Source organism: Oenanthe melanoleuca, chromosome 1A, assembly GCF_029582105.1.
Source record: "Oenanthe melanoleuca isolate GR-GAL-2019-014 chromosome 1A, OMel1.0, whole genome shotgun sequence".
Taxonomy (NCBI): Eukaryota; Metazoa; Chordata; class Aves; order Passeriformes; family Muscicapidae; genus Oenanthe; species Oenanthe melanoleuca.
This window is the reverse complement of record NC_079334.1, coordinates 49,484,807-49,556,895: the sequence shown is the minus strand read 5'-3', so window position 1 is coordinate 49,556,895 and position 72,089 is coordinate 49,484,807. Positions and strand designations below refer to the sequence as shown.

The following is a 72,089-nucleotide window of genomic DNA, read 5'->3' as shown; positions in this document are numbered from 1 at the left end:
CAGTATTTCTGACAATGACTAGCTGATTTTATATCATAGTCTGAGTACTGGATATACCCACCAGGAGAATTGTTTTTCTTCCTAGTTAATTAGCTGTGGAAGACAGGAAACATATTTTTATATACATGGAAGAGTAACTGAAGATGTTTCCCAAATGGAAGCTTCTCAAATTCCCTGATGTCTCTTAGTTACTGGCAACTTGTCCATTTTCCATTTTAGAACAATTTCATGTCTTCCCACTCCCAGCAAAGAACTGATCTCATTTTGACACAGATTATTAAAGATGTCATGGATTAAATCCTGGCTTTATTGAAGTCAGCAGACATTTTGCCAGTGATTTAAGCAGAGTCAGGATATTACCTGGCTGTCTGTAATGCCTGGAGCTTCACAGCTGAAAAGTAAAAGTGATCATTTCTCCCACTAGAGATAAATCTGCTGCCCTACCCAGCAGTGTAGATTTTTGAACCATCCAGTAGCTTTTGAGATTAAGCCTCCCATGACAGGAGAGAGATGTGCAGGTTTTTAAGGACCCTCACACAACATACCATTAGTTTGTGGAACTTGACTTTAGGAGGCTTTGCTGAACTTAAGGAAATCACTGAAAAATTAAAGAGTTAGTTAAAACATAATAATTTCAGTTAAATATGAAAAGGTTGGAAGATTCTAATTTTGTGGGTTGTGGATTACAAAGAACATTTTCTAGTGTTATTTGGTCACAGTATAATGCTATGATTATGATATGGTTCCCATTATTATTCCTAAAAATATGTGTTTTACTTCTACCCTGATAAAAACATAAGGAGATAGAAAAGCTCTTAGCCTGTAGGGGAAATCATCAAGTAAAGGCAGTTGGAAAATGATGAACTGAAGCAACAAAAGAATTTACCCCTAGACAGCTGGGATCTCATCACAGCCTACAACTTCCTCATGAGGGGAAGAGGAGGGGCAGGCACTGATCTCTTCTCTGTGGTGACAGTGACAGGACCTGAGGGAATGGCCTGAAGTCCTGTCAGGAGGGTTTAGATTGGATATTATGAAAAGGTTCTTCCCCCAGGGCACTGGGGGCACTGAACAGGCTCCCCAGGGCAGGGTCACAGCCCCAGCCTGACACAGCTCCAGAAGTGTTTGGACAGTGCTCTCAGCACAGGGTGTGACTGCTGGGGATGCTCCTGTGCAGGGCAGGAGATGGACAGCATGATTCTTGTTGGGCTCTTTCAACTCAGCATATTCTGTTACTTTGTGATCCTTCAGTCTCTTAATGAGACTGAATATCTCCAGCAAGATCCCCAGGACAAAACCTGCTGAGACACTGAGACCAGGCTCCCATGATCAAGTAATTCCAAGACTGAATACAAGTTAGTATTTCCCTCTTACCTGCTAACACCTGTGAATCTGGCTCTGGGTACCTACTATGCTCAACGTGATACAGGCAGATAACAGAGTGCTAATGTCATCCTTCAGGATGAGGATGAAAGCCAGCTTGGACTGGTCACAGGACACATTAATCAGTACTGGAACTGCTGTTCATCCCAGCTAGCATCTCCCATGTTCCATGGCCATAGTGACTGTGGTGTGTCTCAGAAGCTGCTGCTGCACAGGAACAGATAAATCACCCCATTCACTCCATCTGTGCAGGCAGACAGTTGTTGCTGTGCCATATGTTCAAAGACTCTGGCTGGATTTTACTGTGCATGTCAGATAACCAGCCTATGCACATATAGTACCTCTCTGGGATAATGGAGACCTCTCCACAAGTATTGTTCCCATGTCCTGCAAGATCCTGAATGTAGTCTATTTAGAGAATTTGCAGCTCTCTGGGGTAGAAAGCTGAATTTTAAAAAAGCAATGCATTTAACATAATCTTTGTCCAACTTCTTATGTAGTTTTATCATGATACAATAGGCAGAGGGAAGGCTGTAGCTTGAATACATCCATGATTGTAGTCTGCAAAATAGCAATAAAGAAGATACCCAACATTTTATTTGCATTTATCCAACATGTGCTAGAGATATTCTAAATTACCAGCTTTTTTGCAATAGCATGAGCAGAGACAGTACTGATCCATCCCAAACCTGTGGGGTCTTTCATCCCATTGCACTGATCTGCCTGGTACTTTGAGCCTGCCTTGCAGTCAGTGACATCCTACACCAAACTGGTGCCTCTGTCACACTGCAAACAAAGCCAGTCTATTGAAAGTTGTTCCCTTTCTCTGGGTACTGCATGATCTGAGTTCATGCTGCAAAGGGTAACTTTATTTTATAAAGGTATTAGCTAAAAGTCACCATTCTAAGATTATGTATCTTAAAAAAGAAAAAAATCTAGTCTTTTCAAGGAACAGTGAAGAACTAAGAAACTCCCCTCTTTCCCTGCATTTATCCAATTCAGTTAAGACAGGAACAGACTTTCCATGAAGGAACAGCATTCAACTATTTCTCAGTAGCTCCCAAACCATGGAGTGATGGTTGCTGTTCTTTTCAGTGAAGAGGAAGCACTTCAGCAAACTTACTGCTCTGAACAATAATGAACATAGCATTCACTCTAATGTACAGCCAAGAAGGTTCCAGGAAAGCCTACATGAAAAGAAAAAAAAAAAAGTCAGAAATCAGCCTCACATCTTATCAGTGATTTATTTGGTTTAAATAGATTTATCTTGTTGCAATCCCTTGAATTCAGCTGTCACACACACAAATACAATGGAAAATATCCCTATTGCTCTCAGGGGAGAATGATGAAGGTACATCAGCTTGTGGCAAGAGGAACATGTGAACGATTCTGGATAATCAATTTATCTTTCTGCCACTTAGCCCTCCTATCTTGCAAAAATATAGCTGTAGTATCCTGAATTCTAACTCCATTATCAAAAGCATGATGAAGTTTGCTTTGAGCAACTACTGTATTCTGACATGTCTATACCTCAAACTACCTTAGTTTATTTTTCCTCTCCTGAAAGGAGAATGGGGAGCACATTGCATTGCTTCCTGGTTTTGGTATAGTGCATTTCTGAGGACAATTTCTTCAGATTAAGTCTTACGTTATAATTCTTAAATATTCAGCTTGTAAAAGAGATTAGAAAAGAAAAGCAATAAAACTAACAGTGTGCTTTATTTCTCTGTAACTGAAAAAGAATATACACTGAGTTTTCTTTCATTCACTGTCTCTACATGTAACCTAGAGCAAACTAGTGGTAAAGAATATTTTTGGTACATACACATCCCCCTGTAACCCCAAAGCTACCTGTTTCATCAATTTCTAGGCCAGCAGTTTAATAAACACAGCAGGACACAAATGTCTCCAGGTGGCAAAGAAAAGACATTTCTCCCAGAGACAGAAAGGAGTTCTTGGCTATATCAACTCCAAGCTATATGTCTGTTAAAAGGATCATCACTTGTTTCAAGAGAGATTGAATCAAGATTATCAACCTGTGCAGCTAATATAAAAGGTAGTCTATCTCTCTTAAACCCTTCCCAACCAAGAGCAATGCTCTAGGGAGTCAAGGAGCTGTTGGGTTTCCCAATGTCCTGTTTGAAAAGATTACAATGCATGCAGGAAAGGGATGCCTTGACATTTGAAAGTGACTGTAAAAATAGCATTGTACCATAAGATGAAATATTTAAAAATAGCTTTATTTCATAATATGATCTCATATCTCTTAATGTGAAAGCAAAAAAAAAAATGCTTATTTCTAAACACAAGGCAGAAAACACATCTGCAAAATATAAAGCCCCAAATGTGCAGAAAGTAAAGTAAATTAGCATTTATCTGTAATAGTTCTCCCATAGTTGAGTAAGGAATTTAGCAAATTATCTAATGCTGATGGGTTTTTACCGAAACAGCCCTTCACATTGCGCTGTCAAATCTCAAACTTCAGACCAAGGCTCAATACATTATATCATATATTTGAATGAGAAGTGCATCAGCTATCATACTATATAGGCACGTGTGCACATGTATGTGTACTTTACATGCATCTGGTACATATATTCTGCTATTTTAGATTGAGAGCAGATACAACAGTGGACCAAACACCTTACAACAACCTTCAGGGTGAGCTGTTCCTGGCTTTGAGGGACAAGGAGGGAGCAAAGTGGTTTTCCTCAACTCTCCCCCCTTTCACCCCCTCCTTCATTCTGTTCAAATACAGACCCTGCTCAATGTCAATATCTTCAGAGAAATTCACCATGCATCTGACTTCATCAAGAAAACTACCTCTTGCCAACTGCCTCTCATCCTCAGGAAGTAGCTGATAGTTCCATTCCCAGAAGGAAGGAAAAAGACCTAGGATTAATTACCCTCCAGCTAAGTGCAGAAAGCAGATTTTCCATTAGACATTTATCATACCACAATATTCCAAAAAGTCTAACATCTTGTACTTTAAATGGAAAGCCAGGGACTTTGCTCTAAAAAGCCAGAATTTAATTTCAGATGCAGCAGAGCAGAGACAATAGGGAGTGACTGTAAGAAGGAAGATAGAAGTAGAGAGAGGTAACTGCATTATTTCTCAGCTGAGTTTAGGTGCAATATGGTAGGACAGAAATGAGAGCTTCACTCATATTTTGCTCAAGTGGATCTCCTAACTCTTTGTAAAAGTCACAGCACAGTAGAGTCTTGTGTGTAATCTTAGGCCAGGGTCCTATTTTCATTAAAAGTAGTAGGAATCTTCCTGCTGATCTGCATGGACTTGGGCTGCTGAGCAGCTCTGCCTCACTGCCTCTGCCAGGTGGAAGCCTGGCAGGCAGAGGTTAACCAGGAGGCAGTAAACCAGCTCACTCCTAGCTCAGCACCTCTCAGATTGCTAACTATCACACACCAAGGCTGCCCTGCTGCAGGGCAGGGCAGGGCTGCAGCCCCTCCCAGCCCCTCTGGCAGAGATGTGGTGTGAAGAGATGGGCCAAGGAGCTTCCTCAGCTGCAACAGCTCAGCTGCCACCAGAGCAGCTCATGGGGAGGGAGAGAGGCCAGGAAGGTGCAGCCCATGTGCCCCAGCAGGCACAGAGTGGCAGGGGAGGAAGGGGAGCAGCAGCAAGTGAAGCAGACAAATGAGCATCATTAGGGAGCAGCACAAGGAAAGGAAGCCAGATGAAAGGGATGCGGGAAACAGCCACAGAAATCTTCACCCCCTTTGTGTATCATATTAATTTGCATGGTTGTTATTTTTGTGAGGAGATATTTTATTCCTGAGGAGAAATCTGTCAGTTTTCATTAGCCCCCGGACAAGCAAACCTCAGTCAGCAATGATGACCTCCAGCTCTCCTCCCCAGAGATTCCATTCCCACTCCAGGTTTCACACAGCATGTTTTCCTGTTTGCAATGTTTGATGGTGCAGATTGGCTGCACTTGATGTAAAACAAGGGACTTGAGCCTCAGTGTATCTCTGACTTCACTGCCTTCACTGATTTATACCAGCTCAGCATCAGGCATTTAACTTTATTGCACTGCAAACTAATGGCAAAAATTTTACAGTGCCCATTAGAATCCTCTGTTTAAGACTCAAACTACAGCAATTAAATGTCATTAAAAATAACAACTAAAATTATTACCTTTTTTTCTGTGCAGTATGAAAATATCTCTTGCTGCTCCCTCATTTTTATCTCACTTTAAAGACATTGATTTATTAGTTTACAGCTTAGTAAATTGAGAAATTCTGATGCTCAGATTTCTTACATGTGACTTTCGAGTCTCATTTCTCAAATGTATTGCACAGTTATTCTGACAGTTATGCCAGATTTAATTAGCAATCAGTTTCCCAACAGTTTGACTTCTGCAGCATTATTTTGTTTGTTTTCTTCTTTTCTACTTAGTTCAACATAGAGTGAACTACAACTTTGAACTTTGTTTTGGTACATGTAAGATAGTGTGACAGCTTGACTTCCTTTTCAGTGAAAACCAATTAATACACCCAGTCAGAAAATTAGTAGAAAAACAAAGTTCTTATGAATGATAATCACTCCCTTCAATAAAGCCTGCCTTGTTTCTCAATTCTTTTAATTTGTTGCTTTTTGTTTATAGAAATCTATAAACCCACTCATAAAATACTTCCAGATGATCACATAAACATAAAGGAAGAAAAGGCTTCAGTGACCTTACTACAATGTAATCTCAAAGAAATATTCCAGGCAATGAAATTGCAAATGTTTATGGGATTAATTGCTAATCTCTTTAGCAATATCTTTAAAATATAAGTCATAAGTATATTTTATTCTTTCTGCATTCCTGTATTTTCACAGAGAATTGGTGGTGGTAGCATGATAGATCTTTCTGAGTAGTATTTACTAAATATTGCTTTCTTGAAGCACTAAAGGTATCATTCTACCCTCACTTACAGACCTTTCAGCTCTGATTTTTGTGTAATTTTTGCAAATGAAGCATGTAATAGTGTTTTGTCCAATGCATGAAAAACAGCTTTAGGACTTCCTAATTATCAGAGAAATGAGTGAAGAGAATTCAAGAAGGAAGGTTAAGAGCACATTAGGTGATTTCATTCTTCTACTGATCAAAATGCCTTCCACTTACTCTTCTGCCTCCTGAATGGGTCCTGCACCTGGGGAAGGATAAATTCAGTTCTGGCTGAGGAGCAGCCTGCTGGAAAGCAGCTGAGCAGAGGGGGATGAGGAGGTTCTGCTGTACAGCACCCTGTCCGTGCCACAGCAGTGTGTCCTTGTAGCCAAGATGGCCAATGGACTCCCAGGGAGCACTGGAGAGAGCACAGACACACCAAGGGGGAGATCCTGCCTCTGCTCAGCCCTGCTGAGGCCACACCTGAGCTCTGTGTTCGAGCCTGGGCTTCTCAGGACAAGAGAAATGGAGCCCCTGGAGTGGGTCCAGCAGAGAACAGACACAATTAAGGGACTGCAGCATGTCTACTAAGAGGAAAGGCTGAGGGGGCTGGGCCTGTTCAGCCTCTAGAAACAGCTGAGAGGTGGCCTCATCAAAAGCCTATAAATATCTGAAGGGAGGTGCCAAGAGAATGGAGCCAGGCTCTTCTCAGTAGTTCTGAGCAATAGGACATGAGGCAATGGGCAGAAACTGATGCACAGAAAGTTCCACTGGAATATGAGGAAGAACTTCTTTACTGTGTGGGTGACCAAACCCCAGAACAGATTGCCCAGAGAGGTTTTGGAGTGTCCCTCACTGGAGATATTCAAGAAGGGTCCGGACATAAACTCATGCCATGTGCTCTGGGATGACCCTGATGAGCAGAGAGGGTGGACCAGATAACCACTGGGGTCCCTTCCAACCTGAGCCTCTCTTGTGATATGCCAACCTTAACTTCTCACAGATAAAATACCTTTACTTTCTAAACCATGCAGCAGACAGACCAAGGAGATTACCAGCATATGAATGATAAGTAGAATAAGTCATGTACATTTGCTGATGGTTATGGGCAAAACAAAGCACTTCTGGGTGTTAGGCACTTATTAAATCATCACTATATTAACTAAAATAGTATCCCCAAACAGAGACATTTTATGTTCTATCCATTTTTTTGTCACTCTGTGCATTTACAAAACAACTGCTAACCTAAAAGATTGAAACTCAATTCATATAATTTCAAAAATTCAATAGAGTTTGGGTTATAAACACTGAAAAAATCTCATAATGCAGAGAAGACTGTGCAGAGCCCAAGAAATTTGGTCTGAGGTGATAAAAAAGTTAAAAGGCTGGAACATCTGGCTTCATCACAAGCAAAGCTAACAAAAACAACCTCAAGTCCTGGAAATAGAAGACAGCCCTCCTGAGAATTTTATATTGAGTATATTCTCTTCCATTTAATTTCATGGGAGACTTGCTTTACAGTGACAGTAATTCATCTTTCTCAGAGATGAAGCAATTTTTCAAGGCAAATGAAACTTACTTTTTGACCAAGCCATTCCTCTGCTCCACAGGAGGTCCTCCAGAAAACCTGTGGATTTTTCTGCATAGCAGGAGGGGATAAACCAGCTGATAAATAGGTGCATGATAAAAATGGTTTCCTTCACTCAGCATAGAAGCTGAGGTTGTAGAAACATGCAAGATGTCTTAATGTGGTAATCATCAGGTTAACAGTCAGACCCAGAGCACCCAGGGCACTTTCCATCTGCTGCATACCAAGAAAATGGGCAGTGATAGTTTGGGAGCTGAACTCTGGGGTGCTGAGGAATGATCCAAGTGGGCACATACTGAAGGCTGTCTGGTGTTACAGACTCTTAATTCACCTCATCTGGAAGCTGAATTAAGTGGCACAGTGTATAAAAAATATCAGAATTACCATGGACTATCTTCATAGATTCTTTCTGGAGCACTGACAGACCTCCATGCACCATAAGTACACCAAAAGTGCTTATAAATAATCCACATTAATTTCTACAGAAGACAGGCCACGTAGGGCTCTTTTTTGCTTGTGACTGATGACCTCTCCTACCAAATTTTGACCTTAATCAAGTAAGCAGGTAGCCAACTACCCATTTGCATGTACAACAACACATAAAGTACATGGATGTACACTTGTATATCCCATCAAAGTTCCTACATGAGTGTTCGGGGTTGTGAATGGATCAAAACCTAGGGTGTGGATTTGGATTAAAGGTTTAAAAATAAAGGTAAAGCCTAAGCCTTCAAAACACAGATTCCTGCTCCCTAGGGACTAAAAAGGGGTGACTGTTTTTATAAAAGTCTCATTTTAGCTATTTTTTGAATCCTCCTTGATACATTCAATCACTTCATGCAGTAATTCCTACAGATATATATATATACATTTCTGTACTGTGTTCTGAACTATAGAGGCATCAGATCACCTCTTCTTTAGCCAGAAAGTTGCATTTCTGTGTACAGAAGCAGCAGTATACTCTCTGAGATCTACTCATCCCTAGAGTTTCTGTGCCCATATGTGAGCAGAAAAGGGAAGCTGACACACTGTATCTCACCATTAGACTTCACCACATCTGTCAAAAATAAAGAAAAAAATACAGCTATTTGGGTATTTTAAAACACTCCATTCAAGTCCTACTGCTATAAACTTTGGGAAGGAAAAAAAATATGAAAGAAGGTACAAGATGCTGCATAAATGGTCTTCACAGCCTTAGAATCTACTTCAGTATGTTTTTCAGACTAGAAGACAACTTCTTCATAGCATATAAGGAGAATAACCTTGCTTAGATAATGCCATCAACATTATAGTATTATCATGTTCCTCAAGGAACAGGTTGCTCAAAAACTTGGGAGATCTTTTATTCTTGGATCTTTGCAACACAGTTCTTGGTCCAGTATGGCTGCACCATGTTACCTCCAAATCAAGTGACATGCTGCAAACTTGGATTTTTTTGACCTTTAATTGGTAAATAACTTTAAATCCCAGCAGTGCATGTGCCTGGTTTTACACTGAAGGATGTATTAGGGAAATATATAGACTTGCTTTCCACTAGAGTGAAAATACTTTCCCTGAAATATATAGATAACAATGAGCAAAGAGTCAGGCAATGCTGCTTAACAAACCCACTTACTTCAAATGCACTTATCTGTAAATAACTTACCCTGACAAAGTATACTGCCTATATGGATGCATCATAGTGCTTTAGTCTTGAAACTCTAAGGTAGACAAGCCACCCTCCTTGGGGACTATTTTGCAAAATTATATGCAGTACGTGCAATCTGGTCCAACTCAGAGAAAAAACAAAAGCATTTTCTAAATTATTACCTTTGAGTCCCAGGGACAAATTGCCTCTATTAGCAAGGATTAGGTGTTCAAAGATTACAGAGAAATCACTTGCCTATTTCTTCAACTCAGTGGAGCTTTGACTCCATCACAGGATGTGCTGGAAATATAAAAAGCCCATGAAAAGTAGATTGATCCAGAACATCAGCTCTCAAACCAAGGCCACACACCTTGTCCATACTATCATAGCCTTGGAGAGATATTGGGAGAATCTATGCAGAGGTGGCTAACTCTTCTCAATGTTTTATTTCAGTGCAAGCCCAAATGCTTCTGCTGGCTGACAGTCACCTCCAGAGGGACCAAGGCCATCCCAGCAGCAGCTGGACAAAGTCTGTTCCAAGGGATGTCACAGGACTACCTGTCCACTCTATTAAAAGCTGTGCTTTTTCAAAATTTCTCAGACACAAGAAATGATCCCAGACCCATCCTTCATCAGAATGAGTGCACTTCCAGGTGCCTGCAAGGAGGATTACCTAATGTCTCAAAGAGTCTGGCACCCAACTGACCATGGGGAAGCTGTACAGCAGGACAGTAGTCTTCCTTATCCTGCTCCCTCCTTTCCAGGTGGAGAGCAGAGACTCACAGGTAGCTGCCATAAGCTGCACATCTCCTGTCCTTTTTAATTCCCAATCCATCAGGCCTGCAAGGCTCAGCAGCTGGGGCTGGCCAACCCCCTCAGCTGCCACATGAATACAGCAGCATCAGCTTTCCTCCCTTCCCCAGGAGCTGGTGAAGACCTGCTCAGCAGCCACACCTCAAAAGGCAAGAGAGGCAGCATTTCTGGGGCCAGAAAAATACATTCCCACAGGTAGAGAAACAGGATAAGTGAGGGGCTTGGACACTGCATGCAGCACTCAAGGGCTGCTTGGCTCTCCTCCAGCTCTTTGCAGAACTGGTGCAGGTGAAGGGAGGATCCCTGATGGTAGCACACCACTAACTCATGTTTTCTCACATTGCCCATACAACTGGGATTGCATTTCCTCTCCAGGAATGCCTTTTCTTGTTAGCCCAGTTCCAGATTCCCTCAGGACATGGGACAGGGTAGAACCACTTTATTTTCCTCTGCTGCAGAAGAAATGGGACATATGTGAAGAGTCATGCTCTGTTCCCCCAGCAGATACAAGGACAGGCTGCAGACTGGATGCAGTTGTGTTTTCAGCGTTCAGTAGAAGCCTTTCCCGATTACTTGTAACATTCTGACAATGGTGTTACTCTCAAAAGCAGTGAGCTCTGCCTTTCTCAGTTGGCTCCCTGCCATGACAGGCATTTTCTCCTGCAACTCAGGCAAGTGACCTGACAGTTGTCCAGCTTTAACTTTTATCAGGAGCTACTGCTTATTTCTATTCTCTCTACACTTTGCTTCCAGGCAAATTGGGCATAATCCACAGAGCCTTCTCAGTGCTAAAGTCATCTTGAAAGAAAACATCATATCCCACTTCTTGAGGACTTGCTTTCCACCAATCACTCTGTGCTGTTGACCTCTAGCTCTAGACTGGACTTACAAGCACTTCTCTAAAGAGTGTGTCTGTTTCTGAGGTCCCTAGCATAAATGTGTAATGGAGACATACTAAGGCTGTGGTCAGTGTACCCCGGGATTTTTGAAGGGAAATGTACAAATGTGTCCTGGTTTTTTAAGGCATTTGAGTAAGACAAATCCATAGGAACAAATCCATAGAAACAAATGCTGCACAGGTGTACTGTATAGATGGATCCTTATTAACTCCAAGGCATGAAGTGGCCCATACACCACAGTGCAGAAAATAGCCAGAGTCAGCCCTTCTCCCAGTCTCCACTCCCTTACAGGCTTCCAAGCAATGATACTGTGGCCTGAGTCAGGCAGAGTTTGCTATGCTGGCCCTTGCAGGATCACAGTGTTCATGGCACTGACCAGGCTGGGGCACAGCCAGAGGCAGAAGAGCCTTGGTGGAGACATGAGCCAAAAGTACAGTCTCTTCTGTTTCACAAACTGTAAAACTTTGGGGTCACTATAATTCTTGTATATATTCCATCACCTGCTTGAAAGTCTTGTGACAGCTGGTACGTACACCCTGTCCTAAAGCACAGAACTGAGGCATTCAATTTAATATGCTGCTCAGGTGACTGAAAAAACAGCACCTTACAAAATAGGTTATTCAGGAACAAATTATGTATGTGTCACTGCTCTCTGCAATAAATATAGAAGTTTTATAATGCATTTTTTAAAAACTTGACTTTGGGTTTTTTTTTAATATCATTTAACTAAAATTTTATGTTCATGATTGCTTCCTACAATACACAATGCAAGGAAAAGAAATCTGGGGGAATTACATAGCTAGCAGGAAAAAAAGATTCATAAATAAAGTGTGCTGGAAGTAAAACAGATGGTTGGCACCTGGTGGTCCTTTATAGCCCTGGGTGACAGTTAGAAGTGTTCCTGCACTTGGAGAAGGAAAAAGGGGAAGTGAAACTTGTCTGTATCACTGTACACTTGTGCTGCTTTAGGGGTCTTGACACTGTAGGGCATGGGATTTCTAGCTGTGGCTAAACTGAAGGTCAGTCAGCTCCTCAGCAATCCACATCCCCAATGCTGCTCTTTTCCCAGAGCCTGGAGGATGTTGTGCAGGTAGATCAGACTACCAGCACCACACATGCTGGGTGGGCATCAGGACCTTTGAGCACAGTAAGGTACTCACCACCTCCCAAGCACAGCCACAGCACAAGAGCATCTCTGCTGCTCTGTCTTGCACTCACCTTCTCAGAGTGCTGAGAAGCAGAAAGCAGTGTGGTCACTCCTTGCCTCTGCACGCCCTCCCTGCTTCTGAAACACCAAGTGCATCCATGCAAGGCACTGCATTATGTATTGCTGCCGGAACAAGGGGACACTCCCTGCACAGAGGCTCCCTGGCAGACATGTTTGTGACCTCTCCTAACAATTTTGCTGCAATGATGTCTCCAGTGGTCTAGATCCCTTTCTGCCAATATAGTCTCAGAAATAAGATGTCACAGCTGTCAGCCATCTACAATTCATCTTACCCACAAAGCTATTGGATGTGACAGTAAATACCTTCAGCTAAGCCCATTCTGAAAAATTACTTGAAGGCAAATTGTTGAAAAACAGACAGGCTGTTGCAAATGGTAACAGTGAGACCAGTGTCTGTGCTGATTTGCCTAAGGTTTGTATACAAGGTCACATAGTAGGAGAAATGAGGAAAAAAATCAGCATATGGTGCATAATTGCTGGTTTCTGGGATATTTTTTTCTCTTATCTTATATTTGCATATATATGTACACAAACAATGGAATGGGACTGCTGGAGCAGCTGACTCGAAGCTTGATTCCATCACAATCACCAGTCTCAATTTACAGAGCCAAACATGGGAGCTGGAAACAGCTTCAGCTGCTTACAACAGCGGACGAAGTTCTCTTTGTTACAAAGTCTTTTGACAACTTTCTAGCCAATAGCATAATATTAAGAGCTGACAAGGCCAATTGCTTGGGCCAATTAATAAAGCTGCACGTACATCTTGCTTTGAACAATACTTGTTTGTAATAGCTTAACACAATAGATAAAGCTTCTTTATTAAATTTACATATTTTTACTATCTTGCTTAACATATTTTCCTAAGGCCTATCTTTACACAGCTTATAGGCCTATTGTTTCTTGTCCTTGCATCTTCAGAATTCTTGCATTTCTCCATCCTGAGATTTGTTTTCACAAAGCTTTCTGACAGTTTCATACTTTTTCTATTTCCCACAACTCCCCCTCTTGGTTCAATCCTAAAGAAATCCTTTTAATGACTTTGTTGTATATTAATTACCTTGAGTTACACAGCTCTACTCCCGTGCATTTTTCCTTATCTAGCAAAACAGTCTTATAAGCTTTCTACACAAGGCTATATTAATACACTTTACTTAATATATTGCTTTTTGTTTATCTAAGGCACCCTTTTTGCTTGTTTTGAACTACAGTAGTTCTAAGGATTCGAAAGATCTGGTTGATCCCAAGGGCATAATCCAGAAGCAAGTGCTATCTCTTGCTGTCTTAAGTCTCTGAAACAAGGCCTTAAATCAAAGCCTTCATCATTCTTTACACTATCCTACAGTAACTTGAGATCAGCAGACAACTGCATAAGATCCTGTGAACTCTCTGTATTTCCCTTTCCTACTTCTCTTTCTTGAACGACAAAAGCTTCCTGATGGTTCTGTCCACCATGTCACACACATTGAAGGGCACAAAGCACTATTACTAATAGCACCACCACAACAATTAACACATATAAACCTATCTTGCAAAGCTCCTTTAATCAGGGTGCAAAGCTCCATCCCTCAAACAAATCATCTAACCATGATCCATCATCTCTTTTGATTTGAGATATTAAACCTTTCAGCTTTTGTATGCTTTTGTGAATGGATTCGGAGTAGTCACACAGGTTCATACAACACAACCCTTCAAGTTCTTCACAACCATGTCCCTGTGCCAGTAAAAGACAATCAAATGCTGCTCTATTTTGTAGGGTGGCATGTCTAACATGGCTAACATCTATCAGCATATCACTGATTGCAATGGATGTGGCAATGGTTTGTTTACTCAGCCAACATTCGACTCAATCTAATTGTTTCAAGGCTATAGCTGAAGAAAGTTGGGGCAAAAACAAATTAAACCCTGCTGAAACCCTTTTTGCAGCTTTCCAGGGCATAAAATCACTCTTACAATTTTCTTCATATTGATTGATGGGCAAATCTTTTCCCCCTACGTTTCTTTTTAACAGCTGCTTTAGCACTAGGTGCTATCACAGTGAGCCTTCCAATGCTGCACGGACCATCTTCACGGTGTGATGGAATATCTTGCCAAGCCCTATCTCCACAAATGAACCAATATCCTTTTGGTAAGTGTCGTGGATATTGGTCAAAGTCCATCCCAAAGTTCCATCCTGGAAAGTCCATCCCAACTATCTGAATGATTACACCAAAAACTCGAATTTCTGCATGCAAGGCAATGGGGAGTAACACTGCATTTTGGAGGATCACTTTCTCTCCAATCACTAGCTGAAAACATAAGGCAAAAATCCATTGTTAAAGAACCAAGGATCTCTAATTCTTGGGGTTTGGATACTGCTTTGGGAAGTTGTTTGTCCAAATGTCCCAATCACTTACAGGATTGCTTCCCTTGGCAAATTTGCCGGCTACTATTAAGTTGCATTTTGGTCAAAGGATCACAATATATAGCTATCAGCCAATCTCTTACTGGACAGGTTGAAAAAGGCTTCTCTGGGTTCAAACTGGACAGGCATATGGTGTCTGAGCCTGCTGCCTTCACTAAGGCAACCCAAATATTTGATTTTTGCTGTCCCACAGGCAATTTTGCACTGCATGAAGCAAGCAAGACTAGCAAGCAACAGTGTAGCACTTGATTTTGCTCCATACCTTACATGAGCTATTTTTTGGCAAAAGACTTCTCTATGTATTTCAATTCCCAGATTTCTTCAGGGGCTAGCCAACTGTAGAAAAAAGGGAAAAATTTACCTTTACAAAGTCAATGGGAGAATACCAAGCTTTTGCCAAAAGAGCTCTATGAAACCAACAACACACTTTTTCCATTGACATAAAAATCAAGATTTGCGGGTTCTACAGGTGAAAAGGGGAAGTCAGGCATGACCCATAGTTTTTCTGTTTGGCACATGTCTGTGTGCTTGTTTCTCTGCTCTTGGAATTGTCAGTGTGTTCTTGTGTGTGATATGGTTTGACATTCTTTGCTGGAACTCACTTAGGTCCTACACCTGTGGAAACACAAGCATACCTTTAATCCCAGATTATTAGTCGAAAAGGACCTTCAAATTGTCCTGTCTCAGGGCTTTTCTCCATGTTTTGAAGGCTTTTTCGAGTTTATCTCCCAGGGAATCTTGGGACTTTGCAAGTTGTTCTTCTAAAGCATTAGCTTGGACTTTGGCAATATGCTGTGGAGTGTTAAGTTTGCTACAAGTGGAAAGCATTTGGGGAACACACAGTGGATAGTTAGGCAAAGCTAACTCTCTTGCACTCCTCGTTTACAATAGAAAAGGCAAGGCTTTTAATAAGATAGGGGTGGGGCTGCTCATCTGGGCACTGCCTTTCAACAGCCTGTGTCAATCCATCCAAAAAAGTACAAGCCTTGGTCTCACCTTCCATTATTGTGGAGTAAGCATTCCCATGACTGCCTGCTGGCTCCATAGTACACAAACATTTCTTGTGGCATTCTTAATATCTCCTACAACACCGCTGGGCAGTAATGCTGCCTGATCCTTCAGTTTGTCAAAAGGTTATCTCCAGATAACTGAGCAATATTAAACTGAGCATTGGGACTACCAGCATAGTTTTCTGTTAATGTGTTGAGCTTTCTCCACTCTAAGTCCCACAAAATATATTGAGAATTGCTTAAAATCATAGAAGCCACATTATGACAATATGTAGGAGTGAAATCATAAGAAAAATATTTACCACATTGTCAAAATAAGAAGTCAGCCCACTCTCCTTTATAGCTTGTCTGAGTTCTTTGATGCCATGATGTGATAGATTCATACTGAGGATTGTGATTATTTCTCCTGTATCTCACAGGCATAGCTAGGAGTTGTCCATTTAATGAGTCAAAACCTTTATCTTGCCCGAAATTGTCTGATTTCAGACCAATATGAGGTTTAGTTTTGATAATTGTCTTTAGCAGGTGATAAACCTCCCATTTCTCAGCAGAAAATTCCTGTCCCATCTTTAATCCACTCCAGAGCTCACCTTGCTCTTTCAGCAGGGTGTCTTTGTGAACTCCATCCCAGCGTGTCCTACAGGCTCAGGCAGAGGTGAGTATCATCTGCTTTTTATGTATCTATCTGGGGATTTCCAACAGGTTGACTGTAACAGTGGTGGGTGTTTTTGAACTGCTTAATTAGTGGTTTGTCTGGAATTTCTTCTGCCTTCACACGGAGCCAGGATTAAAAAATACATGAAGAAAATGGATTTTCTCATGTTCAGGCTCGGTTATTTATTAAATCTTATCAAACAGTACAGAACGTTCAGCAACACTTCTAGACAACAGCTAGAAGCGAGCAAAATGGAGGCAGATCCAGCTAGCTACAAGGTCTCTTAAAGCTAAAGTCCAATTGAGAAATAACACCTATATTATTTCTACTTTTAACCAATAACTAAATTCTCATGACCCTCAGTGTGGCACTAACTGTCCAACCAGAAACTAATCCCTGAAACTCAGGAAGATGAGCACAAAAAGAGATACTACCCAAAATTCTCCATCTTGTCCCAGACCTACCACTGTATTATAAAAACCTCAAATTTAAAACCATGTGAAAGCACACATTTCTATTTAACCACACACCCGTGATTTTAACTCCATCACTCAAATTTGGAAGCCTTCTCCAAGGCCTCACGTCAAAAGCAGTGTTCTCCAGTGGAAGAAAGCACGGGAAGCTCAAAAAAACCAGGTTTCTGGGATCCAATAGTTGACAGCTAGTCAAATTTTGTTTCTTAAAACAAAACAGGGCACCATTTCTGTTGGATCTTTTATATAGTAACAACAATGGACGGGGCTGCAGGTACGGCAGTCTTAGAGCTTTTATTTCAGCGCACCAGCCTCATTACAGGGTGAGACACGGGAGATGGCAAAAGCTCTCACCATAACAACAGCCAAAATTATCTTCATTAGAAAGGATTTTTAAAATACTTCCAGCCAACAGAATACTGTTAGAAGCTTACAGGCGTTTGCTTAAGCTGATTACTAGTTACATGTACACCTTGCTTTTAACAATGTTGCTTTTTGTTAGCTTAAAAACAATGGATAAAGCTTTATTATTAAACTTACATCTATTATCTTGCTTTATATTTTCTAAGGCCTATCTATACACAGCTTAAAAACACAGCCTTATTGTTTCTTGTATCATTCTTGCATTTTTCCATTCTGAGTTTTATTTTCACACAGCTCCTGAGGGTTTTCTACCTTTTCCATTTCCACAAGTGAGTGTAATTCCAGTATATTATACAATGGCTTTACTCCTTCAAAAATCCACAAGCAACAAGAGCATTTGAAATTCATCACCTTTGCCACAAGTGCTGATTTTTCACCATACAGACTGTCACTAGATGGATTGTATGTCAGATTTCAGAAGATCATTTGCAACATCCCCTTTCAGAAGCATCCGTACTTATTTTATGGACTGAGCACTCAGTCAAACTATTTTCATGTTACCACAGAATATAATGAGCCCCTGTGGCTACACCTCTGCAGGTGAGACTGCAAACATTATCAACAATTTGTACTAGCATTCCTATAACACTCAAGAAAGATTTTATGAAGTCTATGCCATATGTTCTTAGCAGATTATCAGAGCCACTAGCCTAAGAGCATCCTCAAATAGAAGTAACAAAAAAAATGTTATTGCTATGGTTCATGGACTTAAGTGCAAGAACTGCATAAATTACTTATAGCCCTTTCACTACTATAGCAATCAATTGATTTACAGCATCTTTAGAACATCATGCCTGAACTCCTCCCTCTTAGATCTGCAAATGTCCTTGAAACACTTGGCCACCCAGTGCCTGTCTACTGTTTCTTGACATGAACTTTCCATATGTAACAGAATTTCCATACTCACAGAAAAGTTCCCATCAGAGTGCTCTTTTAAGTGAAAGGGCACTTGGAAGAAGGTATCTGTAAGATGTTAGTAAAGCATCAAAATTTAAAAAGTAAATTGCTTCTTTAATCTGTTTCCAAAGGACTAATCCTACTTCAGATCCCAGCTATTTTATATTGTATACTTGAAAATTCTAAATGTTCAGAAATGGACAAGGTAGTCCACAAACACCATTTCATCTACAGCAAAAATGCTTAGGAAATCCATGAATTTGGGGGTTAATAATGCCAGAGAAGATGCACATGAATTCACCTGCTCTCTATTTCACTCTCTGTTTAAGAAAGAAAAATATCCACTACAATTCCAGGCTCTTTCCTTTTCCAGTAAAGAAGGACACAATTGTCTAGAATGTTTTATTTTTCAATTCCAAAAGAATATTCATACGAATAATTCACATTAATGACTGGAAAAACTAAGTAACTGGAGATACATAACATTGTAAATAACTTTTCTCCAGAGTATGTGGAAGTGTTCTGAATGTCAGCATTTTGTTCAAATAAGCAGCTCTTAATTATAGTTTTAATTGATTATTAGTACTTAACTACATGTGTACAGAGGGAAGATATTCTGTGTGAATAATTATATGCTACATTCAAAAAAAACCAGTCATTTGTTTCCACTGCACAATTTATTCAGTTTCAAATTAGAAAAAATTACTATTTATTTGACAATTTGCATGCATAAACTCAAAACATTTCAGCTCAAAAAATTACGAATTTCTTGCAGTCTTGTATTAAGGCGTTCAGGAATTCCACCTAGGCAGACAAATATCTGGATTTAAAAAAAAAAAAAAATCAAAATAGACAGACAAGTTACAAGTCAGATTTACTTCTGTTAACAAATATGACCACAGTGAGTCCTGGTAGTGTAGACAGTTGCATTCCTTATTTTTTCAGTGTGTATAGCTGATAGGGGTCAAAGTGATTGGGGAAGAGTTATCTTCAGCAAAAGTTTCTTCAACAGTTTCTTGATTTGGAGTGCTGAATAAGCCATTGTAATGTTATGTCTGCCAAGATAGATGAAACAAAATTAGAAACTTAACAGCCTGTTTGCAGACTGTAGAAGCACAACACCCCCAGCAGGTTAATACAAATACAAAAACCCTAACCAAACAAAACCCAGAAACCCCAGTTCCCATTCATACATAAATAAAGTTCAGAACTTCAACCTACAGGTTGCTTTTTTCTAGTCATTTTTTGTATGTTTTTAAATCATGTGCATTTTGTATTTTTGAAGTATGATGACTGACATCAGGTTCTCTAAATCACAGATAGGGAACTGCTGAAAAAGCAAAGATTTAAGATGACCATAAAACAAACTGTAAAATCCACACTAGAATTAAATGCTGTGTGAGAACAAAGGCAAATACACAAACAGAAGGAATGAGAAGGGCAAACATCTGACAATATATTAAGAAGCTATTTAGGTAGGTTGTAGGAGTCCAAGGTCTCTGAAAGACATGCAACATTGGACTAAAATTTGATAGCTGAAATTGGCACCCTTCCTGATGCAATCCAATGCATTGAGCTGAAAACTGCAGCAGTTCACAAACTGATTCATGAGCAGATTAGATGGTTTTGCCTCAAGGCAGTAACATCTGTCAGGAAGGCAGGAAAGATGTCAGGGGGCAGCAGCAGCTCTAGCCCCCAAATTGAAATTTGTTGCCATATTTGTCTTAAGTTCAAGACAGCACTCCATGAATACCCTTGCAGACCAGCTTAGGCACCGAGACTGCAGATAAAAACATCCCACTGCATTTATACCAAAGCTAATCATTATATAATTATCTTCCACAGTCTCTCAGGACCCAGTAACTGGCAGCCTTACACCTACACGTCCTGATAAGACCAGTTAGCTAGACTGCAGTTTGCACTGAAAAACCAGTATCATCTCATTCAACTGCACTGACATCAGTCAAAAACACAGAGGAAGAAGACAGCTCCCAGTCTTCTCCTTAACAGACGAGCAGTTTCATCAATTTAATAAGCCAGCACAACAGTCTTTCATTATAAATGGTACTTTCCATTTGGTCTCCCTAGCTTCTTGCCCAACCTCTTTTCTCAAGGTCTTCCTCAAAATACAGCACATGGTGCTCCAACAATGCCCACACAGTCCCAAATGGTATACACAGTGTGCTCCAATTTTTTATTTTGTTTTGGCAAATACTCAAGAACCTGGCTAGTCTTTCTAGGCACAATATTATACTGGAAGATACCTGACCAAGTCTCAGTTAGGATTCGAGTCTTTTCCACCACTAGCCCCAGAACTTCCACAAGTAAGTAATCTACACTGTTCTGCATTAATGATCATTCTTTCATGCAAATTTTAGCATGCTTCTTGTTGCATGCTTTTCTCTTCCAGGATATCCAGATATATGGACTGGGACCAAAATATATTTTCTCTATTATTCTTTCAGAAATTAAGCTTTTCTTACAAGTTTCCAGTCACAATCCCATTTCTAAGAATCTCCACTGCAGCGTTATCAATTTGATGAGGACCAAGCACATAACTTCTAAAATCTCAGTAACATTCACTGCCCTTGAACTACTGAGATTATTCCGTGTTGTCTTCTACAGTCCTTATCTCCTGAAGTCTAATCTTCCCCAGTGTAGCAGCACCTTCTGTGCATCTCCCTCACTCAGAGATAACAGCTGTACCCCAAGCTGCAGTACACATGGGTCTGGTCTCCTTCAAACTAACAAGTCGTGTACACCACATCCAGGAGATGCCCTCACTGCCTAACAAATCTCTGCACACAGCTGAAATCTCCCCCAGCTCACTGAAGTCCAGGAGCCATCTCACCATTTCCACTACCTGATTTTCTGTGTAGGATGGAAATTTCCTCTGCTGCTGAGAGAAAGTGGCTTTCTTCCCATTCCCACTCTCCCAGTTTCTCACTCAGCTGAGCCCTACAGAGCTGCCCAGCTCTTCTATCAAGTCCGGCTTCCTTGCACAGCAGCTATGAATACCTAGCCAGGCTAGATCCCATCCCATCCAGCACCACTTGTGTCAGCAGCATGCAGAGAAGGGTGGCACAGAGGTAGAATGCCCCCAGACAACTGCTGCTGCTGCTAGCTCAGCCTGTGCTTCATCCCTTCCTCCTGCCCTGTGGAGTGAAGGGAATGGGAGAACATGACAGAGAAAAGCGACAGGAAAGTGGAAGGTAGGAGAGAGTGGAAAAGGCAAAAAGCAAAGGCAGATGGAAGACAAGTTCATGGGGTTAGATCATCACTGACTACAGGATACACTCATTGCATTTCCACTTGGAAGAAAGGGCCCATCCCTCAGTTTGAGGAACAGCCACATGCACATAAAACCTGCTTACCAAATAAAACCATGTATGGAGTCAATCACCAAAGTTTTTTTAGGATCATCTAATAACTACAAGGTCTTCATATGCAGCTACTGTTTTTTCAAAAGTAACACAGGTTTCTTGTAAAGGATTCAATTATTCCAGGCTTTAAATACGCTTTTCCAGGGACCCTGGTAAATTAACTTCTCACAGAAATAAATATTTCTACAAGATTTTTTTTTAAATTACACATAATTCTATGTTGAAACAAATACAGCCATATATAATATTTGCAAAATATCTTTCAATGTAAATTGAGATCTTCAATAATACAGTGGAGTTAGATGTTCAAGCCTGATCTGATCCAAAGTACAAAGCATACACTGATGACACGAAGAAGCTTACCTATGTTATCCTTCTCTTTACAGGAAATGGAATAGCAACAGATTTCTCTGTCTTGAATAGCTGAAAGGTTTCTACAGAAACAAAAATGAAATTTCCACTAAATTATATGTTTTCTACTTTTTGCTCAGTACGTTCAATTTTATTCTCAAATGTTAAATTCTTAAAATATGCCACTGCACACAGAAAACCACACGTTTCTTAAACTATAAGGATAAAAAGGTATAAAGTCATATCACAAAAATTTGAATTTGTTATTAGCTCAGTGTAATAGTGAGAAATAAAACCAGAAAAATCCATAAGCTAAAAATAATGTTTTGTGGTCGCAACCAAGTATTACTCATGTCTTATCTTTCACCCTTTTCTCCAGTAAATCATAATATCTATAAAAATGATCACACCATTTATCTTCAGGATGTTTACTACATCATACTTAATATATTAAATCTGACTCCTACTGAAAGGATGCCTCTACATTAGGGAGAAACTGATTCTTAATCAACTTCTTTCTGAGAATTCTCCAATCCCCCTCAGAACTTTTGAACACTTTGCTATTTTTTCATTCATTTATCCTCACACAAGTGACAAAGACATGCACAAAACATTTTCCTGAAACAGTTGCAAAGTGAAGACACTGAGACCAAACAAGAGACTCAAATATAAATATGGACCTCCCTGGACTTCAGGAGAGCAAACCTGGCCTCTTCAGGGATCTTCTTGGAAAAGTCCCATGAAGTTAGGCCCTGTAGCAAAGAAGAGCTTAAGGAAGCTGCTTAATATTCAAAGTTCATCTCCAAACTTTAGAATAACCTATCCTAACAAGCCTTTAAAAAAAGCCAAAAGGCATTAAGTGGATGAACTAATAAGCTCTTGGCAAAACCCCATCCTCAATGATGGGAAAACAGGATTATCTGAAATAACTTTACATAACCAAACAACAATCAAGAGAGATTCAAATCTACTGCAGTCAGATGTCAGCCTAGATCACTACATCAGGCACCAGCAGAGCTCAAAGTGGAATATCTGAGAATGTAAAATAGCATATTTTATAACCAGTTATTGCCATAGACTACCAATAATTTTGACTTACATATCAAACTTCACAGTATATCAGCTTTTTACAAAAGCAGCTACTTACAATTTCTCAATTAACTGCTTCTCATCCAGTGCACCTGGGAGGTCTCGTTTATTTCCAAGAACTAACACCTGAAAGAAATAATTCATATGCATATTAAATCCAGGAGCAATGAAAGTTTATTTTGAAATGAAAATGAAAGTTTTTGTTGGCATTATTCTGCTATCTAGAATCTAACAGAGGACATATTCAAAACAACCAACGACTGTGGGAACATCATGGAAATCCCACTCCTAGTCAGGACCAGATGCTGGATGTATACTCTCTAAAAACTGGATCAAATTATTTCTGGGTGTATTAATATCAGAAGTTTCCTCTGGAAGTGAATCTCTCCATTCTAGATGGCATTATAGGATGGTATCAGATTAAATGCAAAGAAATGTGGAAGAGAGCACACATCAGGTATACTCAAGCCACCAAAGGATATTCAGTTCAGAGGACCAGACTGATGTTAATCAGAAGCAGGGCCCCAGCAGCAGAGGCTGGTCATAAAGACCCAGACAAATTTCTCTCTACGTTTTTTTGCTCCCTTGATTAACACTGATGCACTAAACAGCTCAGCCTCTGAACTAAGTATCACCTAAGCACCAGCCACCTCTCTTTCCAATTTGAGCATCCATGGTGGAATCTGAAAGGCAGCCATTAGGAATTAAGTCCAAGAAATGCAGAAAATTTACCAAATAGAGGCTGGACCTTCAGAGATCCTATTTAAGGCTTCAAGTATAAATGAAGGACAGATAAATGGGTTAAGCACATTCTAAGATAAAGTAAGCAATGGAAGGTTTTTCTAGTTATGATTGCATTATTGCCTTCTAGATGTGCTACAATTCTAAATAAAGACTGTCCCATTATATCCCATTAATCTGGAACATATTAAACTCATTACTTGCAGTCCAGATTAATAAAGTTGCTCTAAAACCTATAGTGCCAAATCCTGAGTACAATAAATTGAAGGAAGTTCAATACTAATTACTACATATGAAATAAAAGTAAGTAAAAAGTCACCATACCTTGGAAATTACCATGCAGTTCAGACTGGGCATTTGGAATGTGATATAACATATAAAAGGCAAGGAACTTAATTAAATACTACTGAAGATACGTCAGACCAATCACTTCAGTAAGGAAAAGTGAAAAGCAAAAAAGCACACGAAGAGAGTGCAAAGGACAGGCAATGACACTCCCCATGAACAGCATAACTGTAGATTTCTGTAGGATTTTTCAACAGATAATTGACATACAAAATCACAATAGCAAAACTCATAAAGATGGAGAACCACTTGAAAAACTCTCCCTTGAGAATAGTGGGAGGAGAGGAGGGAGAGAGAGGGAGACTGACTGTATACTGGAAGTACCATTTTATACAGACCAATTCCCAGGCATTCATGGGGTGCCGATGCCATTCCTATAACTGATGGCAAGTGTACAAAGACTTCCTTTAGTCTCCACCTTCATATTCCTAATTTTTCTAAGAGTGCTCAACGTATCAAGGCTGCATCATATATAACCTAGGATTTTCAAGAGACCAGATAAACCAGCTCATGAGGATTTAGGCCACACTGTCAACATTCAGGTAAGAATAATGAAAATACTTACTGGAATTCCATGCAATTGTGGCTTATCTATCAAACTGTGTAGCTCATTCTTTGAAGCTTCTACTTTTTCTAAGTCTGCTGCATCCACCATGTAACTGCAACGAGAAACAGTTATTTATGGCAACTGACCATTACCTGCAGAAATTTACACTTAAACATCTGAAATGTGATAAATGTGTTGATATTGACAAGAGCATTAGAAAAATCCGAAGTTGTATAAGCCTGCATTTGTTGATATAGGAAGACAGAGTTAAATATAGCCTGTGGGAAAAAATAGCCTGGAATATGCAATTACTTACATGTCTGGGTTGCTGCATGTGGAAAACATACTACTTTTAATGTATTAGGTGATGGAGGTAGACAGAAGAAAAAAATCTATTTTATTTATATACAATATAATGTAATACCTAATTTTATAACAACATATATTGCATTGTACATTTTCTATGGACATACAAAAGAAAACTTACACAACTGCATTGACTCCTCTGCAATAACGCTCCCACATGCTTCGAAACCTTGGCTGTCCTCCAATGTCCCACACCTGAAAAGGTAAGAACACTCCAGCCCCAAAATAGTTTTTGATGACATAGTCCTAACACAATAGAATAAATTAACTCTTACATGCAGCATGCAAGCTATCGCCAATTCCAAAATTTTATTAAAAATCTTCTTGGCCCCTTCCAGATAATGAAGGGGGACTGGCACAGTCAGTGCCTGTAAGTCAGGCCTGTGACACCAAAAGCTCCAAATGTTCCTTTGAAGAATGTTACCCTTTCCCACCCACTGAAAGAAAAATCTTACTCACATACTGAAATGAATTATGGCAAATGCAGTGTCTCAAAACAAAAAAGAATATCATCATTGTATGAAACAGTCACACAGGTTAATTTTTAATGTGGCTACGGAGACCTGAGCTAACTTATCAAAATGTATCAACAGGATAAAGACAGAGAGTAAATAAACAAAGAGCAGGTCGGAGAGCAGACTGAATCCACATAAAGGATGATACTCCCCATTCTAAGGAGCTCCAACACAGCTCTCCCACTGGTTCAACAAATGTGCTTTAAAAGACACATGGATTAATTAATCAGAACAAGAAAAGAAACAGTAGTATAGGTAGGACTGAAGTGATTAAGCAGTGTTTCTCGAAGAAAAGAAGCTTAAATTCTGCTTGTGATGTTATAAAAGCTCCAATCCCATAAATACTCACACATGTTATTAGTGTCCAGCAATCCCATGAAATTCCTATTTATAAAAACATTAACACCCTATTTTTCTGTACAGGTGTTAGGTATTCTGTTTTACTTACAAAAAGAATGGTATTTTTGGTGGATAACAGTATCTTGTTTCAAAACTGTTTCTCTGATCAAAATATCAGGCAACATATCTACATCATGTAGGCCAGGGTTTTGTGATAATTTATCTGTCACAGCTACATCCAAAGACCATTGTGTTACAAGTGACACACAGATTAAGACAGTGTTGAACACTGTAAAATAAAAGTAATGGATTTGTTCCTCTGCCAATGACAATGAGAAGTAATTATTTCTTTTTTTAATCATATTTAGCTATCAAAACAATATATATTATATACCAGATCTAGGAGGCATATATATTACAGAAGATACCAAATTTGGTAGTAATATATACAGAAACAAAGTTTTTTAAGAGTTGTCCTCACATTTACACTATAAATCCAACTGAAGCCTGATGTGGCAACAAAGCTTTGCACAAAAGACCAAGACTTCACAGACCCATGGGTAAGGCCTTTTCCAATTAATGTCCACTATTTTCTTAATTTCACAGCCTGTGAATCATATTTATGTATCAATTTCTGTATAATTTTCAATATCTTGTATTCATATTTTAGAAATAAATATTTCCCAATTCACCATCAAAATAATTCCCTGACTGATATCTTACCTCTCCTTCCAACATAAAATTATTGCATCACCTAAATGTAGAGTGCCTTTTGATCCCCTGAAGATCAAAAATTTTACACATGGAAGAGCTTCTGACCATGAACTGGGTAACAATTATTATCTGTACTGACATTTGAAGCACTGTATCAAAGGTCTTAGTAAAATAAACCTTTATGCTTTAAAAGCTTGAACGTGATGAGCACAGTTGAGCAGTATGGTTAGGTGACAAAACGTACACCAACACTAATTACTCCAATAACTCATCAAGACCTTGAAACTATCCAAAGCCATCTGGTGTGCTTCTGTGTGTCTCAAAAGAGAAACGAAATTATTTTCTTGGTAGACCCGAGGAAAAAAGGGAAAGATGATAGGGTAAGCTAGTAGTTAGATCAGATTTTTGGAATGCTGCTAGCCATGAAAATCTACAAGATGATGTAGCCTGGACTAATCACAAAATAAATAATACAAGATAAAAAAATTCTGGTTTTGTCCTTGCTTGATGATATATTATATCTTGTGGTATTAAATTGCACTGCAGAACAAGATTACTCTCATTAGGAGAAAAAGTCACCTTGAAACAATGGAAAGATAAGTCATTTCCAGTCAGTTTCCCTAATCAGGCTTACAGCTATTCATTAAAGTACAACATGAAGGACACAATATAGACTAGGTGCTTTGGAATCAAGTTCACATCAATACAGTAATAATGACCTGAAATATGGAAAAGAAATAAATGTATGAAATAAAAAAGCATCTTCACCTCTTTCCCTCTGAGATCAAAATGGTTTTAATAGCAATTTTCTAATACTCTTTATTATATTGACTAGCCAATGAAAGGTTCAACTACTTAATTCAAAACACAAATTGCTGCACCAAACCATTTTCACAGTACACAACTGAAAAGACAGAACTGTGAGAATACAAGAGGTACCCAGGAAGAAAAGGGGAGAGGCCTTAATGTTAAAGAAGTTTTCTTCCATGAGCCTTGCATGTTTTGCATATCAACTATTTTTGCATTCCAGTACTTAATACACAGGTAAAAAAGTATGTACTGGGTATGAATGGGGATAGGCAGGAGACTAAAACTTAACACCTGAACATACAGCTAGCTATATAAAGAAGTTTACTTTGGCTGGTTGTTTTTAAAAAGACACTAGTCTTCAAATTTCTCCCATGGCTTTTACGGCCCCTCAGAATTAAAAGTTTCATAATATTTAAATGGTAATTTTATCCCTAGAACACCAGTTGATTTTAAGAATCAGTAAAAGCTTACAGAATGACCAAAATGAGAAAAAGTTTTTTTGATACATTGTACCATTGTCTCACAGATTAACTTCTCAAGGATTTGTTGTTCAGGCTCAATCTCAAAGGCATGTAGCTTGTTGGTAGTGCATTTTAACATCACTGGTTTACACTCCTATCTACTCCTATAGTGCAGTAATTCTTCTTATGTTTGCAGGTCTACACTGTCATTAATTAGTGTAATATTTTAATCTGTAAACTAGACCACCATGATGGAACCACTGTTTACCATATATTAACCTGAGATATATCAAATTCTTCTAAAAGAGGAAACTTTGGATTTACCTCTTTCCAATTTCTTCAGGAGGATCTAAGACTCCATCTTAAGACCATAGCTATTAGCTGTGTTTAAGGAGCTGATTCTTCACTTTTGCACAGAGCTGTATCATGACAGTTGAGGAAAAAGTGCACATGAATAGGTTCAAAGACTTTTGAAAGCTTTCAGTTACAGGAAGGTTCATTAACACTCTAGCTGTGTTTCTTCAAATTAGCTCATATTGTGGGAAGGCTTGATGGTTCATCAGAAAGTTGCAGGAAAAGTGTTTTCTACATGCCATGTTACACAGCTTTTTTCAGTCTCACAGTAGTCAGCAAAGTCTAGACAGCCTTTCAGCTGATCAGATGTAACATCTTGTTTAGGATGACAGAATTATGCTCTAGGCTTGACAGTACTGACTACAGCTCCCCTAACTTTTAAAAGAACTTAAGCCTCAGTGCAGACACATAGCTGTTTACATGCAGACATCTCAACCTGCAAGATGAATCCAACACCACAAATATTTGAACTTGGAAATGTATCTTCTTGGAAGTATGCAGGAAGTATCAGCCATAAAACCTAACCTAAGCAAATAGGTGAGGAATTTGTTAAGCAGAGAGGAGTATTTGGGCAGAATAAAGCAGCATCAGTAACATCCACCACACTGTCCACAGACAAGCCTAAGATGTGACCAATGAGCTCACAGACAGCAAAAAGTCATTGCATTCATAGCCAACTCAGTGTGTAATGATAGGAGGCTACTAGAAAGCATAGGACAACTTCAACCACCTAAAATTCAGGCATTTAATCCAGGTGACCAAAATTTATCTTTGGCTACTGAAGTGCTCAGAGGGCACCAACAGCAGGAAATTATTCTGTTTTGCCCACTTTGAACCAATTCACCCACCAGGTGAACCATTCTTGCAAAGCACCCACTGCTCCCCAGCAAGTTCAGAAACTGGCTCAGGCTGGGTTACTTACCACCTGGCTAAGCTCAAGAGGGACAAATCCTAAACAATCACCTATTCTAGACTGGAACTTCAACCAAAAATCCATCTTTTTTGCCTAATAAACAGAAGAATAAAAAACCTAATAACCTTAATATTTTTACTAAATTGCTCTGTATATACAAATTTATACAGTATAACTTGTAGTACCTACCAGCCATATAACTTAATATGGAAGTTAGAATATCTTACTACTTTAGAATACTGACTACTTATTGTCCTATATATATGAAATGTCTTCATAGTTATTCTTAGTCAAAAAATGTGCAACGTGGTTACATTTTCTGCAGGCAACATTTCTCAGAACACTATGTTCTTTGAAATCAGTCTTGGCCCTTTAAAGAACTCTGTTCTCCCTCCTCACTGGTGATAAAAGTCCAACTTTTAAACAAACCATTAGGCATTTTAATCACATCAGCTTAAAAAAAAAGCATTTCAATGTTCATAATTTAATAATATTTTCACTGAAGAACTGGAAATAGACTTGCAACACAAAATGCTCACGAAGTATCTTCAACTCCTGACAACAAGCACAGAAGCATTTTAATGGGAGAGAGCATTTCTAAGTGATCTAGGGGCTATTTGCCATTTTATCAGAGACACAAAATACAACACTAGAAGGATCTACAGGTGAGTTTTAAACAGGACACAAAAGCAAAGTCCCTTCCTACAGGTTCTGCCAGTCCATTTCCCTAGCCTGTCAGGGTCCTTCTGGATGGCAGCAGAACTCTTTGCTGCACCAGCCACTCTTCCCAGTTTTGTACTAGCAGCAAACTTGTTGAAGGTCCCACCTTGTCCCACCACCGAGGTCACTAATGAACACACTAAACCATCCCTGGGATTTAGCACTAGTAACTGGGCTGCCTGCTGTGGATCACAGCCCTTCTGAATTCATCAGTACAGTTCTTCCTTACAGAATAACTATCATAAAACACTGGGACATCCAGAAAAAAAAAAAAAAATTATTGAAATAACCACTCTGAGTTGAAATCAGGCCAGACATGGCACAGCTTCTTCAGAGTGATCCACGTCAAACAGAACAGCCAGTATGTGCTAAAACACTTCTGAAGCTACACTCAGAGTACACACACAGGCCTGTATTACTGCATGACATTTGAAATGAAAATATGACAGGTAAGATAACCTGAACAGTAAGAGGAAGAATTACAAAGCAGGAGGATTCTGCTTCTATGAGGAAGTGCAGAGGCCTGAAAACACTACTGTCCAGAGCAGGAGTACTGCAACAAAGGAAGCTGGCAGAGGAATGCACAGAGCTGGTGTCCTCCTCCTGCCTCTCTGCCACATCAGAGCCCAATGCAAGCAGCAAGAAGCACAGCTTTGCTCTCCCGCAGCCAGGCTGTGCAGGGTGTGGTGGAGGGACACCGGCACCTAGTGGTGACAGCTGGGGTGACCACAGCCCATCGCCAGCTCCAGTCCCTGCTCTCCACTCCCTCCAGACCACAAGGGCCAGGAAGTGCAGAATCTGCCTGGCCACACTACTCTAAGAAAAACAAATGCAAGAGCAAGAGCAATGAATCTGTTGCATTATCGGTATGCACCAAATGTCTGTGGTGATGCTTCCTTTTAACTGAGACTGCTCTAAGACCATCACTGCAAGAATCAAAAGCTGCTTATCTGGATATTCCCAATCACTTTAAACAGCAGTTCACAATTCAAATCTTCTGAGGTTCTTGAAACTTGGCTTGTTATTTTATTAATTGCTGTCTAGGTCGTTGAACAGTAAATCTCACCAAAGCAAATGGACTGCTAATACTAAGCAGATGCAAAAAACAGAAAAACCATCAAAACCAAATCACTCAGCAAACAGCAAAACTTGTTTAGAATTAAAGTCTCAAAGTCATTCAGTCAGATATTTTTGTCAGTGAAAAAAAAAAAGATAGCCATCAGTTGTGTAATGAACTTAAACAGAATAGCTCTAGCAGATCCCTAGGTTGTAGTACATAAAATATTTCAGTGCTAGAAATCATCCTGTACTTCAACACTTCAACCACCACCTCAAATTACAAAGCTGCCCACTTATATTTCAAATACTATGTGGTAAAATCCTTCCTTTATTACCTTCTCTTCTTGGAAATAACAGATGACAGGTTACTAAACGTATTGGTAAGTCAAAATTTGACAATCGTGGTTAAAGCTGACATTCTAAACAGGTTTAGCTTCAATTTAAGGACATCTGAAACTGGCATCTTCCTACAAAACATTTCCATTTGTGTAAATCGGTGTTTTTCTTTCAGTGTGGTTCAGATAAATATCATACACACATGCATGCCAGTGACCATGCTTTTACATATTAAGATTACAGAGTAAAAATGAGAATAAATCTTTGGCTTATGGAAATATGCAGCAAAATCAGAAGAAAGGAAAAAAATCCCAGTGTTTCAGTTCTTTCCACCTTCTGGAATTGTACAGAATTTGCACATGGAACTGAAGTAAAGAAAACAGGCAGTGATACTGCACCAGCATAGTACTTCCTTCTTAGTGGACTACCCCAAAATACAACAAAAAACTGATAAAGGATTAGTATCACCTTATTGCTGGGTTTGCAACTTACTTTTCCAAAAGTGATATATCTTATACATAGAATGCAAATTTTTCACGTGATGACATTTTGACTCAGATGATTTCTCAGCCTCAATTTTGTAGTAAGTTTAATTGATTCTGTTTTGCAGTGTCCCCTGAAATGTTTCAAATAGGTTTGACACAAAGTCAAGTCTTTGCTTAGCATAAAGAGCATTCAGATTATGTTTAAAGAACTTCACAGGCTTAGTAAAATAACAATTTATCCATGAGGTTTAATAGCTGACAGTTGAATATCATCGTTTTTCTGAGAAGGGTTACCTGTTTTGTTGGGATAAAAAGGTTAAAGAAAATTTTATTCTGAATCCTTGTTACTGGACTGCAAATCACTCATAAAAGGATTCTAGCAAGAGGCACCTCCTCATCATTCTTGAGTCATCAACTTATCAACAGATGATGTAATTTTTCTCAAAGTAAAATAATTTTGGAAACCTTATCTAGCAATAATCTGTAAGATCTTAACCTAGATACAGGAATAGTGACATACAAGTAGTTTATCCTGACAGACTTTTAAGGAAATAAGCATCTATGTGCAGAAGTCATATTCCCATACACCCCCTTACTTTCACTGAATGCTATTGTAGCAGAGACTGTAAGAATGAGTCAAGATATCTTCCTGTGCAGACTGGCTTACAAACCAAGAATCGTTTTTGAAACTAATAAACATACTAATATGCTAGCATTATCTCCTTATTCTTAAAAATTCTATTATAGCAACTATAAATAAAATTACTTTTGAGATCAAAGAGTAAAACAAGAGTTCCACAAAAACTCACCCATACCCTCTCTGCACAACTTAATCTTGCAACATCATTTGCTCAGACAACTCTGCTATAAACTATTAATAAGTTTTTTCTTGAACTATCCTGGCTCAAAAAATACTTTATTTTGATGACTGCTAACTAGTGAAAGATTTTTGCCTAGTTTAATGAACCATCAACAACTTTTCTGTTGTCTTCTACATCTGACAATTCTGCAGCAGCATTGGTACCAACCTTCCAACTATGCCTATGTTTTCTCTCTATCAATTATGGCCACATTGCTTCTCTGCAAAAGAAAAAAACAAAGGAAATTCCTATTCTTGTGGCTTATTTATGAATGCAGTAACTTTTTTATTGACTGTGGCATCTCTGGAATGTGATCCGTGGTTTAGGAGTCATACCAAATCTGAGGAAGGGTATCTGTAGAACTGAGGGGAAAAAAAGGACTTACATATTATGGAAAAGTAGTGAAAAGTCAAGGTAAAGACAAAAATCTAGATTCCCTTGACTATTTCTAGCCAAAAGTTGTAAACTTCATCTAGACTAATCAACCAGGCTCCCTTCATAAACAACAGACAGTGTCTTAATGCCACCAGAGTGATTTATCTCTACTTTGATGCCTATGTGTCTCTATAGCTCTAAATGATGGTTCCCTGATAACTGACTTAAGGCAGATGTTCTACTTCAGCATAGCTAACGTGAGCCAAACCACACTCTCCACTGAGATACCTAAGTTAGAAGTCAAGTCACTCCAGATTTCACTTTGAGTTGGGAGGAGAGGGGAAGGGGAAGAGAGAAGATAGATAAATCCCCAGGAGTCAATTCAGCTACCTCAGCATCTCCACATTTTATGATCTTCCTAAGAAAGCTTCTGCCTGGCATGGAATACAATGAAATAAAACAGATTAATATAACAGAGAAATGTATAATTATTGTGTTAAAAAAGTTACTTTGGAGCTAGATAAGGGACCCTACAATCTTTTAAGAAATTTCCTGTCTTTCATATTTCCAGTTGAAATTATTAATTTTTTTTCTATTACTTATTCCCTCTGTATTGATTCAAACATGCACACCTACCTTTATGGTAACATTTCCTTTTGTTATTTTTCTCATATTGAAGCCTACTGTAGGAATCATATCTTCTGTGAACTGCCCCGACTAGAATACAAAACCAAAATTATATTTATTATAAAACAGCTGATACACACAAGAAAGGTTCTAATTTGCAATATAAAAAAATTTATTTTACAATGCTGTAAAATATCACATTAATTTTCAGCAAGAATACTGGCCAGCACTTCAATTACTGCATTGTCACATCAAGGAAGACTGTTCATTTCAGTCCCTTTAAATGATCTTTTATTCTCTTTAGCAACAAAGATCACCCCAGAAACCACGAGACTTCAGATAATTCTTCATCTGATCCTTTGGCATTACAGCCAAAATATATAACTGTAGGATGATTTGAGTTAAAAGAAACCTTCAAAGGTCACTTAGTCCTATACCCTCAATATGATAAAATATTATAAAACTGACTACACCATGATTCTTTTTCTGTCGTTTCTAACTACTGTTACCACTATCTTAACTTCACATATAAAAACAGTGAAGGACTACCCATGCAGAGAGTACTATGTGCAGACTTGTTTCTGCAGTGTAGGTGACAGCAGAAGAATCCTGCTGCAGAGCTAAGAGGATGTCATTAAGATAGAAAAGTACAAGGTACTAACTCAGTGCACCATAAACCCCAAACATAAATGCTGCCTTCTTCTCCTCCAGGTTTAGAGAAATATTTTCATAACAGACATTTCTCATCACACCAACTGGAATCTTACAGACTTCTACCCACTACAGAAGACACCTTTTGAGGATAAAGACAAAACTCAGATCTGAGCATCATTCACTCTTCCTTTTGGAAATGCATCATTAACAAGCTATTTTGTCCCTGGGACATGGTATAGTAAGATAGGCAGTTTGTTACTTAAGTTATGTCCTCACAGAGGTCCAGGTGCTCTCTGCAACAGACACAGCAATCCTGGTTTTCCAGTCATTCAGCAAGGAAAGCAGTACCTTCTGGGCCTGCCACTGCCCTTCCATATCTATCTGCCCATATTTACCTCATCAACCCATGTGCCCCGGGTTAGCTTTCTTTTTTTGGAAGAAAATATGGGCATATGGACAAGGTAGGATGCAGTCATGTTCCATCAGTTCCCTCTCATCTGAGAAATGGGGGATCAAAGCTTCAGGGTGCACTGGAACAGCAATGTGTCTCTCAGTCTACACCTATTTCTGGGATCTGTACAACTTCTGAAACTTTTCTCTTTCCTGTTTGTAATGGAGTGAGAATACACTGCCTACAGTTTGAATTTACAATGTAAGGTTAATAATCTTTAATCTGGGGCTTTAAAAGCTGCATAACTTTTGACAGTTACATGATTGTCTCACAAGATTTTGGAGTCTGGAATCAGATCCTTCAGGCAAGAAACAATTTTTATGAGTTCCTTGTTCAACCTGACGTACGGGAATCTAAATTATGTGCTATACATCTTTACCATCTTTTGTCCTTTTTTCCCTCTTCCTCTCAGCTTCAGTAACTTGTCAACAGCAGTAGGGAAAAAAGTGAAGGCAAAAGCAGCTGCAGTGTCTACACTGTCAGAAGTTTTTAACTGGATGTAGTAAGACAAAGCCAACCAGTAAACCCTCCTGTGTGTTGGGTACTGGTCTGCCCAGGAAAATGGTGGAGTCATCATCCCTGGAAGTCTTCAAGAATGGACTGGACCTGGCATTTTGTCCTATGGCATAGCTGACACGGTGGTGTTCAGTCAAATGTTGGATTTAATGATCTTGGAGTTCTTTTCTACTCTTAATAATTCTATAATTATACAAACTTGTTAAAATATGTAGTAGCTATATTGGTGAAGGACTGACATATAAACACATATGAACACATAAAAACTGAAAATGTAGCATCTTTACTCAAGGACAGGAATGCCAGACACTTAACTCAGGAGGCTTTAGAAAGTCAGAATTCTACTTTTTGTCAGCAAATTATACATCATATGCATATGCTAAACTGGAAAACAAAAATAAAATAAATAAAAAACCAAACCACCATAACTCCTCTAGTATTGGGGATAGAATGTAAAAAATCAGCATCCTCATGACTGGTCTTTAATCTTTTCCTCTAAAAATTCTGGTTGAATGGAACCAGATACAAAGGAGGTATTATGTCCACAATTTTTTATTTTCTTACATAGTGAAGAAAAGAAAGGAATAGGATAATTTGCCTACATTAGTCCAAGAACTCTGTTTACTGTGTTTTAAGTGTTGTAACCACCTCACCACCATAAAGTAAAAAGTCTGTACTACTGTGCTTGCTTACATGACAAACTGCCTATGTTTATGAATATTTAAGAAGTGTGAAAAAAACTGGTCGTATTTCAATAAAAAACAGATTACCTCCAGACACAAACAAAAAATAACTGATGTGAAGAAGTTTGTAATGTTCTCAAAAAGTTTCTGAATATTGAACTGATAATGCACACCTTCATTACCCCCTACCATATCAACAATGGACCAGATTCTACTCCATTACATCAATGCACATCTACAGTAGAAAGCAGTGACTTTGTCCAAGGTTTCCATTGGTAACTAACAACTAAATATGGCTCAAACTCTTGAGAGCAGAGACTGTCTCAAAGGGTGTTTATTCAGTCTTAGCACGATAGGATCTCTGAGTGCTCTTGCAAAGTGAAAAAAAGTGTGATTTCCAACGTTTTTTCTTGATCCACTGCAGTTTGCATTTTAAGTAGCCACTATTTTGCAACAGCTATTTTCATCGTCACACTCTAGCCACGTATTCACAAACATACATAGAGTTCCCAATGTTTGCCCTTTCCACATCAACAGTATTCAAGAGTAAACTATTATTCACTGCCTTGTCCTAATTCTTCTTCAAAATTCTCCAACCACTTCCCTTCAGTGATTATCATGCCATGCCATCTCCAGACTGGAAGATCCAAAATCTACAAAACCTGCAATGTGTGACCCTCCCTCAGTCACAAAACATGAATGCCTTGTAGAATACTCTTAAGAAATAACATTTTCAGGGAAAATCAGACCTGCACTAACAGGAGTGCTCTGGTGTTGAAGATAACATCAAGACTAACACCTACAATGCCATTCCATTGGTGGAGTAGTACAAGGGAGTGGATAAACAGTTACACAAAGTCTGCCATCACACACTACTGAGGTCTCTGAACTGCTGTGCTCTTCTTTGCTCTGTTCATGAAAACAATCCAAGAAGCAAGGTGATTTGTCATGCCTTTTCCCCATTCCTCGGCAGGGCCTGCCCTTGGGAAATGAACACTTCCAATGGGCACAAGAAGCATCAAGGCCTATCTCAGCAAGATCACCTGAGTGCCTGACAAACCAACTAAAATACCAGCTACAGGTATATTCCACCAATTGCTGATGTCACCCAAAACATACTTTAACTGGACACTTGCCATTCCTTTTTCTCCTTATCTCTCTCTCCACTTCTTCGTGCACACTAATGCCTAATCTCTTATTTTTCCCTTAATCCACAATCATATACAAAAGCAAGTAAAAAGTATCATATACTCAGGTCTTCATTTCCTCAATCTCTCTGACTTTAACCCACACACCTCCCAGTCTGGTTTTGATTCATGATCTACCAGCTTTTCACAATAAGGACTGAAGAATATCTAGAAATTTTCATCTCATACCACCTGAAGCTGAGATACACCTCACAAGAGATACTACTTTGCAGAAAAGCTTCACTAAGCTTCATGATCAGTACTAAGTAAATGTGATATATTTCCATAATCTGATGGAAAGAAAATCTTTGGGCTGGACCCAAATGCAGTTTGGAGGGCATAGCAAACAAAAATGAGGGATGAATTTCAGCATGGTGACAGAAGAGAAAATGTCATGGTAGGTGTCAGCATAAGAGAGGCTGCAAGGCCATCACCAGAGGAGGAATGGAATGCTGGAATCGGACCTGAATGCCGGGGAGGGTTTGTGGGAGGCATTAGTATTGCTGCAGCTGATGGGAGGAGAATTCAGCAACGGGCAATTTGTGGCCTTGCGGGATGCACAATACACTGTTCTGCAATACACTGAACATGGAAAGCCAACCTGAACCACGGCAAGAGCCCTTGAACCTGCTCCAAGATGGGCACACTTTGCAGCCAGGAGACATCTTCCTCCCTCTGAGAACACTTTCACACACACCTTAGCCTTCTGCTGTGAAATTCTCGAGGTTGCAAACGGTGCAAAAGCTGCCTCATGCTCTCTGCCGCCCGCCCCCCATCCTCGCTCCCTCTCTCCCCGCATCCCCCCGCATCCCCCCGCGGCAGCGGAGGCTCGGCCGCAGCAGCACAGCCCGCACTTGTTGCCGGGGAAGGCGGCGGGGCCGGGCCCCGGGCGGCCCCTCCAGCCCCGCGGCGGCCGCGCCCGCCGCACCCCGCGGCCCGGCCCGCGTACCGCCAGCACGGTCAGCAGCGTGGTCTTGCCCGAGTACTGCAGCCCCACCAGCGTCAGCTCCATCTCCTCCTTCCAGAACAGCGAGCGCAGCCACTCCAGCAGCCGCGCCACCAGCGACAGCATCCCGCCCAGCGCCCCCGACCTGCGGCAGGCGCCCAGCCCCAGCGGCACCGCTTCGCTGCTGGGCATGGGAGCGCCGGGGAGCCGAGGCGAGCTGAGGCGAGGCGAGCTGAGGCGAGGCGGCGGCGGCGGGGCTCGGGCCGGGCTGGCGGCGGCGGAGCTGCGCGGAGCCGAGCCCAGGCAGCGCCTCACGTGACGGCGCCGCCGCCCTTCGCCCGCCGCCGCTCGCTGCAGACGGGAGGGGCCGGGCCGGGCCGGGCTGTGCTGGGCCTGGATGGACTGGGCCGGGCCGGGCCGGGATGGGCCGGGATGGGCGGACGGGGAGCGGCGGCAGCGCCCTGCGAGGGCCGGCGCTGGCCGGGGAGCCGCGGCCCTGAGCGCCCAGCGGGAGGTGCAGCCGCTCCGGACACCGCGGGGATGCTGTACGGGAGCAGCTGGTGCCGGGCTGTGGAATGGGGCGGCACAGAGCTGCTGCCGTGGGCGGGCTGTGCAGCATCCTGCCCCCAGCACTGGCTGCGCTGCCTCAGAGAGTCGGTGTGCTGCTTGGGCTGCTTGAGTGCTTCGGTTTTGTGGGTTCATCACATCTAGTGATGGCAGTTCTCACACCCCTAGGCTAGGACCTCCACTGTTCCGAGGAAACTCTGCTTGAATTCTTCATTGTGTAGTGACAGGCTTCCAGATCTAGGGCTTATCATGTTTTTGTTTTCTCCTGCGATAATTTTTGTAAAATCACCCGTAGTATAACTCCTTGCCTCAAGAGATCCTTGTGATGGTGGTTTTGTGTTGTGATCAATGATGATCTTCAGGAATCTTCTTTCTTCACTGAATCAGCGACACTCAGCATACAGTCTTGCCACAGAGCATTAGAGAAAGGCTTGTTTTACCTGTAAACACAGGGCTAACGCTTCTCCTGGACCCATCTGCCAGTCTCAGAACTTGCAACTGAAATTTGATGCTCTGGGAAGGTTACTGTGCTGGTGGTATTGGTTGATGTGGGATATTAATAAAGGTTTATAAAAGTGTGTCTTACATTTCAGGTGACAATAAACCAGGAGAGGATGCAATAAACACATGGTCAGCCAAATAACTTGAACTGACACTACATATTCAGATCTTTAACATTTGGGGAGAAACAAGGTATTTGAGACTCATTTGTAGTTTGGAGCACTACCGAAGAGATTTGATCACATTATCTGTGTTTTAAGCATGCATTTAGTGGCAGCTGAAAATCGTAGAATCATTATGATTCGAAAAGACATACAAGACCATCGAGTCCAAGCTTTGAGTGATCACCACCTTGTAAACTAGACCTGAGTGCCACATTTAGTTGTTTCTTGAACGCTTCCAGGGATGGTGATTCAGCCACCTCCCTGGGCAGATCTCAAGGAGAAGAAACTTTCAGCTGAATGAAATCTACAGAGAAGAGGGAATGAGAAGAGGTAATGCCTCACTGGTGTATTTGGTTTGTCCTGATATACCAGATGTTCAGGGAAATAAACCTGTAGAATCAGTCATTTCTGCTAGTGAGGCACTACATTAGGGAGTGACTAGTTATCTTTTCTGTTTGTAGGCCAGAGTCAAGCAGCTGCATTGCTGAATGGAACAGAAAGAGCATGCTGAACTTTTCAATGAGGTACCCAGCAGTGTCTGCATGTGTCATCTGTGCCCTCTGCTGGCTGCAGCCCTAGGGGCTCTAATATGTGCCCTAAATTCCTGTCAGCTCTGGTGAGGGAAAAGGTGAAGAAGGATTTCTGTAAGGACTGTTAAAGATTAAGGTTTTTAACTCAAAAATTCTGTGGTTTGAATACCTAAATTCAGTATATGCAGTTCATGCCGAAATAGTGCAGAGGATTTACAGGCAGCCTAAGGCTGTTATTAGTCCCCTGCCCTTAATTACTGGCTACTCCAGCAATAAGGTACTCTGTGCTCTGTTGTGACATTAACCATGTTATCGTTGTGGGACTGCAGGGTTCCCTTAGCCTCCCTTTAAATGCGTGGTTGTTTTGTCCCTGCCTCAGGAAATCATCACTTGACACAGGCAAGCTGTCGTCTTGTCTCAACCTGCTGGTAGCCTGAGGGAGCAGTGTGGTCCATGAGACTGCCAACATATGGTATATTTCTTCTGCAGGATCTTGAAGAGTTCTGTTGAGTAAATATATTTCCTGATATGAAAACAAAGGCAGGGACAGGTGACTGCATAGAGCCCACATATATATGTGGTGCTAAACACCACCTTCTGGAATTGTGTGCACAGAGCCAAAATGTCAGTTGAATATTTAAAGAAATGATCCACACCAATTTTCATGCTGTCTGTGTCTGATTACTCATAAAATAGGTTTTCAGCTATAAACTAAGACTTACACAAGCATAAACTGAAAAATGTCATCTAATTACTACTGACCAAGGAGAGCTTATAATCAATATACTATGATGGTGGTAACACATTAGTGAGCATAATTAAATCAAGTTATTCCCTTAAGGATGTTAATGTTGGTAAGTGCCCCTTACCTTCTTGCTCTTTACTTTCTTATATGTAACAAGGGGACAAGAAATGTGGGAAGCTTTTGCAGTCCTGAGTGGCAGTGGCAGTGAAGAGAAGAGTAGCTGCAAGAGTTATGGAACAGCTGCGTGAAAGAACTATTCCGTAAAGACCCTGATCCTTGACTGGTATACACAAAAGCTTAGAAATAATCTTGAGTACAGCATATTTACATCATCATCATCATCATCATCATGAAAAATATTGTGAAGCAATGTTAATATTCAATGAAGTACTTCCAGAAAAACAGGCAGGGAGATCTGGGATTGCCACATAATGGGATTAGGAATCATTTAGAAGTGATAGGGGATGAAGTTAGACTAGTAAGCTTTTTGAATGTTTCTAGCCTTCTATACAATAGTTTTTGGTAGCACAGAAGAAAAAAAATTATAAGAACAAGCAAGAAAAAAGTCTTTCCTAAAGATAAAATCATTAAATAAAGCAGTAATTTTTTTAAGACACGCAATAAACTTTTTTTTTGTATCAATGTTATTTCTTGAAATGAAACTCATTACTCCAGCTTGAAGTCTCAGGCCCTAATTTTGTTACAGTCTGCCAGTGCAAAAGAGCTGGCAAAAGCACAGTGTGAAAAAAATCTTTCAACTAAGTTTTAGGTGTGTATGCTTAAAGGATGGAATTTAGTTGTCATCTTAAAAAGGTCATCAGTGCTCATAATGGAATGTGTTTTAAAATTATGTAACTGTCTCTGCTGTCTTGTTGTTTGTACTGAAAAGTGATGGATAGGTATATGTAGAAATCTAATCTGCCTGGAAATTGTCTAGAATATTGCTTACAATTCTTTGCTGATATATATATTTACAGCAGGGTATCCTAGTGTGATGCAGGAAATAAAGCAAATTTTGCTGAATTCTTTGGGATTCTAGTCACATCCCAGGCTGTCTACAAAGTGATTTTACTGGCCTCTCAAAACATCTCTCCATGTTGTTATTTTTACCAAAAAAAACCCTTTAAGGTGAGGACTAGACTGTGTTTTTATTCTGTTCATATTCTTTAAGTGCCAATTTCCATCTTTCTTTGAAGTAGAATATCTCTGTTAGTCCCAGAATAAGCAACTCAATAAACTAGATCCAGATTATTCTGATAGAGGAGCAGAATTTCAATTAAAATTTTAGCATAATGTCAAAACATCGAAGGAGGGTATTTAACAGCTCTCACTTAAACAGACCCTTTCATCAAACCCACTTTAGCATTTCCCTGTCTCTACGTATTGCCAGCCTGAGGGCTCTCTGGAAAGGAGAAATACAAAATAATGAATGGCAATCAAAATGAACTGTTCCTCTACCATTTAATCTTTTCAAAATTACAAGAATGGAAGAAATGAAAACTGTAAGACTGATGATTATAGGCCATACATTGAATGGAAGAAAATCTCTTTGGAAAGGGGTCCACTTTGGGACAAAATAAATTTGGCTTTGAACATATGATAGACATCAGCAATGCAAGGCATAGCACCCCTTTCCTTCCTTTTTCCTTTTACTCCATGGGGCTCATTGACTCCATGGTGACTCTTTATCATAGAATATAGATAAGACAAATATAACACAGAGAAAGGTAATGTATTTGGAAAATACTGTAATTTAACACGTAACAGACCTAAATCCTGAAGTCTGTGGGATTTAAAGCATGAATTGCAGATACACATAGGTAACATAAATAGTCCTGAATGAACATTTGAAAGGTGGTTGGCAAAGCATTGTACATCAGAGCACAAAGTAGATAGCTACCTAACATGCAGGTTAAGAAGGCACAGTTTATTTCAGAAGACTGTTTTCCTCTCATCTTCCTTTTACTTTTCTGGTCCTGGCTGTTCTCAAGAATAGAAAAAAGAGATGGCGTTGGATGAATGGGTCTAACATATCAGTTGGTGTGTTCCTTTCTCTTTACAGTGAGCCTTGGGGAGAGGTTGTCAATATTAAGTAACAGGTAGATAAAAATGCTGAATGGGAAGACTGGTCTGTCCACATTCCCCACTGCTTCATTCTTTCACTTGTGCAGTTCACTTCCTCTGCATCCATGGAGGTCCTGGGTGCTCTGTTTCAACTCTTCTGTGATTTAATCTTCTCATTCCTCCTTTTTTGGTGATTTCTTGCTTAAATCATCACAAATGTTCTGCTTGCTATCACCTGGCTGATAGTCAAAAGTGTTCATGGCAAGACTTTCAGATTTTGTGAACCTGCAAGCTTTCTGACCACCAAGTGCTACAGATCCAGTATCTTTCAGTTTAGCCATGTCAAAGCATTGTGAAAAAAACAGAATTTCATATAAGTCATACAAGTTTTGCTAAGGCATTACCAGTGATGTTTCCAGTTTTTAGAAACCATTTGATAGTTACCACAAATGCAGCATGAAGGGAGTTCAGGCACAGGAGTTATTATACCATGTCTTTTCTTTACCCAAGATGAAATAACCAATATCAAAGCTGCAGTGGAAAAAAGCATGTTTTTACACAGATGATCAATACCAGATGGATTCTTTTGTCCTAAACAATGTGCTACATATATATTTTTTATTGATGATTCCATTTGGAATATTAACAGCAGAAACAGCTTTGACTCGTGGACTTATCACTGTAACTGGGATGAGAAAATTGTCATTTCCTCTTGATAACTTGCTGTTCAAAAGCCATAAAACATTATTTCTCCATGTTAAGTCTAAAGGCTTCATCTATTTTTCTGCATCTCTGTTATGACCAACAACCTGAAAATTCAAAGAAAATGGATATAATACATGTTTTCTGCTAGATTAATGAATTAACTTTATATAAGTAAATGGCCACTATACTGAGGTCCTGGTTATTTTCATTAGTGCAGCAAGCTGTATCTGTGGGAGGTGGTGAATTATTTATGCAGATCATGTCTGGCTCTAGGGTGGTTTTTAATGTATCAATGCCAGCAGCCACTCTTCACCCATCAGAAGGCCAACTGTCTATTAAGCATCTGACATAATAATTTGAAAAGGTTATTCTATCAAATAAACTCAGTTAATTGCTTCTAAATGCTTAAACTGACTATATGTTAATCATAACTAGACTCCTGATATGTACTCCTGATATGGGAGTAGTTTTCTTCTGCCATATCTCTGCTACTTTCACACTGCTTTTGGCAATGGAATAGTATTAAGCAAGTACTTCCATTTCTGTCAGCAAACTGAATCAGAAAGGTGGTCCTGAGATTGTCCCAGGTCCCCAGTGATGCTTATTTTTCTGCCACCACTGCTGGGTTTTCCTAAGCAGCAAACTGGTTTTCACAAGAGACTCTTCAGGAAATAATGAGGCATACAGTCCCAGGCACAGACTTTTATCCAAGTGGCACATACAGCCTTATCCAGTTCCTAGGGATGGCTGGGTGGATAAACTAGGACTGGCAGCCTGTGCTAGCAGGGAATGCACAGGCAGAGCAGATGAGTTGTGAATATTGGCAAGACAAAACAAGTGGAAACCAAGAAAGGGACGTCTGAAATAAGGGGGAGGGTTTGTGAGAAGAAAGGATAAACTGCTACAGCTCAAATTTTAAATAATGAAGCTGTAATATTCAAAGTTAACACTTACACTGAAATTAGAACCTTTCGAAGAGTTACAAATATATTTAATTTAAAAAAAAATAACTACAGTATCCCTGAAGGTTTTGTGAAAGTTGGAGGAACATTACATTAATCAGATAAAATTTATGCTGCAAAGTTCCACAGATCTAAAGTTAAGCCAAATATTTTTAAGAGCTAATTCCATTCATATGGAATGATATTAATTCTTGCATAGAGCATCAAACCTGATGACTTATTTTATATATTATATATTTTACTGTTTTAACTTGAAGTACACAAAAGAACATTGTCAACAGTTACTTTTCTCAAATATAACAGTTAAAAATGTAAACTGTAAAAAATGTTTCTTATTCTGGATTATCCTCTCATATGGCATAGTCAGTATATATAGACCAATATATCTTTGGCACAAATATTAGTTTATAGAACTAAACTGAAGAAATACATTCAAGCTGAAGTGGCACCTATGGATTAGAAAAGGTTACCTGATACAGATAATTCAGGAATTATTTTGTTTGTTTGTTTTGTAAATAAAACCTTTAGAATTTCAAATATAGTCAGGGAAAAGGATATTCTCACTTTCATGGGTCACTTGTATTAAGGTTCTCAAAAGTAGAATTAAGTGAAACAGATTAAACATCCTTATCTTATATGATGAAGAACTACTGAAAGTACGAGTCTCATTTTCTTCTAAATCATAGCTACTGGCAGCTGAAACAATGTTGTATTCTGCAGTTGTTGTATTAAATGTATTATTTCCAAAGCTAGATTGGAAATCTTCTATTTCAGAATGTGTAGATAATGTCACCTTACTCTCAGAGGTAAATGAAAATTCAGTTCTGTTAGACAGGATCTTTTCTTCAGAGGCTTCTATGTTAGAAAGTGAATTTGAGGATATCTGAATGCAAATATCTTCTGAAATGCAAGCATGGACATAATGGATGTCATTTATATCAGCTGTAGGTTCACAGCTCTGGCCTGCATAACAATGGCAATCAAATTTTTCTATGAATGTTTGCAGATCCTTATACGATGGTTGCCCTTGTAAAGTGTATTTTCCATCCTTTGTCATTTGAATTGCAATATTCTCAGGGTTCAAGTGAAGATAGTCACTGGAATTCCATTTTTTCCGTGCACAAGCACCAGAGTCTTGGCATAGCACTTGGCTACATATTCTGGCTGCCATTGTGACGTTGATGAGGTATGGGGTCAAAGTCCTCCTAAGGTAGTTGTCCAGAGTCCTACAGGTGTTCTGTGAAAAGAGCATTATACCTCCACAGTTTAGTATGGAAACAATTAAAATGCTGTCATTTTAATAGCAGTACCACAGTATATATCTAGAAGTGTTTCCCCTAAGGATTTGATGATAGGTATAACTTGTTGGAAGCTATCTAAGAAGCTGTTGTAAAATTTAAGGATCACAACAAATTTATGTTATGTAATTGCTGGAGATGTTACAAAAAGCAGTTAGATTAGAAAGCAATTGTCCTTACGCTTTCATTTTATCTCTATATTTCATGCTGCTTTTTGAATCAGATGCAGGTAAAGAAGTTTCATGAAGAATTGAAGTCCCTTTTTAAGTCTTAAATAGTTTGAATGGATCTGGTAAAAAAAACCTCACTTCTTCAGCCTAAACAAATATTTTTTCTATCAAGTAATCTCTGTGAGACTTTTTAGCTTTCCCTTGACCTCAAAAGCTTGGCTGCAGGGTAGGGAGCTTTCATGGCATTTTTAAATGAAAATTTGGTTGGATGATCAAATTTAAGGTATGATAAGATAATTGATCATTCCAACTGATCATGAAATTAGTATATGTTGTTGGCACAGTTAAACCACCAAAAGGTTTGGGAACTCTTTCCTTGTTTCTGACATTATAGGCACTTGCCCTATACCACATGTAGATGCACCTAATATTTATACCCATGGAGATCACTTTGGTGAATCTAAGATGTATGTAGGTTTTTTTGATTTTCTTTTAGGTATATATAAAAATACTTCCAAGAAATTTTGGTTGATGCAAAGTGAAGCTTTCAGTAATATTTCATGGCTGAAACACTTGTGACTGTGAGAGCTATAAAAATCAGGTTTAATTAGTGCACAAATACATAGTCTGACTGGGCTGTGGAGAGTTCTTTTTTCTCACAGGAATCTCAAAATTCAGACAATAAAAGTTGCTGCTCATCAATGTTCTGATATTGAGATAATGGGCCGGAAAGTTCCAGGTGCAACTGATATCCTTTCTCAAAGGCAGATACATACAAAAAAAGTCAAAGTGGGTGGCTTTGGGGAATAACAACCTTACAGAGCTGTGGAGGCATTTTTAGCCGTGCTTTTTGTGACAGGAGGTCTGGCAGGGATGAAACATTTTGGTTCTTTGCACTCAGAAGACTTCACAAGAGTCTTCCCATAAAATATTTTGTTAAATCTAACTTGTCTGGTTATGAATTAACTACCTGGAAAGAATTATGAGAACTTCCTTGCAGCAGTTTCTCGAACTATGTATTTCCCTTTTTTAAAAGAAACTAGAATTTTTTTCTTCTGGCTCAGATGTTTCATACAATTAAATGAATTAAAGTAGTATTTACAACACGTGGAATGGACTAGAGTTGAGCTTTTGCAGACTGATTTCTCCTAATGCTTGAAATGTTGTGGCCAAGTTCACCACGCCAAAAAGTAAAAGGGTCTTTCAAAAATTGTTTGGGGCAAGCCCAGGTAATTTTTTCTTTACCTCATAACTAAAATGAAATGAAGATATAGAAATTGTTTCTTATACTAATTAAACAACTGCCAACTTGCCTACAGTTATAGTAACTTGTCCAGCTACCCAGAGTCAACAGTACTAACACACTGAAAGACTGAACTCTTGTTTTGTGTAGTCAAAGATGACCTTAATAAGCCTCAGATGTGTTTGGGTTTTGACTACAAAAAAACACTGGCAATATGGAGTCATCATTTTAAAAGCAGAAGATACGATGTAATGCTTTACATCCTTTTCACTTAATTTCTCCTTAAAAATTTCATATAATAATTAATATAGCATACCTTATTTTGTGTTAAATTCATATCACCCCAGATCACAATTCCAGAAGCACCCAGTGCAGCAGATTCTCCAATGGTATTTACCAGGTCATCCTAAAAGAAAATATGCAAAGTATCATACAAATGTAAGTAACCTGTAACATAAGGGCAAATGAAAAAAAAGCATATAGTAAATGACATATCCAAAATAACTACTTTGAAGACAGCAAGCAATGATACACAATGCACGTCCTGCTCTCAACTGCACAATTTTATCCTGGAATTGGATTGCACAGGTGATAGCAGAAAATGTTGCCAACAATATCCAATTTATATATGTCATCTGGTTAGAAAAACAAGGCTGTAAAACTGAACCGCTGCTTAGGCTTATGACATGTACTCCCCCAACCATATTAAGGCTTATTTTGCTGCATTGCCTCCTGGCTGCTAGAGTTGGTAGCAACTGGCTTCAGTAATGCTATGGGATAAAGATACTGGAAAGCATAGCTTTTTTTTTTTTTTTTATAAACTTAATTTCTGTTACCAGAAAGTACTAAACTAGAAAAGTAGCAAGAGAAAGAGCTTTCAACAGTAGGAATCTCCCCTTTCCAGAGAATGTTTCCAGTCTTTTACAGAGATTGATTTGGGAAATTTGTTTCTGTTCAGTTCTCCTTTTAAGGTTAGCTATTAGCCCAATGCTAGCAAAATGTTAAGGCCTATATGGTATGGGAGAGATTTCTTGATAATGAAAAAGATTATAAAAAAGCAAGTTACTGTAGGGCACAACACAAATTTAAAAAAAAGAATTGATGTAAAGATTATAGGATTTCAGTTATTAATTGGGATCCCAGCGAGGCCCCTGACAGCACACCTTGCTCCCAGAAAATATCCACAGAGCTGGGGACAACACTTGCTAATTCTCTGTCCAGAATGCTGGAGGACACCAGAGAGAATGCCATCCCCTGGACTCTAACTTCCCCTTCCTCATGGGCTGGAATACCAAGAGATTCCCCAGAGTGGTGGTATCTCTGATAGGGTGGGTGTCTATAAAAATGTGAAGGGAAAAGTATAGCCAGTAAGATGATTGGATTTTAATCAGAGCCTAACCTTAACTAACCCATGACATGCTGAAATACCATTTTAAAAGCTGCTTGAGTACAGCTAAGGACAGAATTTTCTCACTAGCTTTAAACTCTTTTTAAGGAAATAAGGACTTCTTTTACTTTATTTTTTTTCTTATAACCTAAATAGCAGGGAGTAGGTGAGAGCAGTATTGCTAATTCTCTTTGGAAGACTTTACTTGTATTTCTTTCCACTGACTAATTGTGCTAAATATGTTTTCTAGTTTTGTACTATTTTGTTACATGTGAGGACAACTCAGAGAATAAAATACTATTTGATAAACATAATGAGAAAGGTTTGAAAATAGACCTCTTCATGTTCCATGTGGTCAAATTTCTTTGACGGATTAATTTAAACCTTTAGAAAAAATTGCACACTTCTTTCTGATGCAAGTTAGTATATTTGCTAATAAGTGCCTCCTGGTAATTTCTTGCCATATAAATTTGAACTATTTAAGGTCTAGCTTCACTCACCTCAGAGAGATATTCCTCATAGACATCTGTGAATACTGGACGTGTATATACAAAAACTGGAAGGGGATGACTAGAGTTAGAGACATAGGAAGTTCTAATGGCTTCTTGAACTCTGTTACGAACAAAGAGTTGAGCATTTCTGGAAGATTTTAAGGCTGTCTCTAGATAGATAGATGGATAAAGTGCTGTGCTTTTCTCCCACAACCAGTTAAGCTCATTATTTCTTTCTATTTCAATATCTAAACAGCTTCCTGTATAATTGTGTGGGTTTTGTTTGTAATCATAGTTATAACAGTCTGGATAAAGGTAATATCCCCACAGACGATTTGGTTTCATTTCTATGCCCAGCTTCAAAGTTTCCAACATAAATGATTTTGCTGCAAATTCAAATTCCAGTTTAGCTATATTTCTGGCTTCGGCTTCTGATAGACTGAGATCTCTCTGCTGAACTAGCTCAGTGGATTCCTGTCTATAAATATCTTTTGATCCCCAGTTCCTTATCCACACAGGTCTCCAGTTTTCCCAGTCAATGACAGCCAATCCAAGCTGTTCATCTGAAGGAATGTAGAATTGGATGTCCTCCTTGGCTTTTTTTAAATGATTCTCCAGCAGCGACAGTTGAGGGAGTCCTCCATTGAATGCCTCTCCTGTGATTTCATTTTTGTAAGGGTAGTAGCCAAGCCTGTCTGGATAGAAGAGAGTGATGTTTTGCCCAATGGATGTCTTTAGTGTGCTCCCAATTAGAGGAAAAAAATTCATGTCCAGCTGCACTCCAGTCCTTTCAGTACAAAGTTCTGTAGGAGCATTCCAGATAGGAAGGAAAGGTGAATTAGAAACAAGTGGACGAGCTCTTATGTTCAGAGATGAGCAGCAAGAAATTAGGAGAGTGGCAAACACCACACCAGGTGCTACAGGATACGTACAGGTAACACAGATGCCAAAACTTTGCCTTTGTCTTACAGTTTCCATTGTAGCATGTGCAGTGACATTAGGTGCTTCTGATCATACAAAAATTAAATGCTCTCTGGGTTTTCAGAAGGTTGGTACTCTGTCAAAAACTTTACCATAAAATATATATTTCTTCAGATTAATACCTATTAAGCAATATTCCTTGGGTGTAAAATAGGGGTGTCCTTTTTACAAGGCTCTCTGTCATTTCAGGCTGCAGGAAACTTTTCAGACCTAATGCAGAAAAAGAAGCAAATGTAAAGTAAGAAATTATAAAAAAATATTTAATTTCTAACCTTGAAACAAATACAATTTCTGATTTTGAATATATTGTAATGCTTGAAAACAATTCCCCTTTGAAGGAAAAGAACAATGTGCAACCATAGAGAAATAAACCGTACTATTCCACTGGCAGTTTTATGCCTAAAACTTAGATCCAAAAAAGCTAGATTTAAAACAGACAGTGGAACAGTATTCAGTGTCTCATAGATCAGAGTGAGTGTGCTCAGTAGTCCTTATTGTGTCAGTTACTGATGTCTGTAAAAATGAGCAGCTTCACAGTGACTTCCCTTAATCAACGGCAATGTATATATAATATTTCTCATCTACATCAAAATAAAGTTCTAATCCTTTATTTGTTAATTTTATAGAACCCTTAGGGAAGATACAAGACAATACAAAAAAAACCTGGAGCGTTTTAAACTTGCAAAAAACCAGTTGATAGATACTCATTTAGCTCAGTGAGGTATCTGAAATATTGTAGACACTCCATCTTCTGTCCAGGCCTCCTTTAAACAGCCTCAAACCCCTGTGTATCACTTTAGTGTATGGCTGGCTATATGTCACTTCAGGCCATTTGAGATGTACAGATTAAGTGGCCCCAAGTGAAAGCCTGCCCAGGGGTGCAGTTCCTTAGGAAAGCTGAGGCTGTCATACAGCCACAGTGAGCAGTCACATTTAGTGGTGATAGCCTCAGTACAGGCACCAGCTTTTACAGAGCTAAACATTCTCTGTGCAGTAACTCCTAAATCTACATTCCTTCTGATTGTGAAATGGTTCAAACCTGAATCCATCACTTTTTGTAGAGGCCTTGTGATGAGGCAATAGAATATGTAAGGATTATATAAGAGTGTACTGAAAAATGGAGGGGTCATCATGAAGTGAGCCATAGAATGGCTGACAATGTAAAATCTCTAAGGACAGTTTCAAAAAAAAAAAAACCAAAGAAGATTTCAGTTTTTATTTATTGAATTCAACCAGGAGTTGAATCTAGAAGTCTTTGTATAGAATCAGTGGATGGACTGAAATCTAAACATTCATGCAGATATTTCATCATTCCACAGCTGCTGATGTGATAACTAAAGAAACCCTGCCAAGAATCAGTTTCATAAACTAGACATAGATCATAAATCCAATCACCAGGAAAGAAGATGTGGCTCTGTTCATTTAAATTGCTTCAAGAGCAGTACCTCATTTGCATGGCATCTGCTTGATGGAACTTGTAGAAAACAGGTCTACATGCATTTCCCCCAGCTGCCCAGAGGTGACAGCATTTTCCCTTGTTTTCTGCTGCTGCTATTGCTCTAGAAGCCCTTCGTACATCTTGCCAGATTCAGCTACAGGTGGGCTCTGTCTTTCTTAACCACATCCCAACAGCTCAGATAGTGTTTCTTGTTCACTTGCTCCTGCTAGTACCTCATGTGTGCTTCCTTTTTATGTCTGAGCTTTGCCAGGAGCTCATCCTGCCATTTCTTTATTTCCTGTATATAAAGATTTTTGAGCTTGGAAAGGTGATGCTCTAAAATCAGTCAGCTCCTGGACCCTTTCTCCAGGGCTGTCTCCCAAGGAATTCTTCCAAGCTGATGCCTCTAGATGCCAAAACGTGCTTTCCTGAAGGCAGTGGTTACGATCTTGCCATTTCCTTTGTTGCCTCTTTTCAAGATCCTGTACTCTACCATCTCATAATCACTACAGCCAAGACCCAGCCTTCACTTTTCCTGTCTGTAACTATGAGGTACACCACAGCATCTGTCTTCCTGGCTCCTGCATTATCCTGAGTGACACTGCATGAGAGAATACAGATGGAGACTTCCAGGAGAAACTTAAAGAATTCTGTATGAAATTCTGGAGAACTACTTTTTCCATTTATGCAAATACAGCTTATCCAAATGAAATAAATTATCTCACATAACCAGCTGATACACACCAGCATTTGCCAGGACAGTGAACTTTTATGTGATTGGTTTGGTCATCAGAAAGTGGGAAGGCCTCAGAAAGAAGCTGTAGGAGTACTTTGGCTTTTACTGTTCCTCTGGTTTTGGTTTTAAGAGATTTCTTTTCCCCACTGAAGTCAGAAAACTACAGAACACAAATTTTATTATTTGTTCCTGTAAGCTTTTTTAATGAGTGGATTTTAGTAATAAGCTGACTTGATGTCAACACATATTTTTTAATAGATCAGTGGAAAACAGTCAATGTGTCTGACATCTGTCCTGCTGTGCCCTTGGGTGCCCCAGTGGTGCTCCTGTGGGAAATGGCTCAGTTCCCTTTCATTCTGTTCTGGAGGGGTCTTTCTTCTGGAGGAAGGGGACAGTATCATTGTTGCAACTTCAAAAATTAAACCCCCCTGCTCTTTTTTAGAGATGCATGTTCTGTCTAGAGACTGTTTGTTCATTACAAACTGGTGTCAGAGTGATAAAACAGCCACAGAAGAAAGGGAAGAATAAAGTTGTAGTTACATCTTATTGCCCATTTGGGTCATTTTGGCATTTCTGAAAGAAGAGGCAATGGCATTCAGTTAACACAAACACACATGGGTGTTGTGATGATAACATTAACATTTGTGAGGAATAGAAAGCTCCACAGAAAGGTCCACCTCTGGAAGTATGAACCATCTGTGCTCCAGAGCTGATGGCTGGTTTAACCTGTGAAGGGTGATATTTGCATAGAGGATGTGGCCTCACTGTTACAAGCACATTAAGCTTCACATCTCTGTAAAGTCAGAATTTTGTAAGCACTGATCCTGACAGTGATTTTAAAGCTCCACCCTCATTCCCGTAGATTCTTCTCAGCTGGGCTAAGTCAACTGTTAATGAGGCCACGTAATGAATTGTTGAGGTTGAAAATGCCTCAGCTGATACAGAGGAGAGGAAGGGGATTTTATAATTAGGTACATGAACCAGCAAAACTGGCTAGTTTAGTCAGCATGTCTGATTTAAGAGATGCTTGTCAAACTACACCCCACTGCTATGGCTGTCCTTATCATCAAGAACTGCCAAATCATCTCTTTCATCATTGGTTACTCCCATTCCTGAGTTCCATTTCTGAGCACAGGGCAATGAGTACATGAGGACCTGGAATAACCTCCCAAAAAAATTCTGTCACCGTTCCTGACTGTTGCCTGTGGAAAAAAATCAAAATATGCCCATGATGTAAAGGTCAGGAACTGAGTACCCACATTGCAGACAACCCTCCTTAAAATACCTATGCAAAAATAGTCAAACAACTTTTTAATTATTTAAATGACTTAAATATATGGTTTTAACTAATTTTATTTAAATTAGTTAAACTATAAATTTTTACTAAACTTACCCAAGTATTTTCATGGTCTTATGATGGCTGCTGCAGTGATCCAGGATTACTTTCATGTGTTTAGTAAAATCTCTATGCTTTTCATTCTCTTTTTTCTTTTTTCTTGGAAGTTCTAATTCTCAGTTTTATAAATATTCTTAATATCATACTAGCTTGTTAACTGATGTTTTGATTTGTTTTTAGTAAGTTACCTGAATAAACTATCTGAACACATTCCTAAGAGTACTTGGAAAAATTTTCTTTGCTGTACTATGTGTAACTAGATTTGGCAGAACTCAGATTTTGTAATGACAGCTTCCATTGCAGAAGAATCAGGGACAAAATAGTCCATCATGTGTGACTTTGTAAAGTATTCTAACTCACTAAGATTACCCTGCAAAACTTCACTGTCTGCTGAATCTCTAGTATTTTGTGGCAAAACAAGACCAAACATATTCTCTATAGCAAGAAAAATGCATTAGAAGTCAATATAGAATTACAAAATATAATTGTATATTTACCATTAATATATAGCTAATTAAAGGCAAGAACAACCTGGAAGCATATTTGGATCACTGTACCACACCACTGCTATCCTAACCTAGAAACTGAGCAAACCACAGTCCAGTTTTTAAAAGCATCTAGTGGTTTTCTTTGGTTTGTTTTCAGCCAAATATACTTTTCACTATATTAAACTGAAACCTCTTGAATAATTCTAATTAGAAGCCTTCAAAAAAATAAACACAAATGAAATGCTCAAGCCCAATTTTCTTTGGGTTTGTATATTCAGCCTCTTCTTTGTTCTGACTGCTTCTCGAAGTAGGAGGCCAAATTTTCATAGTCAGAGAATGATTTGAGTTAGGAGAGATCTTTAAAGGTCACCTGGTCCAACACCCACTAGAAATACTACTTAAGATGTCCAGTGTCATATTTTCTGCAGCATCATGTATTCCATGTAATTTGAAATGCTTCTGGACAGCAATATTTGCAAAGGGCTCTAGTGTAGATCACTGTGCACATTGCAGTACAAGAACAGGCTTCCTAAGCACTCTACTACATCTTCTCAGGGAGCTCTTCCAGACAAGACAATGTTATACCTACAAGTGTATAGATGGTATCAAAAGTGGCCCATAATACAGAGGATTATAATCTGCTACTAGTAAGCACTTAATTATCATCATCTCCCTTTTGAATACTATTTTGAAAATCAGAAGTCTGAACCAAACATAAAAATACACATTCTTGCCTTCTAAGCCAACATGCAGCACAGAAATAACTGCAGTGCATTTCTATATAAAACAGGTATAATTTCACATCTGTGTTAAAAATATATTTCCCCTTCGAAAAACTATTGCCCTAATCTAGGATTTATGACAAAAAAAATCTACACTGTACAAAAGTAACTGTGCCTCTGGAAAAGGTGAGATTGATCAGGAGAGGTGACAAGGATAGACTTTTGCATAATCCTGGGAAGGATTGCAGTATTAAAATTAACACAGCAGTCAATTCTGTATGTGAAACTGTTTGAGTCACAAGATTGTGCTGTCCTTTTTAGAAAAAAATAGAATCTTCAAGTAAGATGATAGTGGTGTTCCCTTTCGAGCACAAGGGAGCAGAAACAGCCAAGGGTGAAAGAAACCTGCATGGATGAAATTGTTCCTGGATATTCAGTAGCCACACTCTATAGAGGGTGTTGCTAGAGCAACAGGAGGAAGGGAAGAGGTCCTCAAAAGCAAATTATTCGTGGAAATAAATATCTATTATTAACCTCACACCAGTTTGTACATTAACATATGTCTTCACAGTATGCAATTTCAAGTTCACTTCTGCAGTACCTGAGTGCTCCCTCTTTTTAATCTTCTTCTCCTGGGACTGTAATTCATTCCATATTCCTTTCTCCCACGATTGTATATAAATAAATACAATCTGACAAAAATATGAAACTGCAGTAAAGAAATAAACCTTGCCTCAAGAGTAATTTCTCTTTCGTACTGTGCTCTTTTTCACCTGCTGTTCCTTGACAGCCCTCACATAGCCTTTTGTTATTTTGATAAGCCTACTAATACCGAGGAGCCAGTCTAATTGCCACCCATCCCTAGAGATAAGCGGGAGAGATGGGTAAACAGATGTGGAAGTCTCAAAACAAAAGCGAATACAAAGCTCTGCAGCAAACCGTGATTTATTAAGGAGGCATTAGCATTATCGAGCATTGTTTTGGGAAACGGGTATGCAGAGAATTAACAGTTCAACTGAAAAAAGAAAGGAGCCCAGTTGGGCCTGCCTGAGCAAGAACATTAGCATAACCCTTGGAGAAAGCCTAAGGAAAAGGATTTACAGGCAGGAGCTGAAAGCAAGGGCTTGTGGCTCTGAGCTGAGGAAATGAGTTCTTTTTGTTTGGGCCTGCCACTGGTTAGGGTGGCACAGTTGGTGCTTTCTCTCCAGACCACACAGCTGGGACACCTGACCCCACCTCGTCTTATTCTCACTGAGACAACTGCAGACCCTCACAAACTCTGACCAAACAGAAGAGCAGAGAAGCACAGTGATGTATACTGGTTTTAAGAGACCTTAACATCTAACATGTTGAGAGAGTGAGTTTGGACCTCCTGCCCTGGGAACTGGGACTTGGACAGGGTGTAGCAGTCAGGCTGGCTCTCACTGCCCACATCCTCACTCCCTCTCAGATTTTGCCTCCTGGGAAGCTTTAGTGGGTACCTGTGCCAGCCCTCACCTGTGTGAGGTTGCCCAGCACGTGCTGCAGTGCTTACATGCAACTCTGACTCAAATCTCTTGCCTCAGATATTTTGTGGCTTGTCTTGCCTGCCTGTGGCTTCATGTAAAAAATAACTATTACACTGAAACATATCATTTACCTGAGTTGAAAGGCTGAGAGCATGCAGATGTCTTTTCTTTCACCCCTGATTAGGAACGTTCACTAGGGAGAAGTAACTTCATATTAAATTTTCCCAGGCATAAGTTTATACTAATAAACTTTAGTTTCCTAAAGAAACAGAAATCCCTAGTAGCATACTCACACCTGTAAAGGAGACCTATTCCCACCCCCTAAGAAAAAATTGCCTGATCTTAACCTAAAAATCTTGAAACAAGACTTATTTATTTTTTTAGCAATTTTGTTTGTCTGGAGACACAGATTTTACTTAGTATCTCTGACAGCTATATATATACAGTTAATAAATAATTTTTCCTTGTGTAATAATTCAATGAATTACTAGCATTGAAGAAAAGGAAATTAAAACACACTGAGAGAGAAACAGCTGATAGTGTCAGTGGGTGTAACACGGGTACATGGTTGTTCCACCTCACGACTCCTGACAATCTTTCTGGAAAGTCCTATCAAATTTTACCTCCCCTCTATGAGACTTGAATTTAAAAATAGTAAGAAGTTAAACAGCATAAAAGTAATCAGTAAATACTCACCTCAATGATTCCACAGGCCAGGACTTGCTGAAATGAATGAACAGGTGAGTGGACAAAAATTATCACCCTTGTCTAGAAAGGCAGGGCTCTGGCCCAGCCAATTGGGATTTGTCTTTTGGTGAAAGGCTTAGCATAATTACAGGGTAGTTGATGAAAGGTGTCTCCTGACACAGCTGATTGCAGTTAAGTAGTACAAAAACACATTACTTGTCAGAGGTCTTGCACCATGTTCTGTAGTTTACTGAACAAATTCTTAGAAATATTTCCTTTTTTTTCTACCAAAAACAAGAGAAAAAATAGTTCGACTTAATTTTGCTTTTCAGTGTAGCAGGGATTTATCTAATGGAGGTAAAAAATGGGGTGTGAGAGCAAAGCCATGTTCTGCTTCACCAGAATCTGGAGTACCCTCAGGTGATGCATTCACACAGAGTGTGAAACAAGGTCACAGGAGAGATCCTTGCTGGAGAGCAGATTGCCATGCTGGGAGATCACTGCTGAGTGCTGCCTTGGTCCCTCTGACTGCTGTCACAGAACCCTTGGAGCTTTATAATTAAACAACCAACCACTCTATGTCATTGAACTCCAGCTCTGATTGTGCTCACACAGCACTTAGGGCTGCTTGAGGGCTTCCTGCACCAAAGGGATGGCAGGCTGTGCCCCATGTTAGAGTCATTTTCAGCTGTGGACCCTCTGTTGTACTTTCAGTATTGCAATTTACTTTCAATATTGCAATTTAAAAACAATTTTTCATCTTCCCTGCCATAAAACCAATTTTTTTCTTTGGAATCTATTTCAGTTTCAAGACAGTCATTTCTATATTGAAAGGTTTTTGTCATATTAGATGTCATAAATTGTTTTCCTTGTGTAATATTTTTTACTAGATTTTTGGTACTTTGTGAGATGTCATCCTTAAATGTATATTATGATAAATCCTCCAAATTAGAAAATAATTGAAATATTCAGCTACTTTTTTCTTAAGGGTCAACTGTAGAACAACAATTTTAAATAATTATTTTGGAAAACAATTGTTTAAAAAATTAGTTTATAAAGCTATTCTAAAATTATGATAAAATTTTATTCTAAAGCAGTATGGTATGATGCAAAAAGAAGATAGAATAGAACTTTTCAAGTTTTACATTTTCACATTATCATTCTTCACTAACATGCAAGTATATCCATTACTCTCATTTTACATGAGGACTTTAAATCAATATTGTTTGGTAAAAGTTAAGAAGAAAAATGAAAATAAAGTTTTGGAATTTTCAAATTCCAAATTTGAATTCTTCTGTGTTGAATTCTTCCACCTGCTATTTTTTCATGGAAAATAGGCAGCCAGCTTTATGTGTCAAACAAACATAGAAAATAAGATAAACAGTAATTAAAATATGTAGGTCAAATTACTGCAGAGAGACTCACGGTAGCTGTTGCTGTTTCAGCCCAAGCTGTGGACTTGGCTTTACCACTTCACAAGTAGCAGTGGTTTTCTGTCCCATAATGTTGCATCTTTGTGATGCAGGATCCATTCCACAGCATTCTGACAGTCAGCAATCCCATCCAGCATCTTTGCCACTCATCTTCTGGCCTAGCATTCCCTTTCCTAGTCAAATAGGAATTTCCTTGCAGAATAAGCCATCTCTTGCTGGGTGCAATATTAAATAATAAAGGGAAAAAATTCTCAACTTTTGAATGAACCATTGAATCATTACTGTATTTGGTGGAAATGATGGTGCAGAATAGAATAAAGCCAAGGAGCCTGAGGAGTTATAAAAATGGATCTGCGGAGATATGGGGGAACAACAAGAAAAGAGGTGCAGAGAACAAGTCAATCCACTCTTCACACCTCATTAAAATCTACCAGTTTGTCTCCTATGTCCAGCAACATCCTTCTGGCTTCTATCATTAAAATATGTCTTTCAAAACAAGACTTAGAGTTGCTGGTAGAGAAGGTTCCCATCCCCACAACAAATCCCACAGAGGGGTGGCCTGCAAATTGTTCACTCCAGTATTCCTGGGCTTTTCTTTGTGGATACTGCTCAGTGTAAGAACAGCCTCAGTGCCCACTGGATGTGTCCCTGCTGAGGCTCCCAGCAGCAGCATTAGTTTTGTTTGGGGTTTTATGAGGTGGGCATCTGTACATTAGCAACAGGAGAAGAGCCACCAGTGTCACACCCCCAGCACTGCCAGCCTGTCAGCAGGCATTAACAACTTCCAGTTGCTGCTGGGTGAGCTGCATCCTACCCAACAAGCTGGTGCTAAACATTTCTGTGCTCCTTCAAATCATAAGTGTATGGCTGTTGGGTGGCTCCTGATTTCACTTTGATATAACAAAAATTAGGTGCTCCTGCTGGCTGGGAGGCAGCAGGAAAAGATGAAGTAATAGAACAGCCACAGCTGGCAGCTAAGATAAGCTGGTAAAGATCTGCAAATACCACAATACACTATAAATAAAAAGTAGGATGCATAATGTGCAAAGGCAGAGCTGGTGGAAGTCTTCCAAGCAGTGTAAGTAAAGACTGAACTCAGCTGATCCAAGAATGGAACATGGAAGAACTAATCCTATTATTAATGAGTGGCAAAAATCAACATTGTGATTTTGGCAAAATGGATTGCAAGGCTGAAGATACATGGAATGAGGTGATGGGAGGCAGAGACTTATCTGAGGATGTGGGATCTCCCTTCCCTTCTCAACACAGATCACCTGCTCTCCTGCCAGTCTGATTCCACTGAGATGAATCCCACCTCCTTGGCAGCAGCCACTTCATCTCTCAGCAGAGCAATCACTAAGGCACCTGTACCCTGTTTCCCAGCAGCTCAGGAGACCCTGAGCCTCAGTCACACATGTCAGATCCTACCCTGCACACACCCTTTTCCTAAGCCCACCCTTCACTCAGGTCCTCTTTTCTTTCCCTATTCCAGCACATCCCCACCTCCAACCCTCATTTCTCCAAAGTCCCATCCTAACCCCAGGCAGAAGGATTTTCTCTGTATCATGCTCACCCACCATGGCCATGGGACAGAACCCATCCTCCAATTTATATTGCTCTGGGCACTCTTTTCCTTCAGCCCTTCACAAGATGGGGCTGACTTCCCTATCTTGCTCCCAGGATTCTTGCCACTGGTGAGCACTGCCCTCCCATGCAGCCAGACCCAGCAGTGTTGTGTCTCTTGCAGGTAAATTATGGGACTCAGGTTGCACTGGTAGTTCTGGTTAGCACCACGTGCATTTGGCATGCCCTGTGCACATTTAAGATTTGCTTTCCTCCTTTAGGAATGACTGTCAATTGCCTTTGTCTTGATTTACCAGTTATTTCTCTTGAGTCAAGATTTTCTAAGTATTTTCCACACTTCTTTGCAGCTCCAGCCTAAAGAATTCAAACTGGTTTTTGGAGAACTATGACTAAACTCCATCCAGCCCCCCCATCTGGAGTTCATCTACCTATAGAGGTGGCACATTATAAGCAACTATCACTTGTGTCACTCTCTTTTGTTTGAGAGAGTCACTTTAGGTGCTAATGAGGTTGTAAATCTTTTTCTAGGGCTCGAGTCAGCAAGAGATCTGACCAACAAGCACATACTATAGGCATCCTCAAATCTTTTTGTCTGAACATCTGTATCAGGGAACTGACCTGAATACACGTGTTCTTCTGGCCTTTGTCACCAGGTTTCTTTGCTATGGAAGGGAACTGGGGAAGAGACATGGAAGTCAGTGAGCTCTCCCCCAGGATGTGCATTAAGCATCCAGGAAAACCAGGGAGCTTGGGAGCATACTGTTGTTTAACCTGAGAGGGTATTTTCCTTCAACTGTGTGCATGAACTTTCCAGGTGGAAGAATGTCCTGAGTGCACCAGAGTCCTCTTCTGTATCACAGCAGTTCAGGCCACTGACAGCTCCTCCTGTCCACTGGGGCATCTGATGCTCTGTGGACAAGTCTCTGCTGTGCAATGGAGACCAAATAAGTGTTTACCTTCTTTCCAAATAAAGCAGTTTACCTGCAGGGTACAATGAAATACAGGTCTCTGTATCCACCAGCTTGGATTTTTAAATGACAAACATGAAAAATTGCAGAGTATTTCATTTGCCTGGCCTATTTTTGGGACCTGAGATGGTCTTAGCATGGAATAGTTCTGCACTGCACCTTGTAAGCCCCAAAGCTGCCATTGACCAAACTGGCAGGTTTCAGTCCCACACCTCATTTGCAGGGCAGCTCTGCTGTTGTTGTCTCTGCAGACCCTTTAGTTCAGACACAGCATCACATTCCTGCAGTTACAATTTTTTTCTCTTCTGGCACATTTGCATATGCAAGGCTACCTCTGACTTGTGCTTCTCTGTACAAGCTAAGAAAATACTAAGAGGAGCAGCATAACTCTCCCCTGGGAGGTCTCCTACAATGTGGCTTTCACTCAGTGCTTTCCAGGGCTCAGATCTAAGCTTTTAAAGGCAACACAGAAGGCTCTTTTGCCTTTTCTGTTTTTTTCCCCCTACAATTTTGAATAACTAACTTGTTTTCATTTTGAGAATGACAGATCTAATTTATATTTAAATCTTTTTAATCCCTTGCCAAGCTATGATGACAATAGGCATTGAAAAAAATCAGTAAATAAGAATTTTCCTAATTACCTGACTGCCATTCACATTTCATCGTCTTTTATGTCATTCTATGCCAATGCACTTTAAAGTTACATCTTCAAATCTGAAAGCTAAATTCAATCTGGGTGAAATAGGTTTATGTCAAGATAGATTCCTGTTTATCACATGTACATGTTGAAAAAAGCAGCTTTAACAAATAAGCAGAGAGAGACACCCTTTTTCACAGAGCCCAAGTGAGAAAAGGTTTGGGAGCATAAACTCCAGTTTAAACCAACAGCAATAGCACAGGATGCCTCTGAAGCTTATCTCATCCTGAAGTGTCACCAGTGAAAACTCAAACAATACAGGTAATTAAATAGTGAATGAACACATTACTTAATACAGTGGATATTTGGAATCATGCCTTTAGCAAGAGTAAGCCAAGTGGCCTATTCATGTGGCCATCACAGGATCCTTTCCACGTGGACAGCTTCAAAGCACACTTGGGAAGAAGAGAGAGAAGCACACACCCTCACCACAGCAGCAGAGAGCAGGAACTCAACCAAATTTCCCACTGTAAATACTGAACAGGACAAGAGGCACTCACCAGCATTCCCCAGACTCCTTAATTGTCATTTAGGATACCAGGACCACTGGATCTCAGAAAACCTGCCTTCTTGTTCTCAGATGACAGGCTTTACTTTGTTGTACCAGAATGTGTCTTACAGGCCAGAACATTTCTTTTCTGTTAAGGAAATATAATGCACCTGGGTGTTATTCATGTGCTAGACATGCAAAATCCATGTTAATGTTCTCCACCCACTGCTTTTCTGAAATACTAATGTTTTTATTAGCCATCATTGCAGTGAATAGTACAGGATAGAGAATATGACAGATGATACTGACTAGCAAAAACTGATAGCAAGAACTATCTTTGGCTAAGAGTCTTGGCTCTCACCCCAAGCACAGAAACAAACATATCACTGCCCCAAGCAAAGACAGGGGAGGAGGCTTTGTTTCCTGGTTATTCCTTCACAACATGTTGTGCCAAAGGAGGCAGATCAGGAACAAGGAAGGAGGAAGGAGAGTACCTGGAAATAAGCTCTGCCATCTGTGTCTGGGCTGACTGAAGGAGTTACAGTCCCCTCCCATGTCTCAGCTGGAAGATCTCTACATGTGCAGCAGAGACAGGTGGCACAGATGTGGGCAGCCAAAATAACCTTCAGCTGATTTTTACTGGAGCACAGCAAGCAGGAACAGGGAGATCAGTGCCTCTTCTATTTCCAGCTCTGAGAAACAGTATGTGACTGGTCAATGTGGACTAGATTACTTTCTTTAAAACTGTTATATTCACTACTGGTTTCTGATGGGTATTTTTATTTTTTAGAACAGATTGGCGTTTTCTCTTAAAAAACAGTTTGATCAAACAGCTCCCATCCAGTAGTCCTCTGCAGTGTAGTTGATTGACAGGGGTTTTGTCCTCATCCCCTTTGCATGTATCAACTTGATTCAGATTGATTTCAAGGATTTCATTCCAAGACCTTCTTGGAGTAAAATCTGTCTTCTCATGAGCATTCAAAACTTGTCTGACAAGTCTGCTTTCCCCCAACAACCTGCTTGTAAAGCCAAGGAGAGTTAAAACTAATTATGGCTTTGCTACAACTATTAGTGCACTGGAAGAAATTTTCGAAATGTAGATACTAAAAGATTATGACCAATATTTGCCCTGTATTGCAAAAAATTCAAGGGTTCCGGGGTTTTTGTTTCTTTTTTTTCCCTGTTAGTGGCTTACATATCACTTCTGAAGAAACCAGGAATAGATCAGTACCCATTTCTAACTAGATCTATCTAGAAGTGCTTTGTCCCTCATGCAAAAACTACTAGAAAATGCTTCTTGCTCATTTCTACTGGAGTGAGGCACCAGAACCATATTTGCTTGTGATTTCCATATTGAGAACAATAATGCAAGTAATTTTAAGTCCAGTCTGACAAAGACTTTATGCACTTTATGCATTATTTAAATAAATAAGAATCTCAGTTTAAAGGAATGATTGAAGCAACACACCCTGTTGTCTGTTACCTTTAAAAACTAAGTGTCCAATTTACTAAGCCTGCTGAGAAAAATGCCCATTCCAGTAGGCCATAAATGTTCTGTGTGAAAATGGCTGAATTAGAATTAAAATTTTAAAAATCAAGACTTTTCAGAGGGACTGGGGTAAGAGGTTTCTTACCTGCTAGCTCCCATACCAGTAAGTTTCCACATCTAACACACCTAGAATGCAACCTTAATGAAAATCTGCATTATAAACTGGCTTGCAACTGCTTCACCTGCTTGGGGAGCTAATTTAAATGACTTCTGAAAGCTACAGAAGTAGCAGTTCATTTGGATTGCAAAGCAGTGTAGAAAAGGTAAGTGTTTTCCCAGGCTAGTAATCTACATGTTAAAGGCATGAAAAGAACTACTTGCAGTCATAAAGGCTAGTGCCAAAATACACTCAGGAAGACCCATGGCAAGTGAAATGGTGATTCTAGGCAGCAGTGACATGGGTTATTTATCTTGCATAATCTTAAAATGTTGTTGTATGCTATAAAAATTGCACTACACTTCAAGACAGCAGTATCCAATATTTTTAGACCCTAAAGGAATAGCTTTAGGAAATGGCAATTTCCATGAGAATTTCATGTCTAGACTACATTTGATTTTCAATAGCTTAATTCCTTGCAATATAGAAGCAGAATTTCTGGAGGGTATTTTTTATACACTTCAGCTAGTCATTTGAGAACCATTACAGTTTCTTCTAAGCTTGTCTTTACTTGGAAACTGTCCATATAAAGATGATACACCATCTTCTAGAATGCCTCTGTAAAAGAGTGAATTGCTTATTTCCAATTTCACTTTTCAAACCATACAGATATTCGAACTTGGTAACAAAAACACCTATAATCAGATCATTATGAAACAAAGAGAAAATAAGCATGAGATAGAGATTAAAAATTCAAAAGCTTTATGTAGGATTGTTTAAGTGGTAGGTTTTTGCTATTTCTGGGTTGTGTTGAGCAAACATAGAGTAAATCATCTAGGACAGGTGTTTCTCTGAACATAAAGGAAATTATCATTTTACTGAGGAAAAGATCATGCAACTGGTGAAATCATGCAAATGTAGGAATCCCATTCTAAATATTATCAGCATAGAAAAAATGTTAAGAAGAACCTTTTTCTCTGTTGTTATATTACCTCTGAATCCATATGCTCCCAGATAAAAGAAGAATTTAATAATGGATTAGACAATAGTTAGAGTTTTCTACTTCATTAAGTGGAATTTTTGCATACTAATTTTTTAAGAAAAGCTTATGCAAGTAATAATTAACTTTCAAATAAGTAAATAACTCCCAGGATACACAGGATACACAACTGTTCTGCAACCATATTTAGTAGACCACCTTTTATGGTCTTTTAACTTTTAAGATAATGGACTATCTTTTATCTTTACAGGTCTGCCAGAGCTCTGGCCTAGGATGCAAAAAAAAATAAAATTAATTTTCATATGTAAGAAATGACCAGAAAAAAAGCTGGATTCAACTGACTAGAGACAAATGCAAAAATTTATACTGAGGTTGAAGTAATCAGCTAAGTAGCACAACAAAGACACAGCACAAAATGGAAATCAATAGAAGTCTAGGAGAAACAGCATGATATGATGGGGAGGGGAAGGAAGGATTCCAGGAAGGAAGGAAGGAAGGATTCCAGGAAGGAAGGAAAGGACATTTTAAAGAAGATTATTAGGAAAACATGGTAATAATTTTTATTGTTATGAAATGGAAATATAAGAAAAGGGATGAAGGAATATTTACATTCTCCCTGTTCACCAGAGTTTAGACAAGGACTAAAAAAGCAAGGGATAATCAGATGACCTGCAGACTCTTGCAGATGATCAATGTTTGAGGACATCAAAATCTTCCTTAACCTGTTGTCTTTATCCCATACTTAAACAATAATGGTCCTTTCCCCATCTCTTCTCTTAATGGGTTCAAAGTATCTACAGTTAAATATATGTTTTCCTTTATCATGGCATCACAATTAAGCTGAAATTTCAAATCCAATCTATCCAGTTAGTATCTAATCTACCTGTTTCATCACATAACATTTGTATAGTGAATATTCAGTGCTCTGGCATAAAATCTGTGGTACAGCTGGAAGTAATTGAGTTAATGGCAATGAAGACTGAGCTATTTTCCCACTCTTCAGGCAAATTGGAGTCTAATAACTTCAAATGACACTCACATAACATTACAGTGAAGTTTTCATCCTGCTGCTTATTTTATCCTTCTGGGCAGAAAGATGACTGTTAAGCTGCCAAATTGATACTTTCCTTTATCATTTAGGATTGGATTTCTCTCACCCATCTAAAAGTTATGTCCTTGCTCTGAGGTAGCTATTTCAGACACTCTATCACTGACACAAAAAGACAGAAACCCCTAAAGCAAAACCCATCTTTGTACAACACCTATCTAGTAGATTTTGCCTTGCCAGGAGATACCTTCTCCTTCTAATGACTCAGTAAATCATGGACATAAGTATGAACTGGATGCCACAGAGCCCTTTCCAGGTAATTTCAGGCATTCAGCTGAGATGCTTGTCTTAGGAATGCCATACTCTATCCCTGCAGGAACCTCTCAAGTCCTTCTCAAACCCTTAGCAGTGTGTGGGGGGAGGAATCACCCTGCAGAAGTGCCTGCCTCTCTAAGTTCCTGCAGATGGTACCTAACGACAGCAGGGCTCTAATTAGCACACAAAAGATCAGGTAGATGAATTCAAGACCTAAATAGTCAGGTATTCACACAGAAAATGAAAAGTAATTTCTCTCCCTAGGAGATGGAAGTGCCTTCTGCACTACATTGCACTACCCAGGATGTGATAAGGACAATGTGAATACCATCACACAAAATTGCTCAATTTGAGAGGCAGTGCACAGTCTGAAGATGTGCTGGGGACCCACTGGGGCAGCAACTGTCTGCTGTAGTGGCTCATCTATTTCTTCTCCTAGATACTGCATAGATGAATACTTGATGTTTAGCCTAATAGTGAATAAACATATATAAATTCTAATAATCACCTACTTAAAAATGAAAAAAAGGACAAAAAGTGAAATGAAAACATGTATATTGATAACTTTTCCAAAGAGCTGTGTTAGGCAGTTAATCATTGTTAAGCATTGCCTGTACCAAGTTAGCTCCCAAAGATGCCCATTATATAAGCAATTGTTACCATCCAAAATAATTCAAGCAATGATCATGTACAAATTAATTATTCATTTTTTAAAGTACCAGAAGAAGGTGTCAGATTAACTTCTTTTAGTTAAAATATCGATGACTCTTAAGTTAATGGCATTTAATTCCTGGTATATATTTGTCAGAATCTTCCAAGTGAGATAAATTTTAATAGGTCACTTGGTCCCTTCTTTGAAATGTATGTATATCCCCAAAATTCATATATGCTTTTCAAATACTTCCCACAGAATAAAATAATCTTACAACTTTTATTTTATTTTAATATTCATCAGACCATTTATAATCTTTGACATCATATCCTCCCTTTTCTGGAACTTACAGCAATTTTTATTATGGCCTATTATTTTTAAGTATGATTTACCAGGAATTATTGTATAATAAGTCATTTTATATACATATATAAAATATATATAGTGATCTCTTTAATTCTTGTTCATGTTCTTTTCCCCTAAGTTGCTTATAATGTTTAAGATATTTTTGAAGTAGGGTTCTATTTTTTTTTAACATATTTTTGAGGTAGTGTGCAATATTGCAAGTGTAGGAATACTGTCTTATGATGTCCCACTGCTACACCAAATTCAATTGTTTGTGGTTTTTTTGCAGTTAGATGAAGCTACTTGTTTGTTAGCCACTATATTTGTTATGCTCTTTCAGCATTTCTTTTCCTAGATGAAACTCTTCCACTGAGCAAATGCTTTATATTATTTTTCTCTATCTCACTTTCCTTGAGGGAGAAACATCTTTCCTTCTTTGTTGCCACTAAGTTTATCCCATGCCCACTGGCCTGTAAAACTTGAACAATTTACTACAACTAATTCCCTGAGAACTGCCACTAACTCAGAAAATGTACTCTGATTCCCAGTGAATACAGTTCACTTATTCACTGGCTCTTCTTGTGTCTGAGGGAAAATCAAGCAGACATATCTTTTCTTGCTTTTACTTGTGAATAACTCTGAATTTGCTCATGCAAGGTAAAACTAAAATACTGCAGAATGGAAATACAGGTTAAAAATAATCAGGACCCTCTTATAATGCAATTTTTTTGATAACAGGGAGAAAGAAGAGCTTGTCCTTGCATAGGAGCACCAAGGAGCAATTCAGAAATAGGACAGGGGGATAAAAAAGTTAACCAGATTCTAAAATATTACAGGTTGTTAACACAAAGGAACAAAGAAAAGAGAATAAATGTTTATTGTCGGGGGGGAGGACACAAGTAAAAAAAAATTGTTGCATTCATCACCAGTGTTTAAAAATTGCCTTAGGATCTCACCCTGTGCCATCAAAATCAAAGCACTTTTGTTTTTGCTGATTGTACTATGAGTAGTACCAGCCTTTAGAGATATCCAAAGATTTAGAATGTGAAGAAATTAGTGGAATGTTCCCAAGAGCTGAGGGAGAGGATTATTTTGTAAATGGAACACAGGAACTACTGCTCTGCTGTAGTGGATTTTTATGTTGAAACTTGGACTGAAAATATTTCCAGGAGCCACAGGAAGGCAGTGTGTAACAACTTCATTGTGGTTTTGAAGGCTACACGCCCAATATCTGAGGAAAATGTGATAAATACCAATTTTGCTACCTGAAATCAGCCTAGTTGGGTATTTTTCAACAGCACATTAGTTTCAGGCAGAAAATGTTGACTTTTGACCTTTTGCTTCATTCTGACCTTATCGTTTAGATTGCTATAATGTAAATGACTGATACAATGTAAATTTGCATGTAAATAACCACAAGGCTGTTTGGCATTTACAGCATTTCCATCTTCAAAGTGGAGCTGCCCTTCTGTGAATGACCTGAAGTGATTGCAAAAAACGTGAGTTTAGGTCAGAAGAAGATGAGATGTGTCAGGCAGCAAAAAGCTTGAAGCCAGGAACACTCAAGCATCTTTCTGGCCAGCTGGCCCTGGGTGGGACAGGGTGCTTCCTGAAGTTTCCTTACCACAGGACCCAAAAATACCAATTTCAGCCACAGCTAATGCAGGCAGAAGGCATGGAGCCCCTCCCTGCCTCTTTAGGGTTTTAAAGCCAGATGCCCAGGTCAGGTAGCCAGGTGTGTAGTGTGACCCAGCTGCAATTTCACTCCTCACCCCTCCAGAGCTGGCAGGCAGAGGGGGGAAAACTCCTGTTCACATACAAAATGGCTGAAGACAAAAACCTCTGTTTTCCTGCTCTTCCAGGGTCCAAAGAGGTCCAAGTATTTTAAAGGGAATCATCCCAAACCTTCTTGAACTCCTCCTTTCTGGTTCCTTGCAATTGCAAGAATCATATCAACTGTTAATCCAAGGTATGGATTAATAATCCAGTCTGTGATTTACAGTTATGGGGGGAGGGATTGGTGTATAAAATCCCCCAAATACTGGTTCTGAGTGGCTGGCATGTGTCCTGGTGCAAGGGATTAATCCATTTGTCCTGTCCCCATGCTCACTCTGCTATCCCCACCTTTGAAAATCTGGCTGTGCCAGCCTGTGAGTTTGGGTAAACTGAATTCCCTGCAGAGCTGATAACGAAGTCTCTGATGTGTCTATTTGGAAAATAACAGTTCAAACATTCCTGCTCAAAGAATTCACAATCCTATGTAACATTTTCCATTTTGACCTACATTTTTGTTTTAGATCACAATATTTTCTAACACAGTAATTTTTCCCTCACCCATAGCCTGATACTCAGTCTTTTTGAGAAAAAAAAAAAAAAAAGAGAGAGATCATATGAACTTTCTCCATATTTTACTATTTTTCAAAGGGAAGAATATATTTTCTTTCAAAAGTCATTTTCCCAAGTTAATTAGTTAGCATTAATACAGATTTTTCATTATGCAAATCACCTTACAAGCCCATTAGCTATTGTGGCTGCCTTTGGTATTCTTGACTAGCTTATTTCTGCAGAACAGTGTGCAGCAGCCCCACACAAAGGGTTCACTACAGGAATGAAAACCTTATTATCTCACTCACCTCACAGGGATATATTTCAGCCAAGCAGAATTTCAGAGCAGCTTTGTTTGCTGATGGGTGAATGTCTGTCACTGAACTTGGCTTTTGATAGGGGAGATAAAGAAATCTTGTGGAAAGGAAGCAGAAGATTGAGAGGGAAGAATAGTTTTGCTGAAGCAATAGAAAGTGCAATAATAGTGGGGGAAAGCAGTATGCTTTTGAGTTTTGCAGTTTATATGGGGTAGAGTGGAACAGCTGGCTTGTGACCCTTAGAGAAGTTTTTTGAGGTATTTGCTCTTTGCAGTGTGGAAAACTGATGACATTCATACCCCAAAGGGAAGAACCTTCAATTCTCCCCAAAGCCAGTAAATTCAGTGTCTGGTTTTGTGACCTTTTTACATGCTAAACTTTATGTTTTGCCTAAAGTGCTGGTTAAAGTATAAAAATCTGATTTTATATGCTGAAGTATAAACATTGAAAGCCATGTTTTCATCAATAAGAGGAAATTCAGAGACCTGAATATTCAGAAGCTTTGTTCAGCTTGCAAAAAGCTCTCCAGCTGTAACTGAAACTCATCTAAGTTCCCTGAACCAGACAAATTTCCTAGGTGAGATTTTCAAATGCAATTTCCAGTAATTTCTCAGTTCTTGATTTTGGTAAGACCATCAGAATAGGACATATGTGGTGGTTTTGTGCCATTTGTATTTTCAATTAAAAAAAAAAAAAATTGCAAGAAGCACAGAGTGTGACAGGCTGAAAGGAAACCATCTACTCTTTTTTCCCTAGGAGTTCAAACTTAGTTTGCCTTGGGCTTTGGGCAAGGATTGCTGAAAGGCACAGGTGACTGTTACTGAACCTTCTTCTCTAGCCTCAATTTTACTCGAATTTGAGTGGTATTTCTTGTTCCTATTTTCAGTGCTGTAATCCCTGAATTACCATTATCACTATACATTAGACCAGAGGGAGTAAGGTTTAGGCCCACAGAGCCACTTAAGTATTTAAAGCTTTTCAAAGCCTGAATTTTATTTAAAGCAGCTGGAGCTGGTTGGTAAAATACATTCTTGAACACAGAACATAGAGCCTGCACTGTAATGTTAGAAAAAATATATCCCTATCACCTGTTTATTTACATTCCAAATTTCTCAGGCTTTAAAATGTTAAACACTTTCTGCAGGGATGCAGAAACAAATGTTTCAAAGAGTATTTTGACTTTAGTATTTAAAGCACAGGAGGTAAAGCTGCTAGAAAAGCAGTTTCACATTAAAAGGGGGCACTACTTTTAATTAAACATATTTCTGATATAAATGAAATTGTTTCTTTTTTTCTCTGACATAAAACCTCAGTGAAAAGGGGAGAGAAAGTTGCAACAAGATCAAAATGTTCTGGGAAGAAGAGTTCATTTGTTAGTTGAAATAACTTTTCATTTTCATTTTGTATTTAGTTAGAAGTTAAAAAGCTGAAGGCAAAATCATTTGTTGAAATGAAACAGCTATAAAAGGATTTTGTCATTTCCTGACACACAAAAAAAAAAGAGTCTTTAAAGTGATAGCCAGAGAAGCATCTGGATTGCATTATCTGTATCCCTTGGAAATAAAAGGACATAAGTGCTGGAAAATGTAGTTGAAAATAAAGATCTCTGACAGTTGTTCCAAGTTGTTGGTTTGTATTTTTTATATCCCAAACCTTGCCTTTTGCCTGCAGGTTTCTTTCATTCCCTGGATCATCTCCATCCCTGGGCTGCTCCTGCCCAGCTGGGGGGTGCCTGAGCCTGGGTCCTGCTGGGGACATTAACCCAGGGAAAAAACAACGAAGTTCCTAAACCACTGCCCTCATTCCTGTCCTACCTGTTTCACTTGTGGCTTTTTGCTGCTCTTTAGGAGAAGGAAAAGGAGGAGGTCTATTTTGACAGGTGAAACTTCAATAAAAGGAAACCTTTTTCATTCTCACTTCTAAAATCTTCCTGCACTGTTCTGTCTTACAGGTTGTTTTATGCTCCTTAGTAGGTGAACTAATGGTAAAAACAGATTTTTCATAAAGTAGGACCCCTCAATGTGGAGATAAACTGGGATACAGCAGGCCCTGCCCATCTGTAGGGTGTTCTCTTACATAAAAAACGTAGGAACTTTTTAAAAGGTGGTGGAATAACTGTCCAAAAATTATTCTATTTAGAATACTGCTCATCTGCCTAAAAGATAATTTTAGGACCTTGAAAGAAATAATTCCAAGTGACAGATCTTTCTTTATTGCCATTACCATATGCAAACACGATGAGCTGGCAAAGATTAACAAGCTCTACCATTTTGTGGAGTTTTTTCCACCTGCCAGCATCACTTTTTCTCACCAAGTGGGTGTCTGTAAGAGAAGAAGGTGATTTTTGAAAACTCACTACCATTATCCTTGCCA

General features: G+C 39.2%; 2 protein-coding genes across 2 annotated transcripts; both read right to left on the bottom strand.

Moving 5' to 3' along the window:
• Window positions 1–18,944: 18,944 nt before the first annotated feature.
• Window positions 18,945–38,466, bottom strand: LOC130248312 (ADP-ribosylation factor-like protein 8B). The gene is made up of 7 exons (XM_056481984.1): window positions 38,117–38,466; window positions 33,686–33,766; window positions 25,230–25,303; window positions 24,761–24,854; window positions 23,168–23,235; window positions 22,033–22,103; window positions 18,945–19,341 (listed from the first exon to the last, which is right to left on the bottom strand). Exons 1-7 carry the CDS (start codon window positions 38,303–38,305, stop codon window positions 19,292–19,294), a joined length of 627 nt encoding a protein of 208 aa, XP_056337959.1. The 5' UTR covers window positions 38,306–38,466; the 3' UTR covers window positions 18,945–19,291.
• LOC130248351 (hyaluronidase PH-20-like) lies at window positions 38,425–49,918 on the bottom strand. The gene is made up of 4 exons (XM_056482060.1): window positions 48,950–49,918; window positions 47,379–47,468; window positions 44,916–45,588; window positions 38,425–38,795 (listed from the first exon to the last, which is right to left on the bottom strand). Exons 1-4 carry the CDS (start codon window positions 49,916–49,918, stop codon window positions 38,425–38,427), a joined length of 2,103 nt encoding a protein of 700 aa, XP_056338035.1.
• Window positions 49,919–72,089: the final 22,171 nt, after the last annotated feature.

Bases quoted from the DNA above. Each gene is read 5' to 3' on its own strand.
- LOC130248312 (XM_056481984.1), bottom strand. From the start codon at position 38,305: ATGCCCAGCAGCGAAGCGGTGCCGCTGGGGCTGGGCGCCTGCCGCAGG. The intron at 24,855-25,229 runs GTAAGTTTTCTT...TTCTCGTTGCAG, and splicing joins AGAGGAGTCAATGCAGTTGT to TTACATGGTGGATGCAGCAG. The intron at 19,342-22,032 runs GTAAGCTTCTTC...CTATCTTGGCAG, and splicing joins TAAAGAGAAGGATAACATAG to ACATAACATTACAATGGCTT.
- LOC130248351 (XM_056482060.1), bottom strand. From the start codon at position 49,918: ATGGAAACTGTAAGACAAAGGCAAAGTTTTGGCATCTGTGTTACCTGT. The intron at 45,589-47,378 runs GTATGCTATATT...CTCTTTTCACAG, and splicing joins TGAATTTAACACAAAATAAG to AACACCTGTAGGACTCTGGA. The intron at 38,796-44,915 runs GTGAGAATATCC...ACAAAACCGAAG, and splicing joins AATACAAGTGACCCATGAAA to CACTCAAGCAGCCCAAGCAG.